Raw genomic sequence first — 70,475 nt, forward strand, 5'->3', positions numbered from 1 at the left:
TGGGACGGGGTGCCAACCCATCGCAGGGTGCACTCACACACCGTTATTATTATTATTATTATTATTATTATTATTATTATTGTTGTTGTTGTTGTTGTTGTTATTATTATTGTGGTAGTAGTAGAGAAGCATAGAAGAAGTAGTAAAGTGATAATCCCAGTTACTATGTAACTGCAAAGGACATTTTCTGTAGTTACTGTCTGCCGCTTTTTGCAGGAACAATATGCCCGTCATCTGCAGTGACTCTCCTTCTCGCCATCTGCAGTGACTCTCCTTCTCGCCATCTGCAGTGACTCTCCTTCTCGCCATATGCAGTGACTCTCCTTCTGGCCATCTGCAGTGACTCTCCTTCTCGCCATCTGCAGTGACTCTCCTTCTCATCATCTGCAGTGACTCTCCTTCTGGCCTGTACCTGCCGGCATGCATATTTGGCACAGCCACGCTTGGGAAATCTCAAGAGGGCTAGGGGCCCGGGGGGGGGGGGGGGGGGGGGGGGGCTGGTGCTCCATCCAGACACACGGGAAGAAATCCCGAAGCCTTGCCCCCCACCCCCCAAACCAAAGGAACACAAACAAACCGCTGTAGGTCTGATACATAGTAAAGCTAGACTTTTCGTGGGGGGAGGGAAGGGGAAGCGGGGGAGGGGCAGTGCCAGAGGAATGTGTGTGTATGTGTGTGTGTGTGTGTGTGTGGGGGGGGGGGGGGGGGGGAACCTGGAGAACAAGTTTTTGAGGAATGTGCCAAGAGGGAGAAAGAGGCGATTGTTGAATGATATACAACTTAAATAAAGGAGGAGGGGGGGACACACATGTTGATGGCTTTGTTTTCTTCCACTACATGCTTAAAAAAGAACAAGGTCAGCCAAAAAAACTCTGTACCCAACCCCCATCCCCTTCATGCCATAACAGGCCAAAATTCAACAGCCAGTTTTTCCCCCAGTGTTGCTTCAGGAGTTGCATGGCTCTCCTTCGTGCCCCCCACCACACAAACACACACAAATGTCTTTTATAACTCTCTAAAAGGGGTCACAACTGCTGTGAGTCATGAAGCAGGCATGTCTGCGTCTGGGGCTGGAAAAAAGCCGCCAACAGGAAGTCAGCCCCCCCCCCCCCACTCCCCACTTCCCAGATTCCCATCAGGAGCACAGTGCTGTGTGGAACACTGCAGATAAGGGGGCAAAATTCATACTGGGGAAGTTCAAGCTATCAGAGAGAAGATGGACCATACAGGAAGGAAAGCCATCTCATTATTCTGCGTTTTTTCTTACTTTTATGTCAAACAGTCCAGATTTATCCAGTTACACATTACTATTTTCCTGGAATTATTCAGTATAACTACTCTGTTCAAAGGTACACCTCATATGCATTCAGACACATTTGTACAAAGGAACATACATAATGATGATTCCTCCCCCCATTCATAAAATAGAACAGAACATTTCCCCAGAATGGTCTAGGATATCTTTTTTCAATGGCATGACAGAATTTCCTTTCTTAGAATTCAGCCTCACAAACCATTAATGAGACATTTCATTCCATAATTATTGTCCATCCCTGTCCTGCGATAACATTTTAGAAGAATGTGTGGTGATTCATTTCTTAATTCATTTTAAAATTGGATTTAATGTTTCTTTTCTCTGTAAATGCATTTTGGCTCGGACTATTACAACTGGCAGTTAATATGGTTTTATCAATCACTCAAAAAGACATAAACTGCTATATATTAAATTCTGACAGAAAATTCAAAAATCCCCAATTGCCAGTATGTTAAATTTCCTTGAAGGCACAGAAATAGAACATAAATACCCATTGACTGATGCTTCCATGAGATAATATAATTATCCTGAATAAAATTTGTTTTTAATCCAGAAAGCTGCAGGACTCACAAACTGTAAGATTGTCCTAGAAAACACAGTAGAATCCTGATTCAACTGAGACGAGGGTTCGAGTAATTAATAATTAATAATGGATACTTAATATTACATGTTTAAATTTGAAACCATTGAGAAAGTGGCTGTATCTTCAGGGTACAAAATGATTAACTGTCCTAGACAGGAAGTGACCCAGAGCAAGTAAATTTAGTGATGTTACCGCGGTGGCAGTTTCCACCTCATGACGCCGGGAAGATTAACATCCGGCGGGACCTGGCAACGATTATGGGTGTTGCTGCCAACTGATCTACGTCTGTGACATCAGAATCAGAAGGGAACCATTTTCAAATGATTTCTGAGGTGAATTAGAGGCAGGTACCCTTCAGAACCATGTGCCGAAATCCAATTAGCCACTAATGGACCATAAACAAAAATATCCAAACAGCCAGTAATGGAGGACGGACGAGACAATCCAATCAGCCAATAATGGCCCATAAACAAGGACATCAATAGTGGATCATCAACTGGAACATTTGGTTAGCCAACCATTAGTGGCACAGACACTCTGACTGGTGTCACTGTCGGGCAGGTTAGGGTGGTGATACCGAGTCTTACTGCTATACGATCTTCCTGTTTCTGGGTTTTGATGGCCTCGATGAGTCAGCGCTGAAAGTCACCCTGGATGAGTCGGCCATTTTTCAGAATGTCAGTATTAATCGTAGGTCCTCCGGGATTAGTGCTGCAAATTTCTGCAGTGTCACCAACAGAGCTGTCATCTGCTGAGTGGCTCCCCGATGATGACCCATGACGGGGCTTAAATAAGAATAATTCATATGAGTGAAATCATTTCTTGCAAACTTGCAACAGGTGAACCAGGTATCGCCCAGGCAAGAATTGACAACACTCAACCTTTTAAGGCATATTTTCTTGTGAACTCATAAAAATCAAAGATTTGTTGTTTAAAAGCAGGCATGTCGTGTCATTCAGGACTTAAATTAACTGATAATACTGTCTATCTATTCTTATAAGCCTTATGGAGGTGGCAGATCGGATTAAAACAATAGTTAGGTTGCAGAATGGAACGGCTCTCTGAAGCGTGGTTTAATCTATGGTATGCAAGATGGAGGTGTTAATCACCGTCACTGGGATGCCCGGCAGAGCACAGCCAACCAAGCCGGCCCATTGGCAGCCCTGTGGTTGGATCACTTGGTCTCCGGACTTGGTCTCAGAGATTCTGAGGTGTGTCTGCGTGTTCCTCTTTCTCAGTTGTGGCATTGCATGCGCGCTCACTTACATATCTCTACTCCAGGGTGGGGTGTGTGTGTGTGTTTGTGTGCCACTTGCTGGCCTTTACGCACCAGTCTATGTGATGCTGGGCGGCAGCCCCCACACTCGCGTTTGCCTGCTGCGCGGACCTTCAGCGCCAAGCCTGCATGTGTGATGGTCTTCCATGAACAACCCCACCGTATTTGCATTTCTTTCTCCTGAGTATGTCTTTGCTACCATCAGGGCAGTCGGAGGGACATGGATAGCCGGGCAGATTCAGGGCCCCCAGCACTTATATCAGAGCTGGAAAATTTACCGTTTGGGGGGGAATCCGCTGAGCAAAATCTATTGATCCCCCCTCCCCCACTCGGCAAAAGTTTTTGTCAGGAGGCCTAGAATTTCCAGCTACCCCTCCCAATATCATGTTAGCATGTGTGTTTTGCAAGTTTTCCATCTATGTCATTTCCATGTCCTTGCACGGATATTCCCATGATTGTGTGTGTGTGTGTGTGTGCTAATGTCACTTTATTCACCATGTGTGAAGCCCCCAGAATTCCCCTGCCCTTATGCAGATCTGGCCGTCACCCCCCCTCCTCCACACACAGGCTGGGCATTTCCGCTCCGCTGTCACCGGGCTCTCCTGCCACCGGAGAACGCCCCGCAGAGATCGGGGCCGCAGCAGCAGAACCCGGACTCGGCCCCGATATTTCTCGATACCACGGCTATATGATCTGGAACAAAAACCCGCTGTGAATGTTCAGCGCAGCACAGGAAGCCGGCACAGCCAAACTGTGGTGAGTCAGTATGGAAAAGTTTGAGAAATCGTTCCCGTTGCCTTGAAATGACCCATCAGAATTCACTTCCTAACCCTAAACCACCTATATCCACCCCATACCCCCACCATTCCTGATTTTCTATTAATTGTAGTAAGGCACTAACACCATTTCTGAGGAGCCAAACCCTCATTAAGTCCTACAATACATTCAAAAGAGTGTGTATAGTTTTAGGCCTATTCGATGTGGATGGTTCAGTATTGATTTCCATCTGTGGGTTAGCGAGAAATGTTTTTGAATACGTTGCTCAAAATATGTATTGAGAGCATTTTACAATTACAAAGAGGGCGGAATGAGGTTTTTGCTTGCAGGAAAGATCCAAACAAAGCTAAATTAATTCCAAATGTCAGTCTGTTATCCATCGCTGTGTTCGCCTCTCTCTCGTGAATAAAACCAGGACTCCACAGCAAGGGGATCCCAAAATATATTTCGTGGTTGCAGCTGAATATGTCAGGAATGTAAGTGCTGAGGAGCTCTGTGGACAGGTCAAGCGGCCCCCGCCCCACCGGCCAGATCGCTGACGGTACTCTCGCGATCAGAAAATCGCGATCATATCCGTGTTTTATTTTATCCCGCAGGTGCTGTTAGGAACCATCACCACTTTGTCACTGGTCCAAATCTCAGGAAGACAAAACTCGGCCCTAGAAAGTCCTTCCATTTAGAGTTAGGAGTGCCCGCACACACCCGCAGCAAAAGTTTGAGGACATTATTGGTGACCCACTTAGGTGGCTGGCTAATTTATTAAGTATCCAAATATCAATATCTTGAGGGGGAGTGCATAAAGTATGCTACTCGTTTTAAAAATGGAAGACCTATAAAGATGACAAGCAATTATTCCATACACTAGAATTATTCATACGAAGCCCGCTGTGAAGGCGTCCCCCCGTTCGTTTCAGCGGTCTACAAAGAAACGTCTTTATACTAATCTATAGCTGTAATTGTAAAGATGTGCAGAGCTCCCCGATTAAATAAATGGCACCGTCGATTTAATTAATAATTTAACAAATTCATTGTTGAAACGCTTTTCAACGGCGCGGCCCTTAATGAGATCTACATTAACACGAATTAAATCAAACGTGCATGGTCCCGGAGCCGGGCGGCGGGGGGGAAGCTCGCCCGCGCCCTAGCTGCTCAGTCTCTCTTTCGGTGGGGGTGTTAGCCGGGATTTAGGACAAGCGGAACGGAACCAGGGGAAACGCAGGGCTGACATCCAGTTCCTGCGCACTTGCCTCTAAACTTGGACCTTCATGGGAAAAGAGTGGAAACAGCAGATGTACCCCCAATATAAATACTACTATCCTCAATACCTGCCAACTAAGGTAATAAAAAAGGCTGATCGGCGAGCACATCGGGAGATTGGAGGTTGTCTGCGGCTCATTGTTACTTCTTTCAGTGGTATTTTTGAAGTTTTCGCACTTAACACGACCGATGTTGTAACAGGGATAATATATGTCGGATTTCGGGAGTGGCTTTTAATACCGAATTTGCAGTCATGTTTGTAAGTGATAGATTAGGGGAGTGTTCCTGTTTGTTTTGCTTTTAATCTTAAAATATAGCCGCATGCTTCCATGTTTCAAGGATAATCAGAAAAATAACCTTGCAGATTTTTTCCCGATCTTTTTTTTTAAATACTGTCTCCATTTATAGTAGTGATCATGCAGATAATTGATGTTTGTGAATAGCTACATGAAAGACCTTGCAGTACAAAGAAAAGGCTGATTTGAACAATGAGATTTTCGGCTTTTGTGACCATTATGATAAATTGATTTTCTGTTTTCTTGCATGCTTTCGGTTTAGTTGTATGACTTGTGCCAAGGCTTATCTGCACAGTGCAGTCTTGCTGCGTCCATAATTCGCGCCTGTTGAGGAAAACTTACTGAAGTTCAAGTTCATGGTCTTCATACGGGACTAATTTTCCTTTTCAGTCCTCTGCGTTACATCCATGTTTTCGTTTTCTTTTTAGCTTTCACGTATCATGTCGTGGCTCATTTCGAAACTTAATGTTTATGTAGGCTACTTTAAGCATTTGTTTTTTTCTTTCTTTCCTTTTTTTGGCATGTTTTAAAAAACTTTAAAAACGAGATTATTTTATTACAAAGATTTCTTTTCTTTTTAACATCTGTTGTTTTAAGACAGCAATCGTGTACATTGCGCGTGTACATAGGCCTTTGTTACTTGTTTAGGCATTGAACGTTATTTGAACGTGTGGTTTGAACTTTCGTTACTATGAGAAAGTATTAGGAAATTGTCACTGCACGCTCTTTTGGGTAACTTAAAACCCCTATAAAATGTGAGTGTGTTAGTTGTGATCGACTGAAAGGCAGCATCAATTAGATAATGAGTCACAGGAGGTCCAGCCCTGTGCCGAACCCTCCGCAGGATCTGGATGCTTCTCAACTTAGGCGTGTGCGAGCATTTAACTTGTAATGCCTAAAACCGAAAACCTCCTCACCTACAGAACCGAGAGCAGGAATGCGATCCCTACGTGTTTGGCCCAAGTGTTCAATGGAGTCACCCATATTATGAATATCAATACTGTATTATAAATATTGAAATTTTAAAAGGTATTTATTGATTTGTGTTAAGGAAAATATAAAAAGACGATAATATTCCAAGTGGTAAATGGGGGTGGGGAATCATGTTGTTCACTTAATCCGTCCTGAACTGAAGTTCTCGGGGGTGTTTGCCAAAGCAAAATTTCTCAGTTGGTTAGGTTAATTTAAGCTAGACGTCGTGATTGTTAAAGAATCTTCACATGTGATAACAGACCCACAAATTTATGGCTGCTGATGTCAACTCGGCAAGAAATCTGTAAGGAAGCAGGTGAGGGATTTTGCATGATGTTATCAACATGCTGGTGAATCAGAGCATCAGGATCTAAGACTTACCCTGGTGATCAATGCTGGTCAGTCACACCGCAGAGGGACTGTAGGCTGTTTTGTTACTCCCCAGGACTCAGTGGGGTTCATTTAGGTGAAGAATAAGAGCCGCTGGCATTTGGCTGGTGTAAAAGCTTTACTAATTTGGCCACTTTACAGTCGGCGTATCTGAAAAAGCAGATGCGAATAGTCTTTGAGCAGAAATCGTCCTCAGCAACAGTACCGCACTGGGATTCCTCTGATGCAGGTGTCAGTGTGAAATTATCATGCTGTTGTGTCAGTTGCTGCATCTGACACTTTATCGAATTGCTTTAGATCAGAGGTGTAAAATGGAGGGGGAGGGGGGGGGCTGTCTGCTAGTTTTTATTATGTTTTTTGGGACTGCAATGATTGGCCCAATTTAAAGATAAATATGACTTATTAGTGGCCTTACATTTGCCTCAGGTGTTATAAATTGACGAATGGGAGGATCCAGTTGCAGAAGGTTTTATTTACAGAATTGTACTCCAAGACTGCGATCCAAGACACAGACAGTACATCATAGAACAGGGAAGCGTACCACGAAGATAAACCAAAGCCATTAAAGTCCAAAAATACACTCATGCCGGAGGTCCAGTCAATGCGAAACAGAGAAAGTTAGCCAAATCCAAAACAATAACCAAGAACGGCAAGAGCTGAGACAAAGGCTGTACACAAAGGCGGATAATCAGCCACTGATTGACCCTGCTTTCTCTCTATGTGCGTCACTTTGGACGAAGGCATCTGAAAAATAAATAAAATATGAAATGTAAATAATCAGGCGATAAAAGATCGGTATGATGCGAACATGCAATACCTCACGACAACTTAAACAAGGTCCTCTAGTACTACGGAGTGAACGAGTGCATGAACCACGTGTGCGCTGCAGCCGTGACTAGGTAGAGTGAGCCGATAAAATGTTCATGTGCATTTCGCCATTAAAGCTATACCCCATTGGCGCTAATCAGCTATATATCTTTTTTAAGCAATGGGGTCATAGTATTATGCACAGGTTATGTAGACAATGTCATGATTTATAGACATACAGAACATAAGTTTTTCTTTTTTTCTTCCCCCTTAAAACGTGGATGTTTACGCCTTGACAGTCACCTTATTACGTATCTTGATGCATTACGAAAGCTCTACGTTACTAATTGTGCTCAGTTTTAAACACAAAAAAAAACAACGGTACCCCTGCGGTTAATTTTCCCACCTTTTAATCGGTTTTCCCGATTAATTTTAAGAGCTGCAGCGGGGACTAAAAGTTAATGGCTTTAGAATAACAGCTAAAATTCAATGCCTCTGTGCAGGATGGTATTCTGCCAACGGAATAAAGGGCCTTTTGTCCCGCCAGTCATCGGTGAAATCCCCGTAACCTTCGGGGACAACAGAGCGCGCAATCAGCCAATTAAAAGGACTGTCGGGTGTCCTATCTGTTGGTGGCGCGTCCTTGTTAACCTTAACCTCCGACCGGGGGGGTTAAGCGTGTTAATTGCTGTCGGATATAACGTGCAGCATAGCAAACAATAGGATTGTGCATTAGTCGAAAAGAAAAGCCATGAGCACAGGTTACAATGCAGCTTGGAGAGCCGCCCGGCTGTGAAGGGCACATCATCAAATGTGGCGCTTGCCGTTGGGCTAAAATGGGCGGCCTTTGTGCTGCTCTTGACTCTGGTCCTTGAAACTTTTGACAGGGTATGAATGAGGGCCAGCTCGCTGCCTATATGGACTGTCCGATCGCTGAAAAGAGCGGGCTTTAGCTGGGAGGCTTGTCGGGATTTTATGATTCACGCCGGCACTGAATCCCTGAGTCCCGCAAAGACCTGCATGGCGACACAAATATACATTTTAATTCTTGTTCCAATCGTGACCCCGTTTATTAAAACCTCCCAGTGAGATTGGCGTACCGTTGGGCGTAAATAAATCGGACCCTCATTTTAAGCGTCCAAGATAAGCGGGACGGGAGCCACAAATATATTTTGCTTTTAATTAATTCCGTCAGTGTCATTATTTCGCTCTGGACATATTTTTGAACGCGATGCATTTTTGAACATGCATACAAGTGAAAACGAGGGTTCCCATTGCGACGCATTTTTGATATCTTAAAGAAAAACACATTCCAGTTATTTTAACACATCATCGATCTGAATGAGAAACGAAGATTTAATAACACTTGTGTTTTATTGAATTCTCGCCCGGATTTCGCCGTAAAATTTTATAATACCGAACAAATTGAACTAGAGGTCTGTGTTTTCCCTTCTAGATGTCTGGGACATAATTCTTTGGAAAGTTATTTGGCTGGATTACTTTTATTGGAAGAACAGTCTGACGTGTCTGAATGCAATTTTACAGTAAATATCAGTAAATATTGCGTTGCCATATCACTCTGAACATTGTGCTCTCAATCACTGAAAGTACCCAAAAACTCAATGTTCTTGAAATAGAGAATCGTAATTTGTTGTATGCCTTGATGTTTTATTGCAGTTTTTCACGCATTGCACAAATTTAACGTCTACACTTTGCCAGGATCAACACCATTTGTTCGCCCGCTGAGCTCCCTCCCCCTCCCCCCTCCTGTTTAGATGTGGTGGATTTCGACACGTTGGGTCTATTATAATAAAACCGCAGAAGGCTGTTTTCCCAGCAATCAAAGAGTCGGGGGGCAAATCAGCTTTTGGATGGCATCCAGCACTGTTACCAGATGTGCAAACTAGCCCCAAACGCCCTTTAAACGTCCATGTTAAACGCTTTGTAAAAGGAACTCATAAGAAATGTTTTAAATATATGTGCTCCTCATAGATAGTGGGTCAACTTTTACTCTACCTTGTGATCCATGCTGACTTATTAACCCCCAGGTAATGGCGTAATTTACTGTCTTGACCGTTGTAAATGAAGTCATAATCTTGTCAGCTAAGTTCATTGCGAGGCATATGCCCTTAATTGGCGTAATATGCATGTACCGTTTGGGCGATTAAAAAGCAAGACTTCTTGGTTAATACCGAATTTCTTAGGCTCAACCAGGAGATGAATGTGATACTGTGTTTTTTTCTGATCAGTGAGTCCCACAAGAGATTCACATGGTTATTAAAATAAAAATATGAAATCCCGAACAAGTAAAGCGACTCGTGTCATATTTAACCTCCAGCGTTTATTTTCTTCCCGCTCAGACATATTAAACTGGCAAGGGTGAGTAATATATTTAAAATGTTTTAGTCAGTTTGCTTACACCATTCGCGGGTGTTTCAATTCTGTAATCGTCTCAAAAAACAAAAAAAAAACCTCTAGAATCTTAGAAATTAGAATAAAGTATTTAATTAACATCACTACTTCTGCAGCTCTGTGGTCCAGTATGGGAAACTGGGTGCATGTTGTTGCCTGTTGATATATCCAAATGTATATAATATGGTATGGCAGAAGACTGTCGTGTTGCATTGTCCATCAGGAATGTGCCTCGAGGCAGGAATAATGAGGCGTTAGGAAGCTCTTGTGGAGTTTGGTGTCTATAGACCAGCACCTCTCCCATAGTCATGGTCGTCTGAATGCTGCTGTGTTGCATTGTCACCATCCCGTCCTAATTCCATTGCATGTTTCCTACGTTGGTGGTTAAAACCTCTCTTTTGGGGCCCTCTCTCCCCCCACCACTCCTTTGTATTCGTTACCCCCCCGGCGGCACACCTGATTCTGCTAATTAATTGCTCATCAAGCCCTTGATAAGCCGATTCAGGTGCACCGATGATGGATTGTAAACACGTGGCATGGCTGCAGGCCCCAGAGGAGAGACTGGCTCGCTGTCGGTTTCATCCAGGACTATATTTATTTGTCCCAGTCTGTGGTGCATCCTCCAGGTTCCTGCTACACAGATCCCACACTACAGAGCCTTAAGTGACAGTTATGGAGGTGAAATAAGTTACCCAGAAATGAGATGCACTTGCGTCCTGCTCTTGGTGTAACATTTCCTCTGCTGCAGCCCCGTGGCATTTATTGACTTGAATTGGCAAGCCCTTCCTCCTGCTCCAGAGGAAATAACTTAACCATGACGACCTCCATAGAAACCAAAGGTCCCTTCTTGAGCAATGGACTGTTGACAGGAAAACACAACAGGACGATATTGTATCTCAGATGGCTGTCGCCCAAGTAAACATCATCCACCATCTGAACGAAGCCCTGGTCTCCGTGTCACATGACTCCCACCCCCCTTCCCCAGGGACCAGTGTGTTTGACGGAGGGAGGATTAATTCTTCATTGTGACAGAGTGTCCAATAACACAGGAGTCCCCAAATCTGGTCCATGCACAAAACACAGGGTTGTTAAATCCTTTTGTTTCGAATCTGGCTCCATCTTTAACTAAACAAAATTATTGAACATAATTGCACAAATCAGTTTTTTAAAATGATGTTTATATGTATATATAAACTGAATGAAGCAAGACTTACACAAGGTAACAAGCCTTGTTACAGATCTAGGTTTAAACTTAACTGTAATTTGCAACAGCTTATTTCAGCAATCGAATTAAGTGTGAAACTGCTTGATCCACTGGAGGACAGCAGGAGGCGTGGCGGCTAGGGACCTTGTCAAGCTGAGTGAGGAGGACCGTCCTTGTATCTCTGGATAATATACTGATACATATATATCCAGAGTGAGGTGCAGGTCGTCGCCGCCTCCTTCCTGTATGTATGGTATTTACGCTCCTGATTCGAGTCACACGAAGCCCTTTTTATTTGCCTTCCTGCCCCCCCCCCCCATCACGCATAGACAGGCAACTGCACCTCCCTCGGAGGCAGGTTTCTCGACTCGCACTGCAACAGCCAGCCAGTCTTCCTGCGCGTGGCGTGCTTGCGCGTGAGCGCGCACACGCGCACACACGTACGCAGTCGCGCGCTGCCAGCCCAGCGCGACGCCCCCGGAGCTGTCAGAGATGCTTCTCCCCCTGCCTCACAAGGGCTTCAGCTCCCGCGGCCACCTCCCGCAGCCGGCCAGGAAGGTAAATACGGCTTGTTTTTTCCCCCCAGAGTTCTCTCCCTGTCCCCGTCCCTTGCTGTCACTCCCTCCGTCTCTCTCCTTCTGTCAGTGCGGAGGAACTCGTATTGACCGGAGCTGGAGGTTATGAGGAGGAAGTTACACGGGGAGAAGTTCTACCTCTTTAAAAGGAAGTGTCGCTATGCTCGGCGATGGCAGTCTGAGCCCCCGTTTGATGTCGCTCGGGACCTCGGGGCGTATTACGTAGCCCGCTTGCCGAGTTTAGAGGAGAAAGCGACCAGGGATCATTTTACACGGCTCACAACTTTTTAGAGATATTCGCTGACCAGCTGAGGTGGGGTTTAGGGGATGAAACGATGCTTTTGGCTTTTATATCTTCGTGTGTGTTTGTACGACCCGGAGTTTCCCGTAAACAGCCATTAGGGGATCTGACGGAGATCCAGGGAGGGACGGAGGCTCGGCTGGTTTCTTCGGCAAGCAGGAGAAATGAAAATGAAAGGGCAGAGAGGGGAGGGGCGACTTGTTCTGGATCATTTGTGTGCTCTGTAGGTTCAGCAGACAGCTGTGTTGTGTCAAAACAACCACATTAGGAAGTGATGTGAGGTTTCGAGCCTGTGTGGTTTTTTTGCCAGGCCTTCACGGAAAAGCCCTCCGCAGGTCCGAGTGATCTGAAGAAGAAAAAAAACATCAGCGTTATTGCGACCTCGTTTGGGAGGGACAGCATTGCTAGAGGCAGTATGTTATTTTTTTTTGTTCTGGTTTCCCCAGCAGACTCCAAACAAAATCTGTGCAAAACCTATGGGTTCATGTTTCCTCTAGCTTACTGAAGCAGTAGGGTTAATGTAGGATCTGATATTTTCTGGGCAGGTTTTTAAATTAGACTTCACATATTCAAGATAATATCAGCCCAGTTTCCCGATGTATTGGTACAGGGACTCAAGACATCTGTCCATTAATGAAATTCCATTACCATTACACCACATACTGTTCTACAAAAGACGATTGCTATTAATTTTATCCTAAACTGTAAAATTAATGAGACTGTTGGTTATTGTAGATCATCATGAATGTCGTATTTACCAGTTATGTTGTAATGAGTGATACTGAAATATTTTCCTGTAGCAGCATTCCACAGCCAGAAATGCTGGAGCGAAATGTTAGACATTAGTGTATTTCCCTTCAGGAGGTAATGTTTCGCTCTCACTGTCCGCTCACACGCAGTGACCTCTGCACAGTGCTGATTCCTGTCTCTCTGTCCTCTGCCACCATACATCCCCGCCCCCGCAGACCCTCTGCTGCTGTACCGTTTGTGACCTCTGCTATTGTGAAAGTCCCTGCTCCATTGTAGTTCTGATGTAAGCAGGACCGGGGTGGCAATTGGTACCGTCATTGTCACTAGAAGGTTCTGGGGCTCTGAGTATCGTACCTTGTTATACCGTCAATGGAGATCATATGGGGTGAGGAGCGTGGTCTGGGCTGAGCGAGCTGGCCGCACGTGGGGTACCCAGGACATGTGAGGGGTATGCAGACAGCCAACACCAAAGGAGCAGAACAGCCTGGAGAAGAAGAGAGCCTTAAAATAACGTTGCCAGATCTAGAGGAGCACTGAAGCCATTGGTCCACAGGTTGTGAACCACTAAGCCAAAGTCCCTGAAGGGGAAAGTGCTGTTGTACCCTAGAGAAAAGTCTGTGAAGTGCAAAAACTGTAAGGTGCTTTGGACAATATTATGAGCTGGTAGCAATGAAATGTACAGATAAGAACGGCAGGAGAAAAACATGTCATGGCTATTGGGTAACATTTTTGAAAAGGTTCCGATTGGGTAATGATATTCATATTTTTTTCATTTCTCATGAATGATTTTGGGTGGTAGTTCCGCTTGACACTTCCAGGCTGCCTGGTTGGAATCTAACCTTGGGTCTGTGTAAATGGTAAATGGACTGCATTTATATAGCGCTTTTTTACCAAAGCGCTTTACAATGTGCGCCTCACGTTCACCCATTCACACCACACATTCATACACTGATGGTGGAGGCTGCCATGCAAGGTGCCAACCAGCTCACCGGGAGCAATTTGGGGTTCAGTGTCTTGCTCAAGGACACTTCGATGGGGACAGGAGGACCCGGGGCGGAGTCTGCGCGTTCTCCCTGTGCTGTGGTACTTTCCGCCCACAGACGGTACCTGCAGTGTATGATTGTACGTGCAAGTGTGCACCTGTGTGGGCCCTGTGACGATCTGGCATCTTGTTCAGGATGTACCCCAGCATGGCGCCCTGCGTCACCTGAGATGAGCTCCTGGCTGCCCCCATGACCAGCATAATGGTTAGAAGATCAATCGTTTTATAAATAGAAAGAAGTTCAAAAACCCCTCTTGGTTCAGTTTTGACTCACTGCTCTGAGCTGCTCCGGGCCTGTTGTTGACATTGCTGTGTTTACAGTCATCAAAGGAACAGATGTCACGAGCTGCGTTAGCCGTCAGCGCCAGGGCCGCCGGACTCGCTAGAGGAAACGCGCAAGGCGTACGGACATTGAGCGGCCGCCGAGCTTCGGCGATGCTAATCTAGCTAGCTAGCGGGGAGGTCGACGTCGGAGCTCACGCTTCAGGTCGCGCTGCTCTTTTTGAGGACAGGAAATGCAGCACGGTAAGCGAAAGCATCTCAGCAGACTCCTCCTCCCAAATAGGGCTTTTAACAAGCTGGAGTGTCCATTCTGTTTTTATTTTTTTAATACTTATTTTGTCCAGTTAATAAATATTGTTCTTTCAGTGCAGGGACCTCCATCCTCAGAGTGTGTACGGCTTTAACGCTGGTGGCGGGAAGCTGCTTTCTGGTTCATTTCTGTCCCAGCCCAGGTGCTTTCTGCTTGCTGCCTCTTTTCTGCCACAGGAATGTTCGTGATTTGGCTGCGCGGCCGAGTGACTCCCCCCCCGTCCATCGCCTACATCAGGCCCCGTGGCCCGTGGCAGCTGTTAGCCGGTGGCGTGCCTGGCGACATGGGCAGCTGGGGCCACCTCCCCGGCTGTGACTCGCCAACCGGAACATCCAGTTCTGACACGGCAACCGGTGGTTCCGGTTCACACTGTCGCGCCGGCCTGTTTTTCGGAGCGTGTCCAGGGGGCGGGGAAAGGAGACAGTTGCGTACATATCAGAATTGCTTTATTGGCCCCCGTCTCATTCATTTGCTTAAGGGAGGGGCGTGACCTCTGCTATCCGGAGGTGTGACTCCTGGGCTGGATTCCACAGCACATGTTTTGAATTTCTTGGGCTGTCCCACTGTCCGCTGTGTGACGTGGGTTGGAAAACTGGTGCGGTCAAGTGCTTCATGTTGAAGGGGAACTGAATTGAATTCGACTGAATCACAATCACCGTTCCACCATTACTAGTATTAAAACGTGATTCATCCAAGTGTATTGAATGCATGAGCAAAATGTTAAGCATCTCTCCCACGCTTTCGTCTGCCACGACTTGATTGTTTGGTTTTTATGTACCTCTTCAGTAAAGTTTGGGGAAAACACATTGTTCCTTTCAGATCTGACGACAGCATGAATGGCAATGTTTTGTAACCTGGACTCGTAATTTGGACAGGAATTTACTTAGGGTTGGGAAATTGCATTGCATTGCAGCGTTGAGCATATGATTGCAGCTTCACTTCCTAAACCTGAAATTGGCATAATCTGGATGCAGTTCCCTTTGTACTCGTTCGTGTCCAACCTGCTTTTTGTTTAACAGGGACAATCAGGGATTTAGCAGGAAGAATTGTGATTTTACATAGAAGCATTTGCAGTCTTTCAGTGTTGTGAGAGGAAGGAGAAAGGTCCAATTAAATTGTTCTTTTTTATTCCTTGTTAGAAATGATTTATAATGCACTTTACAAGAAAGCCTTAATGTGCAGGTCGTTGTTCTCTGTCTCTGTCTTGGTTTTAAATCACCTCTGGAATAAGCAGGCATCTTCTCTCCTATTTGAGTCATTTGGACGTCACGAGATTGAAGGTGACGTTTCCGCAGTATGAGACAACTCGATCCTCCCTAGATCGTCGTTTCTGTGTTATTCTTGGGACGGCGTCCCTGGGAGTTTTCCATCCCATGCGACGCTGTTGCCATTCTCGTCGCAGTTAGCCAGTGCAGGTTTGCCGTGGACAACAGTGTATTTACATGTGCATGTTGGCTTCACCTGATTTTATATCATCTGTACAAACACTGGAAATAAACACTGGCGCCCAACGAACGGGAAGTACGTGGGCAGAGTGTGGAGAGGTTTGCATAGGGATATTACATCAATCATTTCAACTTCCAACTGCTTATCGATTACGGGGCTGTGGGGGTCTGGAGCTCATCCCAGGAATCACAGGGCATGTGACTTTGGACAAGACGCCAGTTCTCTGCAGGAGGTTTGGACAGTCGCTCACATTCTTCTGTTATCCTTCAGTTGGGCTAATTTCTAAATGGATGCCTATATTTACATTTGTCTGCAGCTTTTACCTATTTGACAGACTGTTCTGCCGGACTGATGTTTACATACATGCTTGTTTAAAAGTGAAATAAATTATTATTATTATTATTAGTAGTAGTAGTAGTAGTAGTAGTGTGCTCCTCTCTGTCTGCAGCGTCCCCCTCTTTTGTTGGCAAAAGCGCTTTAGCTAACGTGTGGCATCATTAATAATAGATGGTTAGACGTCAGAGTGCCGACTGTTTGAACAGAGTGACATCTCTTTATCAGAAGGACCGGAGGCTCTCCAGTTTCGCCCGATGCGTCCCCCCTGTCCCACTTATGCCTACTGCAGTGTTACACGTTCATCACTTCCTCTTTGGGGTTACCTGGTGTTCAGCATCATGGACCAATGTGGAGAATTAGAAACATTGCTGTTTGCATTAGAAGTTGTACCATTACAATGTTTATTTTTTTTTATGTGATAAATTTATTGTGTGTGTCTGTGGGTGGGATGAAGGCTTCTGTGTGTGTGTGTATATGTGTGTGTGTATTAGCCTAACCCTCAGGTCATAGGTGACCAAAGGTTGCCTCCATTTAGGCTTTTATGAGGTTTTCGGGAGCGTGTGGTGAGGGGGTGCTGTGGGATGTATGGGATTATGTGTTGCTGTGGGGGAGGGGTGACCAAATTCAGCCTGTCATGTCATTCAATCGTGGAAATCGGACTATTAAGGGTCACTTCCATAGCATAGTAACTGATTGAAAATAGCATTAAATTAATTCTGGCTGCTGTGACCTTTAGTGTGGTTTACAGCAAGCTGAGCTCTCGTCCCAGTTGAGTACGTAGGAGACCGGGACATAACATAAATGACATCGCGACGTCACCATTGAAATGTAAATGTCAGGGGATTGTCCTCAGGGTGCTTCGTGAAAAGCCTCAGACAAATATTTGGTCAGGGTTAAACAGGGTGGGGTTGTGGATTTAGGGACATACACACCTTTTAAACGTGTAAAATTTTATCATGCGACTGCGCTTTTCTGTAGCTGAGTTTAGGAGCGTTTTCTCTACGCGTGACTCATATGCCCCTTGGCCTTTTAAGAGACTGACATTGTCGATAATTGAGAGAGGTTTAAGTTTTGCCGGAGTTCTCCTAACATGATGATGTTGATAAAAGTTTAATTTCCTTAGTTCAATTAAAGAAAAGGTGGCGTACGATCTAACTGCGTCCTGTTAAACTGTAGCGAAAATAGACCCTGTTAAGGTTATGAATGAAACGACAAGTCCTTTGTTACTTGCGAAACTGTAAAAATTGCCGTCGGATTTCCACGGCTTTGGCTACGGAACAGTTTATGGCCACTGCATGGAATGCGTGGTATGCATGCCGGAATGAACTAACCTAAGCTGGCGGGGATAGCCTTGGGGCACGGTAGCGTTATGGACACTTCCATCGGTGAGCAAAGAGCTTGCTGTCGCATGGTAGAATTTTTATTTTTAAAATCAGTTTTTTTAGTTTTGTGTTTGAACAGTTGTATTGTTTAATCGAAATTACGACGCAGGATATTCTATGCGAACCCTGCGTGACTCAGCCAAGTGGTTCCTTCCTCGGTGGGTGGGTTCTTGCTGCGGCGAACTGAAGGGGGATCAATGAACTCAGCTGAATGTACTAGTCGGGCGATCGAAGTTAAGATCGATCTTGGATACATTGCTATCTTTCCCTGGCATAGCGATTATTTCGGTGGCAGATACACGTAAGAAGAAGGATTACAGGGGATCGCTTCGTAATTTTTAGCTGTATGTTGCATTTAGCTCCGATTCACAACTTTGCTTAACCAGTCTTGTGGATACAAATACATAAAATAAACGCACCGCGGGGTGTTGGAGAAACCGAAAATAACATTAGGATGATTTTTTCAAATACGGTAAACCCAGTCAGGACTCCGTATCGCAAGCAGGTAAGCTAAACCTGATTTTTTTGCTACAAAGCGAACGATCGATGGTTACACAGCAGTTTCGAACCGTGGTAAACAGGCCAATAGATGTACTTTACACCTTCGGGACGGGGTGCTGCAATAACAACTGATTTCTGAAATATTTGTTTTCACATAATATATGCTATTGGGAGAGTTATTATATCTGTGCCTTATTTGTATCCTGGCGTTGGCACATATTTTTTAGACATTTTAACCTTTATTTAAACTTAGCCGTCCTGCTCTGGTTGGTCATTTAAGTCCCAAGTCGGACATACCAGGGGTCAATATTCTTCGACTTACTCCAAAACTATTTGGCCGTAGCCTCACGGTGTGTTATTTTTGTTGCTGTTGTCATTTTTAGACGTCTTTGGGTGATTATGAGAGATGGATAGTGTCCGCAGTTATTGGAATCGGCTTCTCAAAAACAGTCTAATTACTGTATACAATGGAGTCCAATAATAATCAATTAGCTGGCAGAAACATCGCATTTAATGGATTATACCATTAAACTAATTTTTTTTAAAACGAATTTTCTTTTCTCCCATACACCATTCTGACATTTGCCGGTAAAATCGTTAGCCTTCGGAAATGCATGCATTCCTCGATTTGGACATTATTCATCGCGGTGACCTACAGCCGACTTTGATTTTCACGGCTTGAGAATGACCACCGAAATACTGTCCAGCTTGATGATTTAGCGCGGCTGATGCGATGCAGCACATTCTGAGTGTAGATGGGATTTACGAAATGATCCTCTTTTAGTTATTTCATCCAGCATCGAGGTAATGGAAGAAAAATACTGCCCTCGTTATAACACCGTGCGGTGGAATAGTGAGCCTCGCATTTCCCTTTTCCTTATAACTTCTTCAGTCACTTCCAGCATGTTCATGCTCATCCCCATCCCTACTAAGTTTTTTTAGCTTGCTGTTTCGATCAGGTTTAGCCACAGTGCTTGATTTGATTTGATTTTTCCGCGGGTTGAACTCTCGGTAGGAGATGAAAGAAATCGGATGTGAATCGCCAGTATGCGGTAGACTTTGATGAACCGGTTACGGTCGCCGTGGGTGGAGGAATTAGCAGTGGGCTGGGGCTCGCTGGGCGAGGCTTGTTATTGGAAACCTCGTGGGTTGCCGTCGTGGATACGACGCGCTCGGGCGGTCTGGAGCAGCCAGATAAGCAGAGGGATGCAGTAGCTGCTGCTGTCCGCGTCGTCAAAACCCCCGTCCCAGCTCTGCCCCGGGCTGCCGTCGCCGGACCATTTATATGTGTGTGTGTGTGTGTGTGTGTAATTATGTGTGCTTGTGTATATTTATGCATATGGATGTATTTACACACAAGATTTTTCAGGAGTCCGATTTACCCACCATATAGCGCCCAAGGCCGCTTGTCTGGCGTGGCAGCCCCGCGTCCTTTGGTGCGGTGATCAGATGATCGGTTGTCACCAACGGGCTCTTGTATGCGGCCGTAACAAATTATATCACAAGATCTACAGCAGACACCGTGTGCTCCGGTCTCCCTGAGCAACGGAGAGGGGCTGACCTTCCACGAAATGGCTTTGCCATTTTCCAGAATTTGCCGAGATTCACTTTTTATCATCGGTTGTGGTTATTAATGTCATGTGCATTTAGACCTAGTTGTCAGATTTTCCCCAAATCTTGTTTAAATAAATGTACCAGAATTATGGCTTGACTACAAAAATATTTCATATAACATGGTACCTGTTACTTAATGAAAAGTGTTGAGTTGCATCCTGAAAAAGATTCTTCAGCTTCTTAGTTGAAGACGCTCTGGGTAGAAGGAAAGCTTTGGTCTGATGAGTTATTTTCCTCTATCACCTTGAGGGGGAATATTAAAATGGTGACATGCATAGTTATGGGGGACTCGCTGATTACAGGGTGGAAAAAAAAAACTTTGTGTCCAGTGCATGAACCCATGATTTATCAGCTGGAGAATCCAGTCAGCATCTCATAGCGTGTCAGTGTCGGGTGGTTGAAAGGTCAGCCCCCCCTTTAAGGAAGCCCACCATGGAAGCAGGGCCAATCTGTTATGGCAGCTTCCGCTTTTGAGCCTGCTTCAGGCACGCCAGCATTGACCTTTTCCCTCCGCTACAGCCATTTTGGAAGCATTGGGCGTGCCTTGCTTTAAGCGGGATTCTGCAGGATCGCTGAGATCTTGTTTGCAGCCCCCTCACAAACTTTAGTTTCTTGTTTTAATTTGGCCCGTCTTCCTCACTGTTTATTTTTAGTGCTACAGGTTGTTAATGTCCACGTCGCACTTTGCCCCGGGAGAACCTTACGCTTGATTAATCGGAGCTCTGCGGACGCACGCCAGATTTGGGTCCTCCTTCGCCTGGGCTAATTGGATGCTTTCTCGGTACAAAGTGGGTCAGCAGGCCAGAAAGTGTGCAATTGTTCCTCCGGCATTGGCGAGAAGCACTCTGCTCCGGAGGCCGCTTGTTAGTCCTCGATCTGACCCCCCCCACCTCCGCCCCCCCACTTTATTATGCTTCTGCTCTATGAAAAAGGTGGTGGTGGGCTTGGTGCGGTCAAGCTGTTGGTTGACAATTAACTGTGTTGAGTTAAGAAGGGGACTCTGGTGCCTTTTTGTTCAAATGAGGGCATTAGGTCCCAATTAGGCATCATCATCTGTGATCTTAAGCTCTAGAAATGACTGCAAGACTGGGGCGGGGGGGGGGGGGGGGGGTTAAGACCTGCAAGGGTGAATTCCTGAGCAACCTCTCTGGACATACAGAGATTGCAAACGTGCCTGATAGGTGGTGTCTGCATATTTACCAGAGGGCCTGTTAGGAAGGAGAATCCAGTTACATTTTGCATTTGAGAGTCTCCCTTTTCACACATGAGCTGAGGTGTGGATTGTAGGTGGTGGTCGGCAGATTCAGGCACGTGCAAGTTGCCATCTTGCTCTCAGTATGCCACTATGTTTCCCCCCATGATGCGATAGATTATCGGGAAACTGGGGATTTAAAAGATCGCACGGTTTAGGAGTTCCATGGAATAAATTTATTAGGGAAAAGTCTATCAGGCCTGAATTTTAAGTTCTGAAAAGTGATTGGTTTACAGATAAAAAACAGTGATTTTCTGAGGCATAAATTCTGCTCTCTGCCACTTCCCAGTAGAAAGTTGTACACAGCAGCATACTTTTTGTTTTCAACTGGGATTTTTTTTCCCTGGAAAACAAAGGGGCCATTCTCTTTTTAATATGCCTTCCTAGGTATTTGAGTAAAACAGTTTCCTTTGGTTATGTGAGAAAACAGCTCAGAAAATGAATAAACTGTCATTTTGGGTATAATATCCCTTTTAATGTTTCCTCAGTTTTTCTGCCATAAAACTTTATTGCTTGAAAATATTCATAAAAGCCATTTTTAAAACTATTTCCTTTTCTTTTTAAATCATGTTCTGATGTTTGAAGTATTTCTGAGGTGCAGTAACGGTAAGCTGTGCTAACTTCACGTCTAGGGTCTTTAAGGGTTTTTCTATTTTAGATTTGGGACATCATCAGCAATTGATTCCTTTACCAATGTATTTTTTTTGTGATGCGAGCTTTATTACTCCTCGATAGAGTTATTCATCCAAATTCCTGTGGTCTTTTCACATTTCTCTATTTTTTTCCCCTTTATAAATTACCTAGACAGGCATCTGCTGCTGAAATGATGCTTATGGAATTGCAATAAAGTTCCTGAAAAAGAGCCCTTTCTGGTTCCGATGGTGGATCCGTGGTTCCCGTTCGCGCATACCTGTGATCGGGGGCCCAAGCATTCCCAGCCGAGGTTCCCTGCGTGCCTTGCGTTGTTATGCCTGTAGCTGTCCGTCTCCAAGACTGCAGTGGCGGGGGTGGGGGGGGGGTCGGGAGCTGGTAAAGCACTTAAGCTGTTTTGACGGGGAACACTGAGTCGCCACAGGTTGTCCCACGGCCGACTGTCGCCGCCGAGGCCTGCACGGACCGCTAAGGTGCCGGAGCGCAAGGTCGCCCTGCTTGGAGATCGCACCGTCCGCTGCCGGCATCGCGTTGCAGCCGCGTCCTGCCTGGGATGCCGATAAATACGTCCCTGTCGGCGAATGCTGCTCTCCCCAGCCGCCCCCGGCGGTGTAATGCCACACACATGGATGCCGAAGAGGGGGGGGGGGCGAACTCAGCATGAGAATAAGGAAAAAAGATAGTGAGGCCATTTTATTTACATGCAGGAACATGACACTTGGTGCTGTTGTGATTTTGCTGATAGTCCCTGTCATTGGGTGGAAAGCAGTGGTTATTTGTGCGCAATAATTTTCTGAATAACTGTTTAACAGTTGTCACCTTCGATCTCGTTCGAAGCATGCTGCTTGACTCCGTGGAAATTCGTTCGTCTCGTGGGGGCTTGAGACAATACAGACGTGTGGACACAGTCATATTTTCTTGACCAGAGAGGAACTTTTACAGGCCTTGTTGTTTTTAAATGTCGTTGGTGTCGTAAGAATCGAGCTGCAAAGCGGGGGCTCCGTCTCGCATGCAGCTAGGCAGAGGCGAGGCCTGGGCGCCTGGAAAGCAGATAGCAAGCCCCCACCCCCCAGGACTGAAGGAGTCCGAGTCCCACAGGAGGGACCCCGGACTTGGCTCTCGGCCAGCTGAAAATGGCTGCTTTCAGTCAGCACTTCATGCTTCAGATTCCATGTGTTTCCTGGGGATGTGGGGGGGGGGGTGGGGGTTGTGGGTGTTGGGGGAGGGGAGCCATCTCACCCATGCCGAAGTTTAGCAAGCACGCCATATTCGGCCTGCCTCTGCTAGCTGGATGCGATCCTGTATTCCGCATGCAGGGGCAGGAATATGGAGGATCTCTGTTCCTGATGCCGTGCGTTTCTGTCTTTGGATGAAGGTGACACTGTTGTTATGGTGATTTGATACCCCCCCCCCCCCTTTCTTTCTGTTCGGCCATTTAATATGTTCAGCTCCTAGCGGTCACATTTTATTACCAGTGGGTAACCGGGGGTTGAATTAACGACTGTTATAGTTCTTCTGGTCGCATGATCAAAATATTGCTCTATTTGGCAAGGGCGAAATCGCATATCCCGTGAATTGATATGCGATTTGTGCTGGGCTGTGGTAGGGGGATCCACTGAAATTCAATAACTTACACAGTTAGCAGTTTGCTACTATTAGCATTTCCATGTTTTTCCTGCTCCCAGCCAGTGTTTCATTATGAAGGCTCTCTGTTATTTCTGTTGCTCTGCAAAGCCCTCTGGGTAATAAAGGGCTGCAGGAGTTGTTGTTTTTCGTGCAGACATGACTGGGTGGGAACTTTTATTTGGAAAGTTAAATGACAGTCTGATAGACAGTCTGGAATAATACACACTGGGTGTGGATATTGTCGACTTGCAAAGTGCATGAATTATACTCTCTGTGGACTTCCAGTCGTAACGCAGGTGAAAATGTCACAACTTAAGCTGCAGAAACAACCGCCCAGTTCGAGATGCAATGAATGTGTTGTTACAGATGTGTAGGAACTTGCCTGGTGATCAACAAAATGAGCTTTCATTTGTAGGTGGTAGTCTTGCATCTCTTATGTTGACTTTTTTTTCTTAGCAGTGAATGAGGGGGTGATGAGAGGAAGGGTGGGGTTGATGCGATTCTGACGCGATGCTGGAGGGTGTGGGGCTCTGGAAATGGAAGTGGACTTGTTTGGTCGGTTGTCTGTGGCAGGAGTGTTAACAGCCTGGGTTGTTTACACACACACACCGGGCTGATGCTATGTTACGCTAAACCTGCTGCAACTGCGCCACCCGCGCTATGCTAATGTGCCAAGCCTGCTGGATGCTTAGTTGCACCATCGTAATGCGCGATGCCTGTTGCAAGTGCCTCCGTAGCGTCAAAGCTACGCTAATGAGCAGAGACTGCCACTTCAGTAGCTGCTGGTGCCGGGCTAATACACAAAGCCTGCTGCATGTGCAAATGCACCGCCGGCGCTATGCTAACGTCCAGAGCCTGCCACTTCTGTAGCTAATAGCACTGTGGTACCATGTGAAGCCTGCTGTCCATAGAGCTGCTGCTTTCAGGCTACGCTAACGTCCGGAGCCCGCCACTTGTGTAGCCGTTGGCGCTATGCTAATGCGCGAAGCGTGCTGCGTGCGCAGCAGCCTCAGCTGCACCATGCTAATGCGCGAAGCCTTCTGCAGCGTTGGCTTGCATTGTGCTTGCATGCAGTACCTGCCACTTCTGTAGCTGTCAGCGCTATGCTAATTGGTAAAACCCTCTACATGTGGAGTCGTCTCAACGATGCTACACTGACATGCAGCGCCTGTCCTTTCTGCAGCTGCATGGCTAAAGCCCCCCTACCTGTGCAGCTGCAGTGCTGGTGCTATGCTAATGCACAGGGCTTTCAGTTTCCTTAGGTGTCCTCTAGGGCAGCCAGGAGGTGTCTGTTCAGGTCCAGTTCAGGGCTGACACTCTGAAACTAAGATCCGGTCCCCCTGCATCCAGTCGCATCTACATCGTAGCCCCCCATCGACAGTCTCCCCATCCCTGCTGTCCTGCATTTTGTCCTTGACTTTGACATAAACGTTTAAGTGGCTTATCAATGCCCCCTGATATAAAATGTTATGTGATTCTTTTGAAGCTGTCGTCTTATTGTGAACCAGCATGATTTTGAGGCCTACCCAGTCCTGATCGTCCTGTATGCCCCCCCCCCCCCCCCCGCAGCCCCCAGCCGTGCCCTCCGGCCCACCCATGGCCCCCCCCAGCCCCAGCAGCAGCGCCAACCACAGCAGCAGCAACAGCAGCACGGCGGGCTGGGATCAGCTGAGCAAGACCAATCTGTACATCCGGGGTTTGCCCCCCGCAACCACCGACCACGACCTGGTCAAGCTCTGCCAGCCGTGAGTAACCAGCGATCCCTCTGACCACTGCGTAGCATAGGAAGCGCATAGCCCACCTGATAATTATATTACGGCCGTGATGTTAGGGGGCAGCCATTTTTAACCTGAGACCGAGTGCGAAGCAGAGTTAGCGTGTCGTCTAACGAACAGGAGATATTTTATACGTACAGAGCTCACAGAAAGTCCTGGGATGCTTGCTTAATTAAGTAAAAGCATCGCCAATTTATTAGTTTTATAAGAAAAATCATTACTTCATTCGTTTACAAATAGTATTAGGAACAACCGGAAGTTATAAAGTAAAATATTCAGGTACTAATAAATTTTAGTTCTAAAGGAGCTGTTCTGATTTAAAAAGCGCATTGACAAGCAGTTTCACTGGGTGCTTTTTAATTAGTAACACTTTTGCAACAACATAAAATGCCAAACATTTGTGTTTAGTATCCCTTTGGGAGCCAGTGACTACAATTGCAATTAATAGCAAAATGGCAAAAACAGAATTGAATGAGTCAAAAAATTATGTCAATAAAAAGAAAAGATATGAGCAGATATGTTAAACATTGCTTGTCAATGGACATTTGCTATGAGACCAATTTTGAACACTTAAGCAAGCATCCAAAGACTATCTGTGAGCGCACAGGACTCCCTCCCCTCCCCCCCCAATATCACCCTGAAGAGATTAGTTGGGGTGGTGGGGGGGGGGGGATGTATTTCTTATTCAGATTTGTTTCCATCAAAAAGTCCTTCAGAAAAATGTGAGTGAAGGGGCCATTTTAATTTGCAATATTAATTTAAATCAGATTTTTGTAAATTTAATTATATACAATATGTGATTTAATATGTAATTTAATTAAATGAGTTAAAGTAATTATATTAATGCAGCAGCTGGTATTCCGGTATATTGCCATGTAACCTGGCTGTGAGAGACCTTTTGTGCTGTATCATAACTAATCTGTGGTCATGCATGTATGTTGGATTTAAACAGTTTAGAGCACAGCTGGATGCCTATAGAAGCCCAGTTTTGTGTGTTAATCCGTATTCTGTCCTCTGCACTAAAAACTAAAAGCAGTATTGGTGGGGGGGGGGGCTGGGTGTTACAGTGACGGACCACAGCATGGTGGGTCAGGCAGGGGAGTCACAGAGGGCGGTCGGTTTTAATTTGTGGGGAGAAATGACACGGCAGCCTGGGGGGGGGGGCATGGGGAGCGGTTCCAGCTGACAGAATGGCGGGCAGAATTGTTGTGTTTCGCTGAGCTACGGTGACCTTAGAACCTCCATGCCCCCAGCTCCCCATCACTCCTCACTGCGGCGTCTCGCTTGTTGCCGTGGGAAACGTCTGTGAGTGAGATTCCGGTCTCTGGGGACGCCCTAAGGCAACCTTTAAGAGTGGGGATTAATGCTAGGTGGCGGTGTTTGGGGTCAGCTGGTGCCCCCCTCCCCTCCCCAGCCTGTGTCCACGGCTCCCAGCTAATCCATGTCCAGATACTTGAAAGGTTTGACCTCTGACCTCTCCCTGCCAGCCCACTCGCTGTTGTCATTACTGGCGATTAGACGGGTCGACTCTGAGGTATGTGCTAATCAAGATGTTTTTAAAGACCCTTCTCGGCAGCTTAAAACTGCAGTGCTGCAGTTAAGCTTGCGCTGTGCACTATGCGAGGAATGGCAGCGCTGCGGGACCGCCCATGTGGCCACTGCATTGGTGCGTGTGTCCCGCTGGGCCCCACCCCCAGCCATGACTGTCGGCACATCTTCACGCCGGGAATTTTGCCTGCATGCCCGCTCTTTCCCCTGAAGCATGCCGTGAGTGTGTCATGTGGACGGCGTGCGTGTGCCTGGGTGTTTTGTATTGAAACCTTACACAGTGGTGATGTCTGTGTGGGGTTCGGTCGCAGGACGCTCCAGTTCTGCATCTCCCCGCCTTCTCGGGAGCTTGGAGCAGTGCATGCCTGTCTCTGCAGTGAACCGCAGTGTGGGTGAAGGACACCTTTCCACCACTGGTGTCTGTGTGCGTCTTTCTACTCGACTGTGAGATGCATGGTAACTGGAGTCTCAGGGGAACAGAACAACCAGCCAGACCATCCAGCTGAGGGTTCGCCCGTCGCGCTGTCATGGGAAATGGGAAGAGGCTATAACAGCAGTTGATGTCCCCCCTGATTAAGCCCCACTCCTTCACAAACGCTCTGTCCGCGCGGCATGCAGCCAGTGTGCCTTTAGTCGTGGCCCTGCCTCTCCCCAGGTCACCCCCCCTGCCCATTTACTCACCTCCTGAAGGAATACTAACCAGCCACTACATTCTGCCCCGTGATGGCATTGCCACGACAGCGATTCGCTCGCTGCGTCGACTGTCACATCGTGTCCCGTTCTCCTTGCAAAATCCTCACTTCATTTCTTAATCTTTTCGACACTCAGTTTATCGTAAATTCATAAAGCTTGTAGAAATGCAGATCATGCTGTCCAGCCGTTTTCCATAACCGCTTAATCGGATGCGGGATTGCAGTGGCTGGGACAGGAAGTGAACGCCCGACCCTGGAGCCGTGAGACCACTGTGCTGCCCCTTACAGAATATAATTAGTGATTAATATTAATAAAGATGGATAACCAGCTGAGTCGGCACCCTGGAAATGAAAACCTGCTGTTATCCTGCATCTCTACGTAACAGTTGCTTCATTACGTGGTGTTTTTTGCAATTATCTGCAATCCGCTCTCTGGGATGTACCCACAAATTATCATTTTTTTCCATTTCTGTGAGAGGGCTTGTTGTTTAATGGCACCGTCGTTATTCTTATCTGATTAATATAACACAGGGTATGACTGTGCCCCCAGATACAGTCCTCGTGATTCATTCGCAGCGGTAGGATGACTGCAGAAGCACACGGTTCTGCTGGGGTTCTGCTCGCAGGCAGATTTACGTGCGTGTTTCCGCTCGGGGATGGCTCTCTCTGATTCGTGACGAGGCACAGAGGACGGGCTGACAGCCCTGATCCTGACCAGCTGTAGGGGTTAAAACAGCAGGTCACGCAGCTGCCTGTGCACGCTTGCTTGCGTGAACCGCGCTCATGTTGCATTTGGCATCTTTGGGTCAAGGTTCATTCACGTGTACGCTGCCCGATCGCTTCCTGGAAAGGGTCAAAGGTCAGCATTTTCTCTGAAAGGAACTCTCCTCTGTTTTCAGTCGGCTTCTGGGGCCTGTGTCGTCCTTCCCGGCTTCCACTGGGTCTTACAGTTCCGGCAGGCATGTTTCCGGATGCTGGGAAAAGCCCTTGCCCGTCTCCTCGTTTTTGTGATGCATCTTGCACCCAGATTTCTTCTCTGTTATCCTAACTTCCCGCAGCTGAGTGCTGGGTTGCATTTCCTCTCCGGTGGAGGAGACTGCTTGTTCCCTTCGCATTTTTGACCACTAACCAGCGCAGTGCAGTATAAATTCCCACGTTCCTGCGAGGCGACGGCAGCTAGCCACGGCGCTAAACGGAGGCACTGCGCCGGAGGGCTCATTTGCGGGATGTTCTGCTCTTCTCTGGCATGCTGGAAGGGCCGTCCTTCGGTCTTGGGATTTTATGATGTTATTTCATTGCATCTGCTCCAGTTTCCAGCTTGAGTGCAATGCAAATTCCTCAATCCAGATGAGCAAACCAAAGTCCTCAAGCAGAGGCATGCTGTGGTGTGCATAGTGACTGAGGGGATTTATCCTCATGAGTTAAAGGCTGCTGTTTTACATCCCTTGAGTGGGGCGGGGGGGGGGGGGGGGGGCACCCTTCAGTCAGTCGTAAGCATTTGCTTCAGTAAAAATCCCTTTCTCTAAAATAAGTCATTGGTCATTCTGCTGATCGTTGACATTTCCACTGGCCTTCCCAGAATCATCAGCATGTCACCTGTATGAAGACAGGCTCCTCCTCCTTAACTTTTGACCCGTGGCATTTACTGGGTGGCCCAGATGGAAGGTGCGCCACCAAAGTGCATTGACAGTCTTTGTGGTTGAAATGGGGGGGGGGGTTCCCAGGGACGAAAGGCTTTTGGTTAGCGATTTGGGCTGCCGGCTTCATTCGACACTCGTGCAGCCTCTCCCAGATCTCCATGCCGCACTTTTTTAGGGTGATGTGGCCACTAGCAGCAGAGACGCTGCTCTCCGCTGGTCTGTGCTTGAACTCGGCCAACGATACAATTCTCTGTTCGCAGGTACGGGAAGATCGTTTCGACGAAGGCCATCCTTGACAAGACGACGAACAAATGCAAAGGTATGTATCCCTGATTGCTTGGATTTCACCTCATCATAAGGTGTGTGTGTGTGGGGGGAGGGGGGGCGGTCTCCAGGCTGTGTTGTTCATTCGCTTCCGACTACCTTTGATCCTGGGTACCAATTCCTGTAAAGAATGTCTTGCAGATCTGCCTGGATAGTCGGCAGTCATAGTGTAGTATCATGTAGTTCAGTCAGATGTGGGGAATGGCTTATTTGAGTGCGTGATCAGGGTTCTTCAGCCCTGCTTTGTGTATCTCTCTGCTTATGGCAATAATTTCATTTCACTCAAGTGACATGCTCCTTCCAACATGAGGCAGTAAAGACAGCCCGGGGTGAAATCGGCGTGGTCTGGATACAATACTCCACATCTTCCTTATGACCCTAGTGACACTTTGCAGGGGGGCGTGTATAGTACACCCTACCATGAAAGGTTGTGAGCTGCCTTCACGTTTACCATGATTTCGTTGTACTCATTTAATTTTATTCACTTCCAATGCAGAAGTCACAATAAAGAAGTGATTAAACAGCATAGTGTACTGAGCAACCAGTACACTAAGTAGAGCAGGTCCCAACGGTCACATTTTCGCTACCTGGAGCTGGGAGACAACAGAAACGTGGACTGGCCCTGGGTCCCTGAGGACCGGGTTGGGAAACGGCTTTAGGAAGCTCTGTGTGTGGAAGTCCAGCCTTGAGCTGTCTCTGGTAACCACACAGTCATGCTGAGGTCTTTACTGTGCCCTACAGCACCCGGCCACCATCCCGTGTGTGAATGAGCGTTTTATCGCCAGAGTCCAAATAAGCCGCTCCGGCGTCTTGGAACCCATCGTTCACCTGGGAGTTAGTTCCTGGGCTCCGTGTAGAGCAGGAGGTCAACGGGGGTCAAACGGGCGGCGGCAGCACCCAGGGCCCCGGGAACAGCCTGATAGTGACATCACAGCTCGTTTTCATTAGTTTTATTAGTAATATGTAGCTAGTTAAAAAGTTAAGATTTTTAATGCATTATTGTGCGTTCAAGTCACATTAATGACCCGCATAGTTACACATCGTTGATAATCAGTTGCACGGGCAGATTTTTAGCTCGTTTTACCTGGTCGCCCGCAGTGGGCCGTCTGGGACCTGAGGCTTAGGCCTGTGTCTTTACCTCTCTACACTCCTGCTCTGGGGGAGTCCTTAGCGGCTCTCTCGGTAGTTTGGTCACGGCCCCGCTGACCGTTAATGCTGTTCCGAATGCACACCGGCCGTCTCACTCCCTGCCCGCCTTCTCCCCTAGGCTACGGCTTTGTGGATTTCGATAGCCCCTCCGCCGCCCAGAAAGCCGTCGCTGCCTTGAAGACCACCGGTGTCCAGGTGCAGATGGCGAAGGTGAGGGTATGGCTCCATCCGGCCGTGCATGCTGCAGCCACCACCACCAGTCTGGGGGGGTCACATCAGCACAACCACTCGCATCATCCCCCACAATCCCCCTCCCTCATGTCCTGGGCCTCATGCCTCCATCACATCTTCAACCCTAGGTCAGCCCCCCCCCCCCCCATTAGAATACAGTGACTGAATATGATTCACTGTAATGCTTCGGGGTGGGGGGGGGGGTGAGATTTGTGGTTAATAAATGCACATTGGGGATTTTGGAGTGGGGGGGCATGTCAAAGACCGTCTTCCATTGCATCGCACTCTTCTGCGCAATAGGGCGACTTGAAGCTATGATTTGGTCTAGTGGCGCTTTCCCACGGCCACCATGAACCAAGCCGAACTGCAAAGTGACTGTTTTCCATTATAAAGTATGCGAGTCGTACCTGAGCCGTGGCCACAGTGACACGGCCCTGCCGTTAACCTAGCTGGCTGCGTCACCACCATCATTGGTTCAAATGCTCAGAGATACCGGTGTTCTGCATCGATATGCACAGATTATCTGAAGGAAAAAAGGGGCATATTCTATATATTATTCATTGTTAGTAGTATTGCGCATCGCGATGCATTCTCGATTTACTTCCAACCGCCTTATAGTACTTATAGAACAGCTGAACAGAATGGATTCGTCATGCAAATTTACACGAGCGAATGCTAATTCCGCTACCGTTCGGTGCTGACATAACACAGCGACTCTCACAGATGTGCTAGTGGGAATTAGCCAACAGGTATACGCTGTGTGAACAGTAAATAAGCGCCAAACGCCTTTACCAAGCCGACCTTTCTGCAGTGGAAAACCGAAGCGAGCTGGAACCACACTGTAACCGGGCTCTCTTCGCGGTACAGGCCAGGTACAGCCTGGTTCCTGTATGCCAGTGGAAAAGCTCAATAATGTTGGCTCTCATTTTCACCCTAAACTTCTTCAGGTAGTCTGTAGCTCGCGGGGCTAGGGGTATGTGCCTACGTCCAGTAGGTCTACTTAAATTTTACAACCATGGCTGATATGACCCTCTCTACTATGTACCCATCAGGAAGGGGAGGGGGGGGGCTACAAACCAAAGGAAACCATGTGGGCTGGGGTGGGTTGGAGTGCTGACAGGAACAGGCAGGAGACATCGGGGAGGGGGGGGGGCATCATCCGTGGCTCATCTAGGGATCCACAGCCAGCAGCTTCATGGGCGTCAAGCTGACATCGGCCTGTCCGTCACTGCACCCGCCAATGGGACGTGGACCTGAGCTCCTCTTGGCTTACAGGCTCCACCTTCACCGAAGCGAGACATGCCCCAAATTGAGGCGGCTGTAGAGCCAAGAGCGGTCATCGGTCGTCGGTCGTCGGTCGTCGGTCGTCATTTAACCGCGGTCCCACTGAACTCAAGTCCTTCGTTCTCGTGCCCATGTGAGCTCAGTGTGGATGAGTCCCTTGAAGCACGCGAGGGAGAGTGGCAGCGGACTCCGCATCTCGTAGTCCATCACGGCTGGGGGCCCGGGGGGGACTGGGGCTCCATGGTGACTCGGGGGGAACAAACAGCGTTACTCTCCCAGACGTAGGAAATGGGAAGCGCGGTAATTGGAGGTTGTCACAGCAACCAGCTCCGTAAGCTGGGAAAGCAGAGCCCGTAAATCCGGGCAAGAATACGGGAATCTAATTCCCCACCAATCTCGGAATGCTAATGCCATCTTTGCTAAATTCCTCCGCCCTCGTTTCATTTTTAATTAAGATAAAACAGTTCTGGTGGGCTTGGCCGACTCTAATCCAGGTATTGTTCACCGTAAAGGCTATTAAAAATCTCAGGCCTTTCCGTTGACTTTTTTTTTTATTACAGAGACTTAGTGGGAGTTAATGGACTGGCTGACAAAGGCCTTTTCAAGCACGCTTGTCTTTTCCAACAGAGGTATTCAAATACAGAGTCATTATTTAAATGGCGCCGGATGGAGAGGGGGTTGCGAATAGGGTGTAGCTGTAACGAGTTTCCTCCCAATTATGGAGGGGGTCCCGATTGCTCCTACTTTTCGTCCATTGCTGATTGTAGCACTTCACCCTGTTTACTGCCTCGGCTGTCAGTTCGAGATGCAGCAGCACCAGCGTAAGCTGGCGAAAATGACTCTGCTTTCTTCAGAGGCCCGTCATGTAGGAGTGCCTGTTTTCCGGCGTCTGCACCAAACGCCGTCCGTCCCGGCCTCGGGGTGTCCACTTCACCGCACAGTCCTGAAAGTAGGCGGCCAGCCTGCTGACCCGTGTCCAAACCGGCCAGAACCCCTTCCTCCAGCCCGTTGTTTTCGTAGAGCAGTTCAGCGTGGCCTCTTCGCCGAAGCGGTCACCTTCGACTCGTGTCAGTGTCACTACTCCCCCCTCCGGCCCCTCCCACTACCACCACCACCACCTGCGGTGACACATCTCCAAGCGGCTGGTGAATGACGCATGATATGCTCGGAAGGGTGTCACATCCAGACCGGTAGGAGGCGGACTCTGTGCTCTGCCCAGAAAAGGAGCCGTCCTGCAGGCTTACCCCAGAGAATTCTCCGGAATGTGCCTCCTAGCCTATGCCTCTGAGCCCCCCCCCCCGTCCCCCCGTTCTACCTGTTAGTCCTTTTCCATCACCAGCCTGTCCAATTCAAGTAATTAACTACACATCAAAACGATTAACTACTCATCGCACTCTTTATTGGTTGACCCAGGTGTGCTTCGAGGTGGTTCACCTGCCACATCTCCACGCAGCGATGTTACACAGCCGCTGCTCTGATCTTTCTGAGCAGGGAGATGTGACCTTTCGGGCCACAGATCATGATATGCGGACTGCGTTTTTTAAGAATCTCTTATATAAAGTACCAAATGTCTTGACTGAAAATATTATTATCCGTTTAAGAAGTTGGATTTTATTTCGCTTTTGTAAACACAGGCTCTACAGAGCAGTGCTCTGAATCGCATCTCTGCTCCTGCCTGTGATATTTATTTCTGCATTGGCTTTTTGGGAAGGTGTTTTGTGAGCAGAACGGTATCTGTTTGGCATAGCCTGATGTCTCAAGGTGAGCCAAGACGGTTGACAGTCTGCTGTTCGCCACTAGAGCTTATAATAATAATGGTGATGATGACGATAAAAACACGGAAACATGAGGGTCGAAGTGGTGGATCTTCTCAGCCTAAATACAGTGTAACTGGACGATCCGCTGAGTTGAGGGTGATAAGGCTGCTAAATGCTGCTCTTTATTCCATTTGTAACACGATCCCACTGAAGTGACTAATTGCGTATCGATATACTGGGAGGACGGGGTGGAGCACGTGAAAGCATGTGACAGAGACGCAGCGCTCTTTAGCAAGGCTGTCAATCAGTCGCTCTCCCTGAGCAGGCCGCAGTCACATGACCTTTAATGACAGGCTGATTGGCTGGTGACACTGAACACGGCAGAAACAGATGTCTTGGTTTCTTGCCAGTCATCTGTCCACAGCCCACGGAGGCAGACAGGCGGTGCAGTTGTTTGCCTGTCTAAAATCTTTGAGTTGAAGACTGTCTCGCTTCAGATACGAGCTGAAACAGCCTCTTTTAAAATGCATTTTTACCCATAATTCAGTGTGGCTCCAGGTGCTGAAAGCCCTTCCTGTAGCCCCACTGTTAAGCAAACAGCAGCATTATTTTTCTCGGTGGTTATAAACACAGTACTGGTGACGGTTTAAGGGTGAAGCTATCAACAGTATATCAAAAACCGAGGCCGTATGAACCAGCACACCACCTCAAAGTGTTATGTAAGGGTGACTGTCTGCCTATGTCGTTTGATGCCCACGGCCCAGAAATGGCTCACACACAGAGACGGGAGGCCAGTCATGACACGGCCAATCAGAGCAGAGCAGAGGAAGAGTGCAATTGGGAAATGCGCATGCAGGAACATGAACGGTGTGGGGGCACTGAATGGTTCCCAGGGACCATGGACCTTTTAGAGCCGCAAGCTGAGAAGCAATTTTACCCCCCCGAAGCTGAAGAGATGCTCGCATTGGTTAAACAAACCTCCCCTTCCCACTTTGCCAAACGCTGATTGCAGCCTCTCCCAGCTGGTTGTCCAGTGCGCGTAGATTTTTTATTTGGTGTTATTTATTTATTTTAAAATCCCCGTCAGCGGTTTGCCCTGGTAATCCAATCCGGGCCCGCGCAGGGCGAGAAGACGGCAGCTCGCTGATGAATATTAATGCGGCGGCGCCGACCGCGGGGAGGTGGTGGCGTGGCGGTTATGCTGACGCGGGCAGAAGGAGAGCCGGTGTGGGCTGGAGCAGGCTGCAGGCAGCATGCTGATCGCCGGCTGGCCGTGACCCGACCCTGCCATGGGAGGGGGCCCCACACAGCCCACGGGGGCCAAGAGGAGGTGTGTTGTATTGAAGATGTTTGTCGTCCCCACCGCCACCCCACCCGGAAGCGTTGTCGGCCGCCCTGTAATCTGTCCGTCCCGGGTAACTCTGGCACCAGTAGTGATCCGCACGGCTTACTGGAACGCTCAGCGGGTCCCCAGTCACGTCCGGGATCGTCTGTCTTACTTCAGAAACGCGATCCGGCTCCTTAAAATGCGCGCTGGTTACCGAGAATTCGGCGGCGCTCTCCCTAACGGCCCTCTAGCGCAGTGAGAAGGGCAGCTGCGTAGTGGGTGACTCTGTGTTTTCTGTTTGTGAGAACGCAGACAGCCGATGGATTTAGGAGCGACCAACAGGCCCGGTTCCCCTGGGGGCAGGGGGGGAGAGGGGGCTGACCAGCCCACCCCAAGGATAAGGAAATGCCAGCCGGTGTTTTTTTTTTATTCTAAAGCAAGGCAAAATGTTTCTTTAAGACAGACACTTTGAACTCTTACACTCAACACCCACCGACCCCTCCCAGAGAATTCCACACTGCATGTGTAATTATGGGTTATCCTGGAGAATGCTTTGATTTTGCTCTGGGCTGAGAGCCTTTCTGTAAATGAACATGATCTCTGTGCAGTTTTCAGTTTAAGGTCCCAGCCTCTCTCTCTCCCCCCAGCAACAAGAGCAGGACCCGACGAACCTGTACATCTCCAACCTGCCCCTGTCCATGGACGAGCAGGAGCTGGAGAGCATGCTGAAGCCCTTCGGACAGGTCATCTCCACGCGGATCCTCAGGGACTCCAACGGAGCTAGCCGGGGGGTGGGCTTCGCCAGGTGAGGGTGCCGCACCTGATCCTGGATCAGCTCTCCATTTCAAAGGAGGGTTGCTTTGATGCACCAACCACTGAACTGGAATTGGTCTTGTTAGCCACTGCTGTGCCGACATTGTTCCTGTGTGGAGGATTCTGTGCGTTCTGAAGTTTTCCCCTTGGGATAAATTAAATACTATCTTATCTTATGATACCGCATAGATATGCCCCTGCCCATTTTAGCACCTGATGCAATAGATAGAATGATGGTCCCTTCAATTTACCATTGTTCATGGTCTGTAAGATTCTCTTGACATGTTATTGGTTAATTACGAAACCTTTGGCCCCTCCCCTGGAGACCGTCGTCGTTGATTCCGTTCTGCGGTGGTCCCAGCCCAGAACACCTGCATTCCGGCTCACCCAGGCGAGCCACTTGGCCAATTAACCAGAAAACCGGACTCATGGCTCCGCCCACCCCACCCCTTCCCTGCCAAGCCGTGACTTGCGTATCTTTTCAGAGCGCACGGTTAACCCGAGTTGCACCGGAACCGTTAAGGCATCACACAGACTTGCCACTGCTCCTAGGAGGATATTCTTGCGATAGTCATTGGGACTTTCTGTAGGACCCATAAGCCAAGTGCAGTCTCTAAGCTAATGGCTATCATCGGCGCAGGACAGTCGTGTGAATTATCACAGCATGTCACCCACCTGTGCACATGTGTCTTTCAGGATGGAGTCGACGGAGAAGTGTGACGCCGTGATCTCGCACTTCAACGGGAAGTTCATCAAGCTGCCGCAGGGAGGTCTGGGTAAGCTCCCGTCACATTGGCAAGCGAGCGCGAGAGGCCGCACATTCTCTGCCAGTTTCGTGCCCCCCTCCTCACGCACACACCATGTTTTGAGGAACCCAAACCCTATGTGATGCTATCAAGCGAGACAAAGTAATTCTCCATATATCGGGCCCCTTGGGTTGTCTTCAGACACCTTAGCTGATATTCGTCTGAACATCGGAGGTGGTCTCCAGCTCTCCTGAGAGGTGGTGGTGACAGGTGATTCATAGCTCCCTCTGTTGGCTAAAAAAAAACAGTTCTTTCTGAAGACTGATGAGGAAGCTGCATTTTGGCAGGCCTGTCCCACAGAAACGTCGCTGCCAAATAAATTGTAGCGGCCGGCCCAGTGTCACAGTGTCATCCATAGACGTCCGCGATTCTGCTGGTTGCGTGGGTGATGCAGGCCTTCAGGGCTGTCCGTGAGGGTGGGGTCCTCATCCCGCTGTCTCCTGCAGCTCCCTCGGAGCCTCTGCTCTGCAAATTCGCCGACGGCGGACAGAAGAAACGCCAGAGCCAGAGCAAGTACGTGCCGAACGGTCGTCCCTGGCTGCGGGACGAGGTGAGGCTTGTGAGTACCGCCTTCGCATTTCTGGTTTAGGGTCTGATTTAGGGTCGCAGAGGCTGCAGAATCAGGTCTCTGCATGTTTGGGGGTGGGGGGGCTTGTGGGAAACCTTGGTGTGACCATTTCTTTGTTGGGCCCCACCCGCCAGGCTGGGATGACCCTCACCTATGACCCCACCACCGTCGCCCTGCAGAACGGGTAAGGGGGGCTCGGGCCAAGAGGGTGTTCCTCTGCTGTAAACGTGGTGGCCTGCTGACCAAACCCTCTCTTTGTCTCTGCCATCTTCAGGTTTTACCCGTCACCGTACAGTATTGCGAACCGGATGATGCAGACGTCCATGACCCCGTACATCTCGCCCATCTCTACCTATCAGGTGGCCGTCTATCCCGTCGCATGGCCCCTGCGGGGGACCTCCTGGGTAAATGCAGACTTGCTGTCCCACACCGTACTCCCGGTCCGCTCACGCAGGCATGTCCGTCCTCTTCCAGTTGCCGAGCCCTTCCTGGGTGTCCCACCAGCCCTACATCATGCAGCACCCGGTAAGAGCAGAGCAGCCTCATCTTCTGTCTTCCTCAGTCCTCTTTGTCGTCTTCCTCCCATCGTTTTGTTCTCATTTCCCGTACCGTCAGCCCCTTCCCCCTGCAATCACAGGGGGGCCTTGAAGCCCCCTCCCCCCCCAGCAATTCCCACTTTCCTTTCGTACCATCTGCACATCTAATTCTATTAGTCAGCTGTTATCCAACCCCTGATTATCCTAGTCAGGCATGCAGGTGGTGGAGGAACACATGTGGACCTTCTGGGTGTGTGTGTGTCTGTGTGTGTGTGGGGTTTCTAATTCCAATCTGAAGGGTTTTCCAACAGCTGTCTGCTAGTTTTTATTGTACCGTTTCCATTTATTTATCGCTGGTGGGTAGCGAGCACCGTGACTGGACACGCTGGCCCCCGTCGCTCGGCTCGTGTGCAGCTGTCGGAGCCGTGTTGGCGAGCGCGGTCGCAGGAAATGCGTGGATGCTGTAGCTGGGGCTTCTCACTGATAACAGGGAATAAACCCCGCCCCCTCATCTTTGCTGGCCTGCTCGCACCTTTTGCTTTTGCTCCAGTGCTGCAGGATGGCAGATGGCTCCAGCAGAGGTCGCCTCAGACCACGGGCACCGCATGACACCCCCGTCCCCGTCCCCGCCCTCTGTCGCTTCCTGACAGTACCCCAGCCCCGCGCAGTAACGTGTGTGACCGCCTGGCAGGCCGCTATCCGCCGCCTGTGCTTTGACGCCGCGGCCGGCCGTATCATGTGACGCGCAGACTTGCTGCCGCGCCTCCATGCGATACACAGTGAGCTCTCGGGTTGCTCCTTGCAGTCAGACCCGGGCTCAGACGTTATTCTAACTGGGAGGAGAGCTGGCCCGGCCCAGCCCGGCCTGCTGCAGCCCAGCACGTCTGGCCTCCTCCAGGAAAGGCGGCGCTGGCTTTGCTGGGGCCCCCAGTGACCGTTTTTGTGTATCTTATGGCTCCGTGACAGTTCTTTTCCACCTCTTATAAGCTTTCTCTTCCTCTAAATCAGGAAATTCACACATCTTTTTATGCCCTGTCTTTAAGAGTTTTGTTTTTAACACCATACTATAAAACTGTTTTATTATTGCCGTCTTTTAAACAGTACGTGTGATTGCATTTGGTTTGCCATGTCATTGTTTCTCTGTGGTTTTCGGTATTGGGTATGTCTATAAATCATACTTTCAGAGAAAACGACTATTGCACAATGATCTCTGGGGTAGTTCCTGTTGTTAACCATCAGAGGGAACTAACTGGCCCTGCTCCTTCAGCTACTGACCCTCTCCTGCCAAAGAAGCTGACTTTCTTCCCTTTCCCCAATCCAGGCAGCAGTTTTTTCGCCCTCTATGGACCATACTATGTCACTGCAGCCAACGTCCATGATGAACCCCCTGACTCAGCAGATGGGCCAGCTGTCCATTAGCAGCACCGGAACGGTGAGGCGAGGCGAAGCGAAGCTCCCAGTTCAGGGCAGAGCCCATATCTCAACTCGTGTGAAGAAGTGCAGAGTCCTATCAGCATGTGGTGTCATATTGTGAGGCAGCGTTTGATGTGAACGTGCCGTCGTGAAAAATGACACGCTGTTTTCTTTGTCTGCGTCTACAGTTCATGCCAGCCAACACAGCTATTCCGACAGCATTCATTCCACAGTACGCCCACATACAGACTACGGGGGTTCAAGTCGAGGTCTGTCATCTCTCGTATTCAAAGCATCAGATTCGCTTCAGGGTTGACCTTGAAGAGCTCTGGGTTTTATCAAGGAAAGGGGCAAAGCAGAGTTCATAATGAGCCTGAATTTTTATGGTACCACAGAAAGTCATCAGGAGAAGGTTTGAGAACATCTGTGAGGCTCCTACCATGACAGTGGCACCTTTTTCTTTTGTCTTATCTTCAGGAGAACAGCGGGCAGCACGCGGTGGAGTCATCCAGTGATCATTCTCCTTACGCTTATCAGCAAACCAAGTAAACTTCAGGTACAGGCTTGCCCAACTCTGTCACATCGCGACGGCAAGCTGCCGGCGTTGTCTTAAGAGACTGAACGTTGGAGCGAGTAGGTTGTGGGTTCAAATCCCAAAGGGGAGACATGCACTCTCATGGTTTAGCCTGACTGACAGACACCAGAAAGCGAGTAAGAGAACAGCGTATACTCCGCTTTATGTCCCAGAGAAGGCAGTAGTTTGAGATAACAGTAATGTCACGTGTAGGAGAGCTCGCCTGTCCTGATGTCTCGCTCAATCCCTTCTCAGATGTTCGTGGGAGGCCCACAGGAGGAATCTGCCCACACAGCTGACGCGGCCCTCACTTCCGACTTTGGTTCAGCTTTACAAGACATGTCAGCGGTTTGCACAGGTTCTACAGAGAATTTCTTTTTGGTTGTCTGTTTGTTTGTTTATTTTCCATTTGTTTTATAACGGGACTCAATGGAAGCTACTTTGGCAAGAGTTCCAGGAAACGCGAAAACATGCTTAGTTTCATCAAGGGATGCTAATTAAAAAGAAAAAAAGGAAAACAAAAACATTTTTATTTTAATAAAGAAAGAACTTTGTTTTTTACCAACTGCCACATGGACATAAGGACTTCAATCATGGGGGATTGTGTGAAGTTTGGTGCATGACAGCAGAGATGTCTTATTTTTTTATCTTTTATGATTTTTAAAGCTTTTTGGTTTGTTCTGTTTTATACGGAGATCGTTAATTAGCTAGACATGTTAAAATGAGTTGTTTCTTTATGTGGTTGCTGTGTGAGTGTTGCTATGGTGAAGTAAGACTCTGTTACGACCCCCCCCAAGAAGATATCGTCTTTTAGTCCCGGCTAATCCTACTGTTGTTCGATTTGCCTTACGTTTTCTAAACAGCTATGTTTTAAGGCTTACAGAGCAAGGAAAGAACTCTGAAAACAATTGCCTTGTAAATTAGCTAAGTAGGACTTTTTTAAACATTGAGCTGAATCCATTTAATGTTGCTTGCCGTTTTATTTTGTTTTATCCCCTGATGATATCTGCTGAATATTAGAAATAGAAGATTTAGGATACAACAATAGGATAGACATGTTTTGAGTGACGTTTCAGAATCTCATCTTCTTTTGATAGGGTGTATTGTTTGTACAATCAGAAATTTAAACTTGGCTCTTTTTTGAATGTGGTAGAAATTTATGAACTGAATGCTGAATGATGAACTTTTCGATCTTTGTTTTAAAGATGTGTAGTTTTAGGAAAAGGAAAAAAATGTTGCAGTGGGGGTGCTAGGTCAGGGGAGGGGGGGATTATTGTCAGATTGGTGGGATTGTAATTTTATTTGTGTATTTGTTCAGTTAAAATGCAAATAGACAAACCTGGACTTACGATGCAAGAACACTCTAACAGAAAGCCTTTTTTTTAAAACTGTGGCAAAAATTCATTGTAGTTCAGACTTAGGCAAGTCGAGAGGTGGGAAATAGACTTTACTAAACTAGCTCTTTGACAGTAATAAATAAAAAGCATGGCACTTTCCAAAAGTTTACTTCACCAAAGAACTGTGAGCTAGCAAAAGAGGACCCGGCGCGATGCTGTGCTTCGACTTGAAGAACCGACGTTACTGACTCACCCCCCGCCCCCCCCCCCCCCCCCATCCTCCCTGTTCACCACCCGCCCTTGCCTAGATTGCCATTCGGAGAATGTGCCTTTTTTGTACATTTGTGTTCAGTTTTTTTTTTCCTTCTTCTTCTATCTCGTTAACTTATGGACACAACAGAATGAAGGACGATTTCCTTGAACCAGCGGGGATTGTTGTACTCTCCGATTTCATCACTACAAAAACAAAAAAAATGCAATACGTGTGTTCAGTGCAAAAAAAAAAAAAATGGAGTAAGAACAGACAGCTTGACACAAGGAGAAAATGTGTGATGGCAAGCAGGTCATTCTCGGTTTAAAATCACAACATTTCAAAAAAGGCTTTAAATTGAGTTGTCTTCCACCAGACTATGTTGTGCCCTGATCTTTGGTCTGGCTGACCAGTTATCTACCTCAGACTTCTTTTTGCCATTCTTAGTTAGCCCCTTCTCCTTTTGTATTGGGTCGGGTTTGCAGGTCCAGCCCACCCTTGTCCTAGACACACACACACACACACACACACACACCATCCTCTCCCAGACCAAAAGCTGAGCTCAGGAGCTAGCTATATAATCTCTTTTCTACCGCCCCCACCCGCGCCCGGTCCCCCGCCCCCCCCCTCCCCAGAACATGGTTATCGTCGTTCGCGGAGACGTCGCGCTCGCCGCCGCAGTCTGCAGGTCTGCTTTCACAGCCGGAGTGTAGCTCACGGAGCAGAGCGGTCCTGCTTGTCACGAAACAGCTGTCAAGCACCCGAGAGGCGTTTTGCTGCTAGTTGTGTCTGAATCAAGTGCCACACGCCGTCTGGGTCCAGAGTTTGAAGAGGAATTCGGGAAAGGAATGCGCATTTAATCAACCATCTTGTACTAGACAGCCATTAAATTATATTAAAAAAAAGTAATAATTTATGAAGAAAGAACTTTTGTACAGACTGTTTGAAGAAATAAAAAAAAAGATTTTCATAGATGTCTATATGATCAAGAGGATTTTTTTTTTTCGGACTTGCCAGAGGCATCCTGTGTTTCCAGCGACATCACAGACTTTACTCTGTTTTTCTTTCTAGTGTTGGTTACAGCCAAAAAGACATTTTAACTGTAAATTTTATTTTGATTTAAGTTTATTTCTGTTCATTTTGTTGAAATGTTTGAATAAAATCTTGTGTTGGACCTATGACTGACTAAGTTCTGGCTGCATGTAACTTCGGGGGGGGGGGGGGGGGGTGGTCACTGCTATGTTTGGCCTTCAAGGGCTCCTGTACTGCATCACCAGGACTGCAAGGCTTGGCCCTGGTCCTGGGCCCTGCAGAACACAGCCTGGTGTAGGCTGTTGTGTTGTGCTGTCCTACAGGGGTGTTGCAGTTTGATCCACGTCGCCTCCCTGTGGGGCTCTCGCATCACTGCACCATCATCAAGGTCAAGACATTCTCACTGGTTTCTTAATCATCACGAGGGCTGTAGACTGTGAAACATTGCTTAAGGCCTTCAAATTTCCCTTTTTGCGGAATTCTTGGTATGTTATGGTGTGTGTTGGGTAACCTGAGAAGGAGGAGGGAAGACCATATGTGTATGCATCATGTAGGCTGTAAGCTGCTACTCGTCCCTCTGGATGGTGTGTGAATGTCAGACTGGCTGTGACCATTTCTAAGTTATTGGTATTTAGTCTGTTTCTGCAGGTCTAATCACTCGGGGCTATAGCCCTATGGGCATTGCTAGGTCTAATCACTCGGGGCTATAGCCCTATGATCATTGTTAGGTCTAATCACTCGGGGCTATAGCCCTATGGGCATTGTTAGGTCTAATCACTCGGGGCTATAGCCCTATGGGCATTGTTAGGTCTAATCACTTGGGGCTATAGCCCTATGGGCATTGTTAGGTCTAATCACTCAGGGCTATATCCCTGGGTGTGTTACCACCGTCTTCCTTAAAAAAATACAAAATGTCAAGCCTGGGGTAAACTTGATGTAGAAACACCCCTTCTGCTAGGGCTTCTGTCACCTCAGGGGTCAGACTTGGATCTTGTGACTTCAAAAACCCTCACAAAAGTATAGTTCTTCTGAATTCAGTGTGAATCAGAATTTGCTTCATTCACCAAATACTATGCCATGGTGCAGTCAAAGGTTGCTCTCCTGTTAAAATGATTTCTGGTGTAAAGAAATAAATCTGAAATTGTGCTTTATTTGCCTTTTGCCCAAGTGGAGGTACTTTCCAGTTCTTTGGTTTTTGCAAACACACACATATAGAGTTGAGACTGAGGTCTGAGCGCTGGTTCGGCCTTTCAGGCTTTAGGAGTTGTGCTCAAGGGCCCAACAGACATGTTTCTGTTGTGCTGAGTACGGGACCGTCCAATCACAGGCATAGAGGCCTAACTCAATGAGCCACCCCCCAGGAGGTAAATAGAGCATGTCTGTCCAACACTGAAGAAATGTGGATTCAGAATATGCCTCTCCAAAGCCTATCAAAAGTGATGTAAGGCTGATTTATCCATCCCCAAAGCCTATCAAAAGTGATGTGTTAAGGCTGATTTATGGCTCACCAAAGCCTATCAAAAGTGATGTGTTATGGCTGGTTTATTCCTCTGCAAGGCCTATCAAAAGTGATGTGTTAAGACTGATTTATTCCTCTCCAAGGCCTATCAAAAGTGATGTGTTAAGGCTGATTTATGCTTCTCCAAGGCTTATCAAAAGTGATGTGTCAAGGTTAATTTATTCCTCCCCAAAGCCTATCAAAAGTGATGTATAAAGGATGATTTATGCCTCACCAAAGCCTATCAAAAGTGATGTGTTAAGGCTGGTTTATTCCTCTCCAAGGCTTATCAAAAGTGATGTGTTAAGGCTGATTTATTCCTCTCCAAGGCCTATCAAAAGTGATGTGTTAAGACTGGTTTATTCCTCTCCAAGGCTTATCAAAAGTGATGTGTTAAGGCTGATTTATTCCTCTCCAAGGCCTATCAAAAGTGATGTGTTAAGACTGATTTATGCCTCTCCAAGGCCTATCAAAAGTGATGTGTTAAGGCTGATTTATGCTTCTCCAAGGCCTATCAAAAGTGATGTGTCAAGGTTAATTTATTCCTCCCCAAAGCCTATCAAAAGTGATGTATAAAGGATGATTTATGCCTCACCAAAGCCTATCAAAAGTGATGTGTTAAGGCTGATTTATGCATCTCCAAAGACTATCAAAAGTGATGTGTTAAGGCTGATTTATGCTTGTACGTTGAACCTATGCAGAGTTTATGCCATGGCCTCTGCTTCTGCTGATACTGAGATGCTGAGGATCCATCCATTTGGTTCTGTGGCTCCTGTAGGATGGAATGAAATATCTCTTCTGGAATGATGTCCTCTCTGGACACTGAGACATATCAGACAGTGAGTGTTGTGTCCTGAGGAACGTTAGTCATACTAACACTTTATATAAAGCATCACCATTTCGTTATATTATACAAATGTTTGTCACAGTTAAATTACAGATTTTTCCCCTCAAGGATTCTCTTCATCGCAATGAATGTTACATATATACTACGAATAAACTGCGTTCCTGTAAATTTAATGTAGTATGTGCAAAAACAAGTCAAAAAAAGTTTTAAACATTGCTGTTAACGGTCTTTTTTCCATTGTGGGTCTAGTTTATGACGATCTGCATAAACAACTCAGTGTAAACTCTTTAATCGATGCCGCATGAGACTGAATCACATCTGATTCTGGCATGCCGGTCTGACTTTACTGTGTAGCCGAAGCGCCACCTCTTGGAAAGTCTCCGTCATTTTTTGTAGTTATCTGCAAATGTCGCTGCTCGTTGTGAACGCAAGTTCAATAACTAATATTATATGAATAAATAGATTCCGGTTAATTGACCAAATAAAAATGATGCATTAGATGTGGTATGGTATGATACCCTTCACGGATTTTGAAGAATAATTTCGGATTTAAACTAACAGACGTTTTTATTTGGATATAACTGAATGTTTTCGCCAGCTAACGAAACCAAATGTTCGCCGTCTAGTTATCTGGAAATTGTGCCCACGCCCACTTATAAACACTTGGAATCTTCCCACAGCCCAAGTTCGCTGAAAGTCGGCCTAAGTCTCCCCACATGTCCGGTCTCGTTAGATGATAGTCATGCTGTGTAATGCGCAACTGTTTCAAATGCCGGTGAAATTTTCTTAGCCGAAAATAAGACGGGATCAATTTTCTGCATGATATTATTGTGCAATAATGAGTTTCTGAATGCGAGCGATTAATGGGGGTTTATTTTTTTTTCTGATATTCCGGATTTAGGATACATGCTTATTTTAAATCCTACTCCGCTGCTAGGATACATATATCTCTGTGTCTGTTCTTGGACTTCTTTTGTTAATTTATACACTTCCCTTTGGCTAGACCATTTAAAGATTTGGGTTTAATTACTGCCCTATATTTTCACGAGAATGACATAAAAAATCTAGGCCATAACAAAGGGAAATATTGATGCGTGACATTTGCAGCGCACTAACTTCCTTCAAGCAACCACTGGCGGGCTGAAACTTTTTTTTTTTTTTTTTTATAACATGCAATAAAGTGCTGTTGTGCTCTGCCGGGTATTACGCAGGAGCGGATAAACGAGTCCATTTTCTTCAGTCGTCCATGATGACAGTTATTTGTACTTTTTCGTGTCACGTTTTACTCTAAGAAATAAAACACCCCAAACGCTGAAAGTTGCAAGTTTTCCAGAAAATGTACATGCATCCTTTTATTTCTGTTTTAATGCAAACCGATGGGTCTTTTACCTTCAGTACTGTGGGAATCGATAGCTGGAACAATGCATAATAAAGTTTAAATGTGGTTTTGCAAATATGTGATTCATGTAAATTTATAGTTAAAACCTAAAATATGTTTTGATAATAGATAATGTAAATTATGGATATGCAGTAGGCCTGTTATCCTACATACAGTAACCCCCTTCACATTCGCGAATCTTGGACATTAGTGGTTTCGGTTACTCGCCAGTTGGTCGTGAACAATCGAAAAAAACAAGTGTTCGACCTTGCAGAAAACTTGCAGACCACGCGTAAGCCAAAAACTTCTGAAAATGATTGGATCGCAAATATCATATTTAAATTATAGCGATATGTTAAACCTAGTATAAACGCATGCCATATCTTTAATATTAAAACTTTTTTTCACAAGTCTGCGCCTGATTAGTGTGCTTTAACCATTAGCTGAATCTCTTCACTATACAATGCTCAGATTAATTGATGGCAGCTTAGCTGCTAATAGGACATAGGACATATATCTGAAATACAGGGCTACACGGCTGGAAATTTTAGTGAATCGATAGGCCTACATGATCTCATATCCCGCAAATATGTTAGAAAAATAAGGCTATACCGAGACTATTTGGCTGTAAGTTAGCCAGTGATCTCTCCCATAAATTTCAGTATACACATTTATAAATACCATTCATTTGCTACTTATTTTATGATACAATATTTTTGGCATTTTTTCCATTATTAGTTTTTCGTTGTTTGTTATTCTGTGCCACATTCTGGGGCGCTGTTGTTCCCGCCTCTCTTTTTCCAGGCTATTTCTCTTTTTATTTCCTATTTATCCTTTATTTTTCCAGGCAACAGAACAATTTCTGATTTATATTGACGGCCTGGCAAAAGGCAAAAAAAGAACATTTTTAGGACAAGGAGAAAAATTGATAAAGACAAAGAGTACACATAACATATAAACAAATAATATGCATAAACATATGCAAACATATAAACAAATAATACAAATACAATAATCCGAATACGAAATACTATATAAACATCAACAATTATTCAGATCCATTAACCTCTGATGATGTTGCTACTCACTGTTATTCTTTGATGTAGGCACTATTAACTGCCCGTTTGCAGAAATTTATATGACAATAAACGTAAAGAAAATAGGCCTACATGTTAATCATTGTCCTCGGACTTTACACTTAAATTAAGACTAATGGTGGCGATACACAGGTAAACTTTTTGTTGCCTGGCACTGTTTCCCGTTGATACTGGGCAATACATTTCTGCTTGAATAACTTTGATCGTCAGTGGGATCATCCCGATTCAGATGAGCTGCCATTTCGTTGGCAATTGCCCGGCAACTTTGCTCAAAATGTTGCCCTGTGTATCACCACTTTAAGGGACCGTTTTTAATTACAGTGACAGCATGCTTGATTATTCTGCAGAACAGTCGGTATATACTTGCCTTCCATACAACAAATAATTGCGAGGAACGCACGGGGTAATTTATCATGAGACTAACCTGGCTTTCCAGATAAGGGTTTTCTCTTCCACGGTAGCCTCATTAAAACCAGCATTTCTTTCTTTCATTTATCTACTGGACTCATTTACAATAGATGATTAGAGTGCAGCTGAAATTTCTGGGGGTCGAGCCTGTTTTGTTTGCTTTCGAACCTTGTCTAATCAAGACCACTATTATCTACTGAAAGTGACACACCCCGTACGATCTATCTTTACAACTTAAATGCAAAAAACCCCCCAAAGAATTTCGTCAGTTCGGTTTTAGACACACCATATTACTGGAAGACAAAATGCAGGGTTTTACACAACAGATAACAATATTAAGCACTGATCTGCAGACCTAATGTACTGTGTAAAGTCAATAGGAATGAGACGTGGGCGGTGCAGCGCAGGAATGCATTACACACTTTGTTATGTATTTGCGCCTAGTTCTGGGAAATGTTTCGTCACAACAAAGCCAAGGTTAATTTGCCAAGTTAGTTAGCTGACTTCATATTCAGTACACTTCAGTCCAAATGGCAGCTCTTCTTACATAGCCTATGATTCGTGGTGCCTTGTAACTGATACACAGCTATGCTTTCTTTTTGTCTCAAAAACATGTCGAACAGAGATTTTATTGTCGTCACTTCAAATAACTAATAGGGGAGAGCGGGGACAGGCGCTCCACTTTTTGCATTTCCTTCGGTATCTCAGAGACCATTTGCAATAGAAAGACAAAATTTTAATACATTAAACCCACATCTGTCACCAATCAACCAATACTGCTACAACATGTGTAAATATTATAACATTGAAGTAAATAACATTTTAATGGAGAGAGAGAAATGTTGCTGTCCTGAGGGGCAGTTGCATCACTTATAAAAATGTAATAAAAATCATTCTTGACAAACATTATTCACTTTTTTTTGTTTAATTTGATCTGACAGTGTTAATTGAGTTCACTGAGTTAATAACAAAGTTGAGAAGGCAATAACTGATATTTACCATAGGCGTACGTAGCATCCTTACAAAAGCACAATGATAGACTTCTATTACTTATTAATGAAATTGTGATTTTAAGCAAATGATAATGGAAATTCATTTAACTTCCTAAAAATGACTTAGATCTACACACTACACATATTGATTGACTGAGAAGTAGTGTTACATGTCACGCCCCGCTCCGTCCGCTCCCGATGTGTGCCACGCCCACCTCGTTACCTCCTGTTTCTGCTTGATTGTTTCCACCTATGTCTAGTCATTTCCACCCTGTCCTGTGTATATTAGTCCGTGTCTCCCACTATCCCGGAGATCCGTCATTGTATTGTTTCGATGTGCGTACCTGCTGTTCCCATTAAACCCTGTTTATCCTTATTCACGGCTCTGCTTGCCTGCTTCCCGGCTCGCCTGAACCCCAGCGTGACAGAATGACGGATCTCTCTGAAAGCACAAAGCAGCAGACCGAGCACGTTCGGCTCGGTCTGCTGCAGGATTTTGTGTATTGGCGAACCCAGCCCGAGGTCCTGGAGGACCCTACAGCCCTGGAACTGGCCACCCGGGGCGCGGACCTCCTCATGAAGGAACGCCCGCCCGGACAGCAGTACCCGCTCCAGCGGGCACGGAAATGCCTGCGTCGCCTGAACGAGCGCCTAAAAAGCCACCGGGAGAAGCGGAGCAGAGGACAGTGGGAAGAAGCACCTATGCTCTTCCTGGGAGCTTGCTCTCTGCTCCCCGCCGGGGAATCAGGCGATTGGCAAGTGAGCTCCCCGCTTGCCTGGGATGACACCACCGCTACCTGCCTGGCGGGCTTCCACACGGAGCAGCCGCCTCCGTTGGAGGCCTATATCTATCGGCCGGAGCGTCTAGGGCACGGCGGCATTCGCGCCATAAGAGACTTTATTCCCCGGGTCTCCAAAGCCCTTAAAGGGGCAGCGCCGAAGCGCTCGGCTCCTCTCCTGCCTGCTCCGGACCTGGCTGATCCGGATTTGCCTGCGGCTGCGCTGCCTGCTGCCGCCGCCGATCTGCCCGCGGCTGCGCTGCCTGCTGCCGCCGCCGATCTGCCCGCGGCTGCGCTGCCTGCTACCGCCGCCGATCTGCCCGCGGCACCGCCTGCTGCTGATGCCGCCGCCGATCTGCCCGCGGCACCGCCTGCTGCTGATGCCGCCGCTTTGCCTGCGGCTGCGCTGCCTGCTGCCGCCGCCGATCTGCCCGCGGCTGCGCTGCCTGCTGCCGCCGCCGATCTGCCCGCGGCTGCGCTGCCTGCTACCGCCGCCGATCTGCCCGCGGCACCGCCTGCTGCTGATGCCGCCGCCGATCTGCCAGCGGCACCGCCTGCTGCAGCTTCTGCCGCTTCGCCAGCGGCACCGCCTGACCCGCCTGTCCTGCTTGCCCTGCCTGCTGCAGCTGCCGCCGCTCTGCCCGCGGCACCGCCTGCTGCTGATGCCGCCGCCGATCTGCCCGCGGCACCGCCTGCTGAGGATGCCGCCGCTCTGCCCGCGGCACCGCCTGCTGCTGATGCCGCCGCTCTGCCCGCGGCATCGCCTGTCCTGCTTGACCCGCTTGTCCTGCCTGCTGCAGCTGCCGCCGCTCTGCCCGCGGCACCGCCTGCTGCAGCTTCCGCCGCTTTGCCTGTCCCGCCTGTCCTGCTTGTCCTGCCTGCGGCACTGCCCGCGGTGGCCACGGCGGCGCCCCCTGCTGGCCGCGTGATGGCGGCGCCCGCTGCGGCGCCCCCTGCTGGCCGCGTGATGGCGGCGCCCGCTGCGGCGCCCCCTGCTGGCCGCGTGATGGCGGCGCCCGCTGCGGCGCCCCCTGCTGGCCGCGTGACGGCGGCGCCCGTCCTGCCGGCACCTGAACTACCCGTCTCGCCTACCCTGCCGGCTCTTGTCCTGCCCGTCTCGCCTGTCCTGTCTGGCCAGCCCTGCTCGCCGGTCCTGCCCGTCTCGCCTGTCCTGTCCGGCCAGCCCTACTCGCCGGCCCAGCCCTGCTCGCCTGTCCAGCCGGCCCAGCCCTGCTCGCCTGTCCAGCCGGCCCAGCCCTGCTCGCCTGTCCAGCCGGCCCAGCCCTGCTCGCCTGTCCAGCCGGCCACGCCTGCGGCCCCGCCCGAGGCCGCCGCTCTGCCCGCGGCCCCGCCCGAGGCCGCCGCTCTGCCCGCGGCCCCGCCCGAGGCCGCCGCTCTGCCCGCGGCCCCGCCCGAGGCCGCCGCTCTGCCCGCGGCCCCGCCCGAGGCCGCCGCTCTGCCCGCGGCCCCGCCCGAGGCCGCCGCTCTGCCCGCGGCCCCGCCCGAGGCCGCCGCTCTGCCCGCGGCCCCGCCCGCGGCCGCCGCTCTGCCCGCGGCCCCGCCCGCGGCCGCCGCTCTGCCCGCGGCCCCGCCCGCGGCCGCCGCTCTGCCCGCGGCCCCGCCCGCGGCCCCGCCCGCGGCCCCGCCTGCGGCCACGCCCGCGGCTCTGGCTGCCACGCCCGCGGCTCTGGCTGCCCCGCCTGCGGCCACGCCCGCGGCTCTGGCTGCCACGCCCGCGGCTCGGGCTGCCCCGCCTGTTGAGGCCTTGACTCTTGTCTGCCCAGGACTGACCTCCCTCATGACTCCCTCGCCCTTGCCCCGGCGAGGTCCACAGCCCGCTGGACCCCGCCTGTCGGTGTCCCGTAAGGGAAGGGGACATAGGCGTCGGGTCCGGGTCCCGCCCTCCCTGCCCCCTGGCTCGCCCGTTCGGCCCCTGGCTGTGGCTCGGTGGCTGCCTGCGGGTCCTCCGGCTCGGGATCGGCGGTCGCCTCCGGATCCCCCCCTGGTTCCTCGGTGCCGGTCCTCGGTCCCGCCTCCGGCTCCATGTCGGTCGCCTCCGGGCCCCCCTGCTCCGGCTGAGCGTCGGACGGCGCCTTCGCCGGCTTCGGCTGCACCTCCGCCTGCCGCGGCTTCCCCCTCCTGCCTGCCTTCACTGGGGTTCCCTTCTGCTCCCTCCGTGTCCCCTCCGTCACTCCCTCGTCCCGTTCCCTTGGCCCCTGAGTGGTCCCCTCCTGCTCCCTCCTCCCTCTCCCCTGCGGCCCCTCCGGCCGCTGCCCGTCGCCCGCCTGGGCTCCCTCGGGCTCCCCTTCTTCCTCCTCCGTTCCCGTCTGTTCCCCCTGCCTTTGTTCCTCGTCCCTCTCTGTCTCCTCCGTTCACTCCTGGCCCTTTTGTCCCGCCTTTCTCCCCTTCTGTGTCTCCCTTCTTGGTCTGTCTGTCTGCCTTCCCTGTTCTCTGTCAGGTCTTCTCGTTTTTCTCGTCTTTGTTCCTGTTCTGTGTCTCTGTCCTGTTTCCCTGGTCCCGTTGATGGTTTTCTTGTCTTCCAGGTCCTGTTCCCCGGTCCCGTCCGTCGCCTCCTCTCGGGCGCGCCCGGTGTGCGCGCCTTTGGGGGGGGGTTATGTCACGCCCCGCTCCGTCCGCTCCCGATGTGTGCCACGCCCACCTCGTTACCTCCTGTTTCTGCTTGATTGTTTCCACCTATGTCTAGTCATTTCCACCCTGTCCTGTGTATATTAGTCCGTGTCTCCCACTATCCCGGAGATCCGTCATTGTATTGTTTCGATGTGCGTACCTGCTGTTCCCATTAAACCCTGTTTATCCTTATTCACGGCTCTGCTTGCCTGCTTCCCGGCTCGCCTGAACCCCAGCGTGACATTACATTCAGTAAAACGATGTGAAAACATATTTGGTTCTTTTGATACAACACAACTGGCATTACACTCACTCATTAACTCTGGAGTTAGCCTTCAGTTGCATTGTCTCTGCAGCTAAGTTGAGAATGCGTAGAGGGACACCCCTATCTGTTTTTCTCTTCCTGTCTCGTGTCATACTGAAAAAAAAACTGGACATATAATTTGGAAAATATTGCAGCTGAGTCTGACTTTTTCAAAGAGCAAGTTATTGATATACAGGAGGGAACATCTGACTATTTAAATGTATTTATTATCAAGCCAATAAAACCACATTTTATATATATTTTATTTAAACGTAATTATTATTGTCATGAGTGAGAATTGCAACACAGTGTGGGGTATGGACAGTTGCAACAAAACGTTGCAACTGACCCTACATGGCCAGCCATTTTTAAACTAGCTATACTAGCTTAGCACATTAGCTTTGAAACATGGTAGCTAAGTCAGTTAAAAGCTAAGAAACTGCAGATTCAAATGATACAACTTTACAATACTTCATGCAAACAGTTTAGACACTAGGAGAAAAATTCTGATCATAAAAAAATTTACTTTCTTAACTTGTGTTTTGGTTCTCCCAGAAGAGATGATCAAAACTGGCTGCAATCTTGCAGAAAGACGGAGGGTGCAACTGAGCATTTGCAGTGTGAGTGTCATAACTCTAGCTTGTTTCTGATTGGAGAAATCTGCAGTGTTGCAACTGCCACATGTTGCAACTGTCCCCGCTCTCCCCTACCCAACACACCCAAGGGAGCCCCGGGTTGAGGGGACGTTCCACCGAAGCACAGACTCGTGTTAGGTTCCCCTCCCCCATCTATGGAGGTGTTATTTTTAACATAAAACTGTCTGCGCCGCGCATCGTCCTTCCATGTGACTCCCTTTACAGTGTTTGGGTTTTCAGGTCGTGGTGACAGTTGAGCTGTTTTTTATGCTTTCAATATTTCATTGTTGTGTCTTTAGAATGTAAATTCAACCAGAATAATGAATTTGAACCTGCGCCTGTGATCAAGGCTGGGACCGCACAACATGAAGACGCGTTCCGATTTTTTTTTTCTTGTGTATTTATATATAGGCGTGGTCATCCGGGCGTGACGCCGAAGCGGATGACCAATCACAGATGCGTATCTATGAATAGGGGCGGGAAACGTTGGGAGGGGAGAGAGGGGGGAAAAAATGGCCATAACAGCGAGTCGAGGCGGGGAGGGTGTAAGCGGCGCTGTCAAAGTCGTTATTTTCGCCTTGCAGGTCGCTCGTCTTTGAAGCGCCAGATTTCTGACAAAGTGTTAAAGTTATCGTGATAGATAAAGCCTGGTAATACTTTCATATATATGGAAATGAGTGCGCAGGCGGCGCTCTGCTTGTGTCTGCCCCTGCTTGTGGGACTCCTGAAGGCGGATTCCGACAGCGCGGCTGTGGCGCGTCCTGGTAAGATCGGGCTTCGGAAAGTGCGACCGCTTCGCTGTCACTCAGAGTCAGCCTGGCCATTCAGCCTTTAATGCCATAAAATTAGCTTCATGACGGATATACATCACTTTAACGGTGCATTGTTTTAAGTTACGTGTTTACAAAGCGAGAAGTGGCATCGACTCTGCAAGCTTTACGCATGACGTTGGTCCCGGGAACCGAAATTCTGCTCCGCTTTAGGACGGAAAGCGTACAAAGAAACGTAATGTATATGATTTGATGTTATTGCATATTATTGGCCCTGCCCCCAATAAAAAAATTAAAGTCCACTTTCTTTTGCCGTGGATATGCTGGAAACCCGCCGAGGGGAGATGGAGGCGTCGCGGCACGGAAGCTGTACAAATAATCAATAATAGGAAGAAATATACTTATTTTAAAGATGCAAAAATGCACGTTCTTGTATCCGATAGTCTAATCTGCATAGCGGGCAGGCAGTTCGAGGTAAACAGACTAAATCTGTGCTAGAAGTTTTCAGCCGACGAGAAACGCTGCGGAATGTTTCACCAAAAGCCTATTTAGCTGATACATTTGAACTTGGTTAAAAAGAGGAGAAATATTACCAGATAGTATTATATTTGGCTCTAGCTTTCCTTTCTTCCTGCTTGAGGTCGTTGTTTTCCTCTGATCTTTGCGAGCAGGATTTATATTCCCTCAAAATGATGAAATTTTATTCTCTATATTTGACGATTGTCCATTTTCTTAAATTCCTTAAGAGCATTTCCTAAGCTCAGTTTTTTTTAAACTTTGTTTACATAGGCGTCTATCACTACAGGCATTACTTCTATCCTGCAATTACCAGTTTAAACTCGCAGCCCTGAGATCTGCCCTAAGATGATCTAGGCCTACTTGTCACTTTCACTGGTAGTGATCATGCTCGTTTTTCTGTTTTATATGTAATCAGTGAGTCATGATTAGGAAGGGGCATGTACACCTCCCTTTAATTTAATTTGTTGTTCTTTTGTAATTGAATCAAGATTTCAGTAGAATGACGTCCCCCGGTTTATCCTGCCCCCTTGGAAATTCGTTGCTGAAAGTCAAGTAGAATCGTTTTTTTTTTTTTTTTTTTTTTTTAGCCAAGCAGGGATGTCTATGAATAATTTACAGGATCATAATGCTGATTCATCATTGGCTGCATTTTTTTTTTTAAATTTGGATTGGAGTGACTGTGTACTGAAGAATCATGGCACGTGGGCCTGTAGGTTCTCCTAAGATGTCAACAAAAGTGCTTGCCTTTTTAAAATGTATGGTCCTGTTCAGTTCTAGCTGTGCCGGTCTGCTGCTGAGACTGTCTCTGTCCTTAAAGCTCACTCTGTTCAGGTTACTTGTGTCTCAGAGATACAGGATAGGAGCCATTGACCGATCGACGGACAGTCAGGCTTGTGCAAGTCAGTTCCTTTTCTCTCTTTCCCAGGTGATGATGCCTTCCCTATCCGTCATGCCAGCTCAGGGAAGTGCGTCCTGGCAGACAAGCAGCAGCAGCTGCAGGTGGCTGAGTGCAGAGGATCCCCGGTGGAGCTCTGGAAGTGGGGCACTGAGCATCGGCTCTTCCACGTGTCCAGCACCAAGTGTCTGGGCCTGGAGGTGCGCAACAAGGTGCTGCGGCTGCTCGACTGCAGCGACCCCGGCAACATGCTCTGGTGGCGTTGCCTGGATGGGGCTGTGCACACAGAGTACCGGATGGCCCTGGCTGTGGTGAACGGCACCATCACAGCCAAGCGGGACTCAGCCGACCGGTGGACCAGGGGCAAGTCCTCGAAGAGTATCTGTCAGCAGCCCTACCAGGGTCAGTCAGCTGTGATGCAGCAACATCTGGTCCGGCTGCTGTGTTGCTTGTTTGCCTGGTTGGTTGCTTGTTTGCCTGGTTGGTTCTCTGCTTGTGTAGGTTGTAGGTTGGTAGCGGGTGTAGATGGAGTTGGAGGGATATCAGAAATTGAAGTATTTGTGAAAAGTTAGTCTACTTTCTTACTCTTGGTAAAGTGTGGCAGCCAAAATATTTGCCCTGTTTTCCAGGTTATTTAGTGTCTTTGCTCTCTGGAAGCAATGAGAAATTATATTGTTGTACTGGTAAGGTGGTGCCACCCTTTAGTGAGTGGTTTTCAGAATGCACTGCTTACTAATTTATTTGTTTCATTGTTTTATTTTTGCTTTCGTTTTACGCAAAGTCAGGCACATGACTGTGTCAGTTGGACCTTGGCTGCTTCATCAGCTACGCTAGAAAAGGCCTTTCTGACACAGTCAACATTATCTGTTACTTAGAGAGAAGGCACTTTGGTCTCAGCAACTAGTGTCTCTTTGGCACAGTGCTGTTTAACATGGATGCTTTGAGTCATATAGCCCAATTGTGCCTGTACAAGAGAATTTCCCCCAGGGATCGATAATGTATATCTCATCTTTGCCAGTTGTTTTAAGTGAGCTATATATATAATTACACTGACTTGTTTTTGTCATAGTTCTGTAATAATTCTCCTGAAATGTTCTCGAAGTATTTTACAGCTGAAACGAAACTTTACGTTCTCCTTGCTGACAGGAAGTCTTGCACTTCGTTAATTTGGTCTCCAAAAGCTATCAAGCTGCTCTGTCCCCGTCCCCTGTAGCGTTTCTCCTTTCTTTTGTCTTATAATAGAAGTCTGTCACAAATGCCAAAGAGAAAGGGATCCTTTCTTAAATTGGAATCTGTTTAGGGAAGCGTTTTGAGTTTCATTGCGGTGATGTGATGTTCTCTGTGGTGGTGAGGGGGGGGGGGAGATTGGGTAACAAGATGACATCGCTGCTGAAGCTGTATGTTTTCACCCCACCCCCCCCTCCCCTTGACTTGCCCCCATAGTCATGCACACCACCCTGGGGAATTCCTACGGGGCACCCTGCAGCTTCCCCTTTCTCTACAACGGCAGCTGGGTCCATGGATGCCTCCCAAACGACCCGGACGATGGGCTCTCCTGGTGCTCCACCACCGCCGACTTCGATGTGGACAGGAAGTGGGGACACTGCCTCAAACCCGGCAAGTGCCCCCCTCCTCCGTCCAACTGCGAGAGGTTCAATATGGACAGTGGTGTTCGGGGGGCTCCCATCACTATGGATGTGTGTCATACCCGTGAGATAACCACCCAAATGCCTTCTGGTGATCGTTGGGCAGCTGTAAGAGATGTTCCTTTTACCTTAGCATAATTCCGGATCCTGCCTTCACTTTCGGAATTGCACTCCAGCCTTTGACTGGCTCTCAGCCTTCTTTATTGGTTAAAGTTTAGGTTTCACTCCCAGTCGTGCAGAGGGTTGCATTAGGACCTGGAATGTTCCTTAAGGCTCTTAGCTCACCGGTGTCCCTCTGTAATCCGTCATTAACAGGCAAGGGAGGCGGGATCCTGGACGGCGCCGGCTGTCTAGCGGGACCTCGCTTAATGGACCATTAAAACTGCGCGTTGCCTTCGTTCGAACCCCATCGCTTTGTCTGTTTCTTGTGCTTCACTTCACAGACCTTCCGCAGTATGATTGACACTGTTTATTAATATAATGTGACAGTTATAAGCGACTGTGCGTATGTGCGTTGTCATCTTTTGCGAAGTTTCTCACTTTTTTTTGGGACCGCTTTCCATTCACAGAGATCGGCTGCAAGGTATTATGGGACAATTCGAGCTGGGGGTCTTGCTACCAGCACAACCTGCAGTCGGCTCTCCCCTGGCACGAAGCCCGTGCTTCCTGCCGTAGTCAGGGCGCGGACCTGCTGAGCATCACCACCCCGCAGGAGCTGGAATTGTTTTCAGGTGAGGGACGGACGAGACACGAGGCCTTCTTACGGAGCACCGCCATGCCTCACACTCTGCCATTTGCATTACCGGTGATTACTGCCAGCGGTCTGGACGGGACGGGCGGGGTGGCCTTCACCTGCCCTCAGAGCCACAGTCCGGTCCACTGCAGAAAATCCCATTTGCAGTTTGGCACTTTCACACTAAGCAGCACTCAGGAATTTAACTGCAAATAAAGAAGCTGCTTTTGGCTAAAAGTAAGCTTCAGCGTATCTGAGGTGTTGAGCAACTCGACTTGAACTGCACCGATATGCCGGGTGTCTGTGTATCTTCTGATGCCACATGCGGCACCACATTTACTCATTAACAACTCAAATTGTCTAATCTGTCTAATCACACATGTATAATAATAGTGATAATATTTGCAGTGACAGGTGTAGCATGTCGCAGCCTGTGGTTGCACAAAGCCCAGGCGGGCCTCCTATCAGGAAGGCCGCCCTGGCTCTCTGTAAATATGCCGCTTCTTTTTCTTCATATCCAGCAGGGGGAGATTCTCCCACTCAGGTTTGGATCGGGTTGGAGCAGCTGGACATGAGTCAGGGCTGGCAGTGGTCCGACGGATCACCCCTCGCCTTAGTCCACTGGGAAGAAGGTGATTATCGGTCCCGAGCCGCATCAAGGAGGCCGTGCCCGGGAGCGCGCCACCCGCTGCTTGGCGGGGGGGCGGCGCAAACAAAGGAGTCCTTTGTTAAGATCGAGGTCACTGGGCACACGGCGTCTGGGCATTGTTAGGGACGTTGAATAACACACCAGTGTACTGAATGTGCCCTTTATGGGCTGGCTGAACGCGGGACGCCTCTGATGCGACTAACGCGTGGGGCCGTGCCTGTCCTCCCCGCTCCTGAGAGACAGTGTTGTTGCAGTTTTTACGTGACTACAGAGGTTGCAGGTTCGAGTCCCGTAAGGTGAGACCTGCTGTTAACCCCAAGTATGTCAGTAAAAAAATATATATAGTATAACAGTGTAAGCAGCTTTGCAGGAGATGAAACATTGATGATAACAGGCGATTGTGAGCTGGGTTCCTGCATCGATTCTAGCTGCCTCCTTTCCCCAGGAATGCCGAGCACCGCCATCTTGAACACGCTGGACTGTGGGGTGATGAACTCCAAAGGATTCTGGGAGAGTGCAGACTGTGACCAGAAGCTGCCGTACATTTGCAAAAAATCCCTGAACCGGACAAATCCTGAGTCATCAGGTGAGCCTCTGATGCTGCCTCTGATGCTGCCTCTGATGCTGCCTCTGATGCTGCCTCTGATACTGCCTCTGATGCTGCCTCTGATACTGCCTCTGATGCTGCCTCTGATGCAGTCGTCATAAGCGGTGAAATGGAGATTCCAGTGTCTGCTTCCAGGAAGTGTTCCCCTGGGCCCGTAGTGAATTTCGGCCCCTTCTCTGTCATTGCTCCCCCCAGCCCGCTGGGTGGACCAGCCTACGAATTGTGAGGCGGGTTGGCAGCCCTGGAACGGCTTCTGCTACAAGCTGGAGAGGGAGCCCCCACTACCCATGTCTGAGGCCCAGCAGCGCTGCCGAGAGATGCACGCCAACCTGCTCAGTGTGAACAGCCTCGCCCACGTGGAGGCGCTCAGCTCCGCCTTCCATGCCAGTAGGCCCCGCCCACATTCCCATCTCACTACACTCAGTATATTATGTTGTGGTAAAGACTAGCAACAAGGTTAACATAAGTTACAGCATACGTTTGGAGTGAAAGGAAGATTAAGTATAGCATTAAATCTTTTTTTTATTGGGGGGGGGGAGTTTTGTGGCTGTTTGTTCCTTTTGGTGTGGAGGATGGAGCTGTAAATTGGTGGTGCTACGGCCCAAGCAGAGACAGCCTGTAAGATCTGCTTACCACAAGCACAGTGCACTCCAGAGCCCTGCAGGTGTTTGTGTCTGCCTCACTGGTGTGAGTGGGCGTGAGTGGGTGTGCTCAGGCTTGTGACTAGGCAGCGACACTGAGCTTGGTCATTGCAGATGACAGTTATGACGTCTGGACCGGCTTGAGGAGTGACGATGAGCAAGTCCTTTTCCATTGGACTGATCAGTCACCGGTCACCTTCACCTACTGGGCCAGGAACCAACCAGCTAAGCAAGGGAATTCCACCTGTGTCTCCTATTTCGGAAAGGTCTGTCTCTCTTTGTCCTTCCTTTCCGAAGCCTGAACCGCTTTAACTATATTAGGGGAAAAACTCTACATGTGATATTAAAATAGAAAAGATGAAACGTCAGTGTCAATGTAAAATGCGGATATGAGGTTGAGCTTTAATATGGAAACACTCGTGTTGATCCCCGTGTGTGAAGCTTGCTTACCAGCTAATGTTTATTCTCGTGCAAGAAACTGTGAAGCTTAAGCTTTCGCTCTTCTCTGTGAACAGGATCTCCTGTGGAGAACCGTCCCGTGTGAGAGAAAACAGGCATTCATGTGTATGAGGAAGGGAGAGGTGAACGACAGCGTGCTGATGACTGGCTGTCCGGAGGGTGGGGTAAGTCCTGTTCGGGCCGTCCCAAGGGGCAGAAAATAAAATAAGCAAGCCCAATTAATAATAAGCCAAAACTGCCTTAGCGTGAGCTCAGCTGTGCAAGCAGGTTCTGTTGCTGGAGCTGTATGACTCAGTTTGAGTGAGACGCTCCCGTTGGATCCGCGCTGAAGTCTCTCCGTCTGTCTCTCAGGACTGGAGACGGCACGGTAAAGCCTGCTACAAAGTGGACCCCAGTGAGGTTCACTTCAAAGACCAGTGTAACCTCACCATAATGAACAGGTGAGCGAGGTCGAGCGTGCAGTCATGACCCCCCCCCCACTGGACGTGGTTTTACCCAAACTGCACCGTGTCCACCGCAGATTTGAACAGGCCTTCATAAACAGCCTGATCCGGGACTACCAGACGGCCAACGAATCGTACTTCTGGATCGGGCTGCAGGACGTGAAGAACACGGGGGAGTACCAGTGGACGGTGGGCGAGAGCCCGGGCGACCGCGTCACCTACACCAACTGGCAGATGTTTCAGCCCGGTAGGCGGTGCGAGAGTCACGCGGCACTCTGCAGTGGATTACACAGATTGGCTGAGAAGTGGCAGAGAGACCCTAGCAGGAAGCCCATCTGCTGTAGCTATGAAAACGCATTGCTGAGTCTCGAGATTAAAGGTTACGAGCATGAGCACTCAAATCTGAAAAAAGATCTCAGTATGCTATGCCGTTCTCCCTTTCAAACGTTAATCACAAGTTAATGCGGCTCTCTGCTGGTATTATTGTATTATTTTGGGCTATGACTTCTTGCCGCGGTGTTGCTGATCCGCCCAGCGGGGGCGCCGCTCTGTCACGCACTTTCCCTCCACCGAGTGTGTTTCTGGTCGTGCTCGCAGATTTGGTGGGGGGCTGCGCTGTGCTGTCCACCGGCAAATCATGGGGGAAGTGGGAGGTGAAAAACTGCACCTCGTTCAAGGCTGGCTCCATCTGCAAGGTGGAAATCGGGCCCCACGTGCCGCCAGAACCCGAACCGGACCTCAGCCTTCAGTGCAGTCCTGGGTGGGTCTCCAGTCCCAACGTCCACTACTGCTACAAGGTAAAAAATAGCCATTGGGTCTGGGAGTGTGGGCACTTGGGGGTGGGGGGGGGCAGTATGTGTTTACATTGTGCTTTTTTCTGTTCTCTGGGTGGTGTCTATGGCTGTCTCTGACACTTGCGCCCCCTGCAGGTCTTCCACAAGGAGAGGGTGAGCCGCAAACGCACCTGGGAGGAGGCGGAGCAGTTCTGCCAAGCCCTGGGCGCTCACCTGGCAAGCGTCAGCCACGTTGACGAGATGAAGGCCTTGCATGACCTCCTCAGGGACTCTGTCAGGTCAGGCTCCTGGTGACCTTTGACCTCCACAGGGCAGGGTAGGAGCTAGGCAGTGCGTGATGTCTTGTGTCACTGAGTGCCAGCCTGGCTTTGAGGAGATCGGCCGGTGTTCAGTAGGTTCGGACGCAGCGAGACAGGCAGACTCCTGTCTCGTACTTCAGGGCGTGTTGTCAAACTGGGTTTGTTTAACGGAAGAATGTAAACAATGTGGAGGCTGGGATGGTTGCTCAGCCCTCTCCAACCCTACTGGCTCTCGCACCCCCTCCCACCAAGAGGGCCGGGCAGGCGGAGTACGGAGGCCTGAGTGGATCAGCCGCATGTGCAGCATGTCTGCTTGTCCTTTCTGATCCTGCACCCCTGCAGGAGGCTCCACTGTCACAGTCCTGTATGGCACTCGCTCTGGCACTCATTGCGGTGGCATGGAGACCACACACACACACACGCACACACACGCACGCACACACACACACACACAAACCCGCTCGCACACACACACACACACACAGATTCGTGTTCACACTCGCGACGTTCTTACCGACAGTTTCTTATTCAGACCTTGTCCTGGTCTCCCCACAGTAATGTTCGGTACTTCTGGATTGGGCTGAACCGGAGAAACCCCAGCGCTGAGGATACCTGGGAGTGGTCCGACGGAAGACCAGTGAGTCCAGGGCGCCACACTCAAACCGTCACTAGTGTAGACTAGTGGTCACCGAAGCTGCAGTACGCTGTGCAGTGTGCTGTCAATCACGGTCTGATTAGATTCAATTGGTACCAATGAGGTAACCAATGGGACCAATTCACAGATGGTGGTGAAGGTGCTTTAGAAACTGACTCTATGACCCTCTTGCAGGTTTCCACCTCCATCTTCCAGGGCGAGTTTCTCGAGGAAGATGTATACAATAGAGAGTGCACAGCCTTCAAGGTAAATATGATATGGAGACCAGACCCCGCTATGGCGAGAGGCATCTCCTGCCCCCACATGGATAGGACAGGAAGTGCAGTTGGGTCGGCGGGCGTATTGTAGCAGCTGTTGCACATTATGCAGTACCGGCGCGCGGGTGGTTTCCGGAGCAGAGATGGCGACGCTAGTCATGCCTGGAGCGCCTCGTGGGTCTCTTTGTGACCCCTGTCCTGCGCTTATCTGTCCTCTGTGTCGACACAGATGCAGGTGAGATCGACATTCTTCTTATTCCTGAACCTACCGCTGAGGACCTTCTATGCCAGTCCGTTCAGCTGCGCTGCCCAGCTCGAGTGGGTGTGTCAGATCCCACGGGGTAAATGTCACACCGCCTGCTTTGCTGCTCCTTGGCTGGCCCCCACCTAACTGATGTTCCCTTCCATTTTATAACCCCCCCCCCAGGCAAAACCCCAGAAACCCCAGAATGGTACAATCCAGGTAAGCTTTCCTCTTACAGTTTCTCTCCACTCATCACAAACATCATGAATATGATGTGAAGTTTTTTGCTTGCAAGTTCTCCGTTTGCCCCCCCCGTGAGGTAATGTGGATCCCGGTGTGTGTGTGTTTACGTCAGATGGACACCACGAGACCTCCATTTTCATCGACGGGAACGAGTTCTGGTTTGTGAGCAAGCCCACGCTCACCCACGAAGAGGCCAGCCTTTACTGCTCCTTCAACCACAGCAAGTTGGCACAACCTCCAACTATTAATGCCTTGAAGCAGATCAATAACCAATTAGCCAAGGCAAGGTCCTTACATTGCTTTCATTTCAACAAGAGCAGTAGGTTACACTGTGGTTAGTCTTCTGGGCCTGGAAGTTGACTGTTCAGATGGCAGATGATGGTGTTGCTGAGTGCTGGATACTAATGTGCACAGTAAGCGTATGTAGAAATATGCATGAAGCACTGATCTGCAAAACACAAATTGGCTCATCCACGGTACATATGGAAGAGATGTCTAAACCCTTTCTGTCATCGACTTTCATTTGATTTCATCCTTGACGTTTATCATGAGTCTTGTTGGAACACACTGGTCAGTGAGCTCAGTCCATCAACGTGCCTGGTTTTAGAGACACTGAAACCTTCCCAGCGCTGGGAAAATGAGTGAACAAGAGGACGGAGCGTCAAATTGTAGTGGGGATTAAATATTCAGCTGTTGAATGTTCGAGAAAAGCTTTAAGCCAAAGACAAGCTTGAGCTGATAGATCATGCGTAACGGTCAGCGGTTTGCTGCTTGTGTTTCGGGGGGATCTGCTTCCCTAATTTTTTCCACACGCCCTGTTTTTATTGCTTATTTTTTACCTAACATGGTTTCTGCCGCCTTATAGCAGAACCATGTGTTGTGGGATCTGGATCCTGAGGCCTCACTATGCTCCTTTCATTATTGTTGTTGTTTGTTTCTGTTTGTGGAGCCTGTTAAGGACGAGAATGGAGGCCGTCATTTGGAGAATGATGCTCAGTAGGTTATTCAGCAAGACTTTTAATTTCCCCAGAAACAAAACTGCTTTGTTAGCTCAGTGGTACGGGGATCGCACACCACGACTCGCAACTCTGAGAGCAGAGCATGCTGGGATTGTAGGCCTGGGGTGGTGGTGTGATGTGTAAGTGATGGTCTGTGATGTCTTCTCAGATCTCCGACAGCAAGCAGAACTGGTGGGTGGACATGGAACACCCTGGGCCTAACCATCCCATGATGTGAGTCTGCACTGCCATTCACACACACACACACACACACACACACACACACGCACACACACACACACATACACACGCACAGACCTGTACTCATATCTTTGTGGGGACCATCCATTCATTTCTATGGGCAAAACCCTAATCCCAACAATGACGACCTTAACCCCTACCCAGCCTTACCATAACCATAAGTAACCAAACAAAATACAAGACTTGGCATTTTTAGTTTTTTTGTCTGCAGTCACAGATTTTCTTTAATATGAGTTACCCCTTATGGGGACCAAAAAAGTGATCCAATGATGACAAAATAGCAGGTTTGTTTTACATTGTGGGGACAATTGGTTCCCATAATGAAATACAGTGGAACCATGGTTCTCGAACATCTTGCATCCTGTACAATTTGGTTCATACTGTTCGGTAAAGAACGCCTGTTGTCGACCATATTTTCGGTTCTTGACCAACCAACCATTTTGTGCTAAAACAAAGCACGTGTCTTTTTATGTGTAAAGGAGAGAACGTGTGCGTATGCATCTACTGCTAATGTTCACATAGTGAACATCTCCGCAGAGCTGTGCTGTGAATATTCTTGTGTTTTTTTGCTTTTGTTGCTCTTATCTTTGTACGTAAGCCACCATGGGTCCTGAGAAGGTTGGTGATAGCAGCGAATGAAAAAGGAAGCTCGTGAGAACCACGCTAGGGCTTAAAAAGGAAGTAATTGTATGTCATTAGCTCGTCACAGTGCAGGGAAATTGCAGTTACATTTAAATTTATTTCATGTACTTATTGCTTCTGAAGTTTTTATTTATGGTTTCAGCATTAGGTATGTATTTACACAGGTTTAAATAGGCTGTCATTTGGGGATCTGAAAGGATTAATCCAATTTACATTATTTCTTATGGGAAAAATTGATTTGGTTTCAACCAAATCAGTTCTCAAACAGCCTTCTGGAATGGATTAAGTTCGAAACTCGAGGTTCCACTGTATATACATAACCTATACACACACACACACACACACACATACATTCACACACACACTCATGCTAGGGTTATTATCGTTTCCATTTCCAATTCCAGCTAAACAAAAACTATAAATGCTGATTCCGAAACTAACTGAAATAAAAAGAAAACAAACATGTATTTTCCATTTCTGTCCATTTCCGTGAACTGTTTAATTTACCGCTAATTCCCGGAACGTGTGCCCATTTTGAAGACATTAACACATAATGTAGGGTTTTCTAAAAATTAGACACATTCAACTTTCATTCTATTTTTAGAAATAGTTCCTTAAACTTAAACTGAAACTAAAACTGATTCTTGCCTGTTGTAAATGCTGGGCTTTTTAACAGCGGCTATAACCCACATGGGGCCAAACAGACTTCAGAGGGGCCCCACGCTGTCAGGAGGGGCCCCACCTGTCTCTATGTCCTCTAACTGAGGAATCCGAAGTCGTCACACTCTGCAGATAATCACCATAATCATTCTCACTCCTCAGATCAAGCCGCCTGCAGTACTATCAGTCAGTCTTCCTGGGCCAGTGCTCGTCACTGAGCATGGCATCCATAATCCCAGGTAAGCTGCAAACGTGCCATTTGCATTCAGCCTCTTTGCAGAACAAAAAAGCCACTTCCTGTGTCATGACTGAAAGCTCTTTAGCGGATGATGTCACCCACCCGCATGCCCCCAGCGTCTCGCTCGACGCCGTGCTCATGTACTGTCTCTGATGTGATGCCTGGCCCCCTTCCCAGAATACAGCTACAAATGTAAGCAGGCTCTTCCGTTCATATGTGAGAAGCTGAACATCACGTCAGTGGAGAAGGACCACAAGCCCCCTCCGACCAGCCATCCCTGTGACGGAAACTCCGTGGCTTTCAGAGACAAGGTTGCAACCCCGACTCATGGTCCTGGGCCTCTAACCATGTGTTAAATCGCACTTAGATATTTTTACTGTTAATGCTGTTGGTACAGTCCATACATTGTTAACCAGTGCAAGGTCACTTTGAGCCTGGAGCCTGTTAGTAATAATTTTCCTCCAATTAGTGTCCCATAATTGTTGGTTTTGATGTATTTAGTTCTGCGGTAATGATGGGTTTTCGTGACGAGGGCCGGTGGGAGGTTAGTCCCACATGCGCTGGAGCCTGCGGGTGACTGCTAATCGTGTTTGGGGGCGGCCTGCCCGTCTGATGGTGTCTGTCTGCGCCGGCAGTGCTACACGCCGTTCAGGCCTCTCTACACGTCCTTCGAAAATGCCAACGAGCACTGCCATACTATGATGGGAACGCTGCTTACCATCTCCAGCCAGGTGGAGCAGGGTGAGTGACCCCCCCGCCCCCCCCTCCCCCAGAAGACTAGGACCGCTCGGTTTCAAACCCGTCCCATCGTCTTGCTGTGCCTCCTCAGACTTCATCATCTCCGCCTTGCCGAACCTTCCCCCGAAATCCTGGATAGGCCTGAGACTGAGACTGCAGGACACGCACTGGGTGGATGGCTCCTCTGTCAACTTCCTCAACTTCAACCCCCTGCTGTTGGGGCAGGTGCGCCCCATAGTGGTCAACGTAAGTTATATCCGCCCCACCCCCATTCTCCGACATTGGCTTCTCCCTCCTTCCCATAAAACATACTACAGGATCCCAGAATGTAACATGAAGGTGTCCCTGATGGAGGAACCTTGCTGACTCAGTCTCCCTCTCCTCTCCACGCCAGATTTTTGAGCCCGACAGCATAGGGATGTGCGCCTACATGTTCAACGAGCCCTTGGCCATGATGGGCACCTGGGACTATGCGTCCTGCAAGGAGCAGCATTACGTCTCCGTGTGCCAGCGTTATATAGGTGGGTATGTCCTGGGCCAGTGACCATGGCGCTGATGGTGATGAAGAGTGGCATGGTGTTTAAAGAGCTGGCATTTTTATTTGCGGCCATCAGCTTCAGTGGGGCCAACTGCTGTTTCTGCAGTTTTGCTCCGGTAGAAACGCTCAGTCACGTAACTGTAAATTGTAAACTGTCGATGTTTCTCTAGGCATCTCTGCTGCTCGTTTGGATGCCGAGGGTTCAGTGTCACACACCAGTCGTTGGGATGGCCTGTTAGTCACTTTGCCTCCTGCGTGTTTACTTCCATAAAGCGTGTGTCCCTGAAACTGCGGGTCTCCCTGTTTTGCAGAACCAGTAAACCATTCCATGTCTGAGAGGAACTTCAGTGTGGGCAACCACACCTACCATGTGCTGCTGGGCGACATGACGTGGGCAGAGGCCCTGAGGAGCTGCAGGATGCAAGGCATGGACCTGGCCAGCGTGCCGGACACCTTCCAGCAGGCCAGCCTCTCCGTCACCGTCAACAAGGCCAACACCTCCATGTGGATCGGCCTCGTCAGCAAAGACGTAGGTGCCTCTCGTGGATATCGCCCCGCCGCAGGTCAGACTGTCGACGGAGGTACTGAGCATCTGGAGCACTGCTGTGTTTGGCAAGGGTGTAGGTTTGGTATCAGTATTGGTAGGAACCAAATCAGCCTCAAACCCCCCCGCGCCCCCAAAAACACGTGGTACTATCACGGTATTGGTAGGACATGTCCTTACCATCGATGTCCAGATATATGCCCTTAATGCTAAGAATTCTAATTCTAAAAAAATCATGACTCATGTTTTACCCAGAATCGTGCAGCCCCGTTCCTCTTTTTAACTTGCTGTTGCAGACATACTGAGGCAAAAACGAAATTAACATTAGACAAATAAGTCTAAATGCCAAGGGCACGAACAGTGCGTACAACTGCAGGCACCCATACCCAGGACTGGCACCAAATGAAAAAAATATGGAGTGCTGGCACACAGCAGTATGTCCAATGGCGAGGAAGCGAGTTCAAGGGCGTAGGTTTGGTTTCAGCATTGGTAGGGTCCGAATCATCAGCCCCCAGCCCCCTGCACCCCTAAACACACACACACAGACCTGTACTCGTATCTTTGTGGGGACTCTCCATTCATTTCCATGGGCAAAACCCTTAACCCCAACCTTAACCATAAGTAACCAAATATCATAATTGAGTTTGGTCCCCACAACATCAAAATAACAATATAAAAATGAATGATGATAAAAATATTTTTACTGTCTAAATATATGTATTCAGCTAGTGTAAACATGCACGATGCTATCACAGCGAATGCGAAGCTGAGACTGAAGCGTTACCCTTTGTTTCCGCTGAGAGACGCGCCGCGTGACTCATTTCCCCGTGCGTACAAGTTCGTCAAAGGACGAAATAATGAAAAGACGTACTGTTCTCTTTTTTTCTTTTTTTTTCCGGACCACAGTAAACCACAGATACCTAAAGCCACAGATAGGGGGACTTTGCTGCCTGTGAAGTGAATGCTGAACGTAAAATTGAGTGAAGTTTCTTGACACCATGTGTTTAGCATATTGTGCTATCACAAAAGATTAACCACTGAAAACGCGCCTCCTGCAATAACTGTACCGATCATAATTATGTGAAATCCTTGTGATGTGCGATTATAATAAAAAACCGAACCATATCGATACTCACTCACTGCGCTCTCGTTTCGAGCGGCTTCACGCACCCAGACATTACTGGGAGTCAGAAACCTCACGCAACGTGAAGCTGCACGTAGGGTAGGCCTTGTATTTCTAGGTTCCATCCTGCATCTCCGTGAACTTCAAAGGGGACAACAATGAGTTAGCAAGAGCAGACATGGAAGGGAAGGAAACACTGTTGGGGTGCACCCTTGATTTTGCACAGCAAATGTCAGCAGAAGGAAATGTTTTTTCTTTAATTCTACTGAAAAAGTTTGAAGGTCACTAAAAATATTTGAAGGGACAATTTGGATACTCCCGTAATATTTGTTGGTCCCTACCATCCATACCAAAATCTACGCCTTTGGTGTGCGGGACTGCATTTTCCATGAGGCTCGGTGAAATCCCAATGGGTGCAAGTTCTTTGAAGGTCAAAGGTCACATTTAAGTTTCAATAAGCTATAGATGCACTTTTAGTATAAATTCAGAAATTTAAAGGTGCTTAGTCATGATCGAAGGTGCTGCTCACTAATATACTTTAATCTTCAGTCAAATGGACAATGAGCAATTTGATGTACATCAATCCTGCTCATTGGAAAAATGCATCATAACAAACACGCTCGGGTCTCTGGAGCCTGGTAGCTTCCAGCATTTTCTGCTTTCTTTCCTCTTCCAAGAAAAGCTGTATTTTTCCGGGAAAGGTGCCCAAGCTGTTGATCCCTTTCCAAAGACTGGCAGATCTGTTTCTCAGAGCAGGCCTCCTTGTCTCGGCGTGAAACAGGCCTTGCCAGTATCTGCAGGCCCACGGGGGCATGCTGAGTCATCGTGAGTCAGCGCTCGGGGGCAGTTTGAACCATCAATACCACATGACTCCAGTGATCTGGTTCCCACATTCCCAGGCCTCCTTCCGTCGCCAGAGGATAAGCGCTGTCATGGCAGCCAGCCCTGATGCTGGGGGGGGGGGGTAAATCGCCACCAAACCAGCCATCCCCCACTTTCTGGTCTGATACCAGGCGGCGTGGGGGGGGTCGCTCCTGTGGGTGGGGTGATGCTTTACTGTCTCATTCTAGGTGAGAATGGGGAGCAGAAAATGAGAAGTGTGTGCATGTGTGTGTTTGTGCGTGTGTGTGCGAGTGGGTATACCTTACCTTATGGGGACACAATGTCCCCACAACTTGATGAATACCCTTATACCCTCAATTTAATAAAAATCTGTGACTGTAATGAAAAGACTTAAAATGCAAAAACTCCTTTATTTTGCTTGGTTACTTATGGTTATGGTTAGGGCTGGGTAGGGGTTAAGGTTGTCATAGTTAGCATTAGCATTTTTCCTATAGAAATGAATGAGCGGTCCCCATAAAGATAGGTTTACCTGACGTGTGTGTGTGGGGGGGGGGCACCCAAAACAAACCGGTGTGCAGCCATGTGCTGGCAAATACAGGCAGCTGCACAAGCAGTCTGATAACTCCTAGCAGAGACAGAAGGCCCCGGGTCGGAGGGTGTGTCCACGCCTCAGTTGGTTTTGTCATTTTCATAGTCATGTGTGTTGGGGTCCTGCCCCACCCCCAACCCTCCCAATAACCAGGACATTCTGATTCGGTCAAGCATCAGGGAAGTGAGGGGCCAGACTGCAGGGTCCAGACTGCAGGACAGCACCTTCATCCCTCCCCCCCTTCCTCCCTAAGGGTGGGACCCACTACCACTGGACAGATAACAGCCACACCGTGTTCAGCCGGTGGACCTCGGAGCCCACGGCGGGGGACTGCGTCTACCTGGACACCGACGGCTTCTGGAAGGCCACAGACTGCATGGAGGAGCTTGCTGGGGCCATCTGCCATGTCCCAATTGGTAAGTGCGGCGTAACCCTCCTGACCAGCAGAGGGCATAGTGGTTGTAGAAT

The 70,475-nt window shown here is 48.4% G+C and overlaps 2 protein-coding genes across 6 annotated transcripts in view; both read left to right on the forward strand.

Moving 5' to 3' along the window:
- The first annotated feature begins 5,137 nt into the window (after window positions 1–5,137).
- Window positions 5,138–41,295, forward strand: LOC111858355 (RNA-binding motif, single-stranded-interacting protein 1-like). Of its 5 annotated transcripts, none has more exons than XM_023840073.2 (14): window positions 5,138–5,288; window positions 24,927–25,102; window positions 29,273–29,331; window positions 30,604–30,701; window positions 35,732–35,889; window positions 36,594–36,673; window positions 37,150–37,253; window positions 37,406–37,455; window positions 37,546–37,630; window positions 37,746–37,796; window positions 39,129–39,239; window positions 39,409–39,489; window positions 39,698–39,776; window positions 40,050–41,295. In XM_023840073.2, the coding sequence occupies exons 1-13, from the start codon at window positions 5,217–5,219 to the stop codon at window positions 39,767–39,769; spliced, it is 1,197 nt and encodes a 398-aa protein (XP_023695841.1). In that variant the 5' UTR covers window positions 5,138–5,216; the 3' UTR covers window positions 39,770–39,776; window positions 40,050–41,295. The 5 variants fall into 5 exon arrangements, with proteins under 5 accessions (XP_023695841.1, XP_023695838.1, XP_023695842.1 ...); XM_023840070.2 differs by having other exon boundaries at window positions 5,139–5,288; window positions 37,150–37,262; XM_023840074.2 differs by having other exon boundaries at window positions 5,140–5,288; window positions 30,604–30,695.
- Window positions 41,296–53,486: 12,191 nt separating this feature from the next.
- LOC111858345 (lymphocyte antigen 75-like) overlaps window positions 53,487–70,475 on the forward strand; it is a 23,210-nt gene continuing 6,221 nt past the window's right edge. Inside the window, exons 1-26 of the mRNA XM_023840027.2 lie at window positions 53,487–53,743; window positions 55,194–55,565; window positions 56,607–56,780; window positions 57,379–57,540; window positions 58,064–58,174; window positions 58,637–58,777; window positions 58,994–59,185; window positions 59,554–59,705; window positions 59,955–60,062; window positions 60,250–60,338; window positions 60,419–60,588; window positions 60,939–61,138; window positions 61,271–61,413; window positions 61,990–62,071; window positions 62,264–62,335; window positions 62,576–62,687; window positions 62,774–62,809; window positions 62,946–63,115; window positions 64,001–64,065; window positions 65,557–65,633; window positions 65,810–65,943; window positions 66,268–66,373; window positions 66,462–66,616; window positions 66,765–66,891; window positions 67,220–67,437; window positions 70,261–70,423. Coding sequence (XP_023695795.2) covers window positions 53,647–53,743; window positions 55,194–55,565; window positions 56,607–56,780; window positions 57,379–57,540; window positions 58,064–58,174; window positions 58,637–58,777; window positions 58,994–59,185; window positions 59,554–59,705; window positions 59,955–60,062; window positions 60,250–60,338; window positions 60,419–60,588; window positions 60,939–61,138; window positions 61,271–61,413; window positions 61,990–62,071; window positions 62,264–62,335; window positions 62,576–62,687; window positions 62,774–62,809; window positions 62,946–63,115; window positions 64,001–64,065; window positions 65,557–65,633; window positions 65,810–65,943; window positions 66,268–66,373; window positions 66,462–66,616; window positions 66,765–66,891; window positions 67,220–67,437; window positions 70,261–70,423 — 3,628 coding nt within the window. The 5' untranslated portion in view covers window positions 53,487–53,646. The remainder of the gene's footprint in view (window positions 53,744–55,193; window positions 55,566–56,606; window positions 56,781–57,378; window positions 57,541–58,063; window positions 58,175–58,636; window positions 58,778–58,993; window positions 59,186–59,553; window positions 59,706–59,954; window positions 60,063–60,249; window positions 60,339–60,418; window positions 60,589–60,938; window positions 61,139–61,270; window positions 61,414–61,989; window positions 62,072–62,263; window positions 62,336–62,575; window positions 62,688–62,773; window positions 62,810–62,945; window positions 63,116–64,000; window positions 64,066–65,556; window positions 65,634–65,809; window positions 65,944–66,267; window positions 66,374–66,461; window positions 66,617–66,764; window positions 66,892–67,219; window positions 67,438–70,260; window positions 70,424–70,475) is intronic.

Source organism: Paramormyrops kingsleyae, chromosome 16 (genome assembly GCF_048594095.1).
Source record: "Paramormyrops kingsleyae isolate MSU_618 chromosome 16, PKINGS_0.4, whole genome shotgun sequence".
In the NCBI taxonomy this organism is placed as follows: Eukaryota; Metazoa; Chordata; class Actinopteri; order Osteoglossiformes; family Mormyridae; genus Paramormyrops; species Paramormyrops kingsleyae.

Coding starts and splice junctions, on each gene's coding strand:
- LOC111858355 (XM_023840070.2), top strand. CDS start 5,217: ATGGGAAAAGAGTGGAAACAGCAGATGTACCCCCAATATAAATACTAC. Junction 25,103..29,272: donor CTGGTCAAGCTCTGCCAGCC/GTGAGTAACCAG, acceptor CTCTGTTCGCAG/GTACGGGAAGATCGTTTCGA. Junction 30,702..35,731: donor TGCAGATGGCGAAGGTGAGG/GTATGGCTCCAT, acceptor CTCTCCCCCCAG/CAACAAGAGCAGGACCCGAC.